The sequence below is a fragment of the Delphinus delphis genome, chromosome 11 (assembly GCF_949987515.2).
Source record: "Delphinus delphis chromosome 11, mDelDel1.2, whole genome shotgun sequence".
Lineage (NCBI taxonomy): Eukaryota > Metazoa > Chordata > Mammalia > Artiodactyla > Delphinidae > Delphinus > Delphinus delphis.
In genome coordinates this window covers 43463571-43535659 of record NC_082693.1, presented here as the reverse complement: position 1 = coordinate 43535659, position 72089 = coordinate 43463571, and the positions used below count along the sequence as shown (strand labels likewise).

The 72089-nt window shown below is 41.5% G+C and overlaps 1 protein-coding gene across 1 annotated transcript; it reads left to right on the top strand.

Moving 5' to 3' along the window:
- Positions 1-15311: 15311 nt before the first annotated feature.
- Positions 15312-51579, top strand: TESPA1 (thymocyte expressed, positive selection associated 1). The gene is made up of 11 exons (XM_060026267.1): positions 15312-15457; positions 24633-24840; positions 25980-26022; positions 32608-32657; positions 33432-33485; positions 34231-34267; positions 34541-34639; positions 39524-39732; positions 41295-42091; positions 43241-43334; positions 50938-51579. The coding sequence occupies exons 2-11, from the start codon at positions 24678-24680 to the stop codon at positions 51141-51143; spliced, it is 1752 nt and encodes a 583-aa protein (XP_059882250.1). The 5' UTR covers positions 15312-15457; positions 24633-24677; the 3' UTR covers positions 51144-51579.
- Positions 51580-72089: the final 20510 nt, after the last annotated feature.

Genomic DNA, 72089 nt, shown 5'->3' with positions numbered 1-72089 from the left:
GACAACTCAGACTTGTCCTTTGACAAACACTACAAGTACCAGTACGTCACATTACCCAGAGAACTTTCCAAACAAATACCCACTACCCATCTGATGTCTGAAGTAGAGAAGAGTGGAGGAGACTTGGTATCCGAAGAGTTCAGGCTGGGGGCATTACATGGTTCGTGAGTGAGGACCAACTGTTCTTCTCTTCAGACCACCCGTTCTTCTCTTCAGACCACCCCTCCAAAAGATCAACAAAAAAGAAGTATATCTAGGGATCGGCAGATAAATCTTTCTCAAATTAATGTACATGTGTATATAAGATAGTATTCAGTGAATGCTTGAAAGATGTACAAATTATTCATCCACGCCTGTGTGTGAGCTATATTCTTCACAGCAACAGGGCTCAGTTAAATGCAAGTAGGTTACTGTAAGGTGTTTAAGATAAAATTTCTTCTAGTCAGTTTTTCTCTTCACATAAGTTTGAGTTGATATAAAGCCTGTTTGACTTTACCCGTTACTTTTGTTAAAGGAGTTTGTACATTGCATTTATTTAAGGGTCTGCTTGGCCCACTGTCCCTTTTTGATGATGGTGGTTCATTCCCCCTAAAGTTATAATTAAGGCTTTATCTAAAAACTGTAGCTCAACAGTGGAGTTGATTGCACCAATGGCCAGAGGAGACCTTGTATAGATTATGTGTGAAGGACATCAGTCCCCTCTAAAGGGCCTGGGGCACAACCCCAGTGGGGGACTTCCCTGGTGGCACAGTGGTTAAGAATCCGCCTGCCAATGCAGGGGACATGGGTTCGAGCCCTGGTCTGGGAAGATCCCACATGCTGCGGATCAACTAAGTCCATGCGCCACAACTACTGAGCTTGTGCTCTAGAGCCCTCGAGCCACAACTACCGAGCCCGCGTGCCACAACTACTGAAGCCCATGCACCTAGAGCCTGTGCTCCACAACAAGAGAAGCCACCGCAATGAGAAGCCCGTGCACCACAACGAAGAGTAGCCCCCACTCGCCACAACTAGAGAAAGCCTGCGTGCAGCAACAAAGACAACGCAGCCAAAAAAAAAACACCAAAAAACAAAACCCAGTGGGACGCTTCATTTCAGATGTTGGTGAAGAGACCTAATTAGATCCTTTCTTGGGAAATGCAAACTTAGGGACACGCAGACAGTGAGTTAGGAGAGCTCAACTTGTTTCCTTAATTATCCCTTTCTCCCTCTCTGGGCATCACAGTCCTGGCATTCCTGGACTCAGAATAATTGAGCTGCTGCTACCATGTGCTTTCCTGCTACTTTACTTCCCCACATAGCCTTATAGTAAACCTGGACTACTGAAGGAGATTTCTGTGAGTCTTCCCTTATTACCTGCCAAGGCCCAGTAAATGGCATGAGTCTAGGTATATTACTTGGCCAACAGGGCCTGCTCAGTCTTCATGCCCTAAACATACCTTACTATCTGTCCATTCACTCAACCCATCTAAGTTCAGCATGCACTGTATTGCACCAGCTGTTGTGCAGAGAACTGGGAACATAGACATGAATAAGACAGAGTCTGTTTCCTTTGGGATTTGTATCTTATTGGGAAGTCCAGAGATGAGGCCCACGCCCACTCTGCTGAAGGAGGGCCATAGGAGTCCATTTCAGCCACAGAGAAAGAGCCATCTGCCACTTTCCTTTTCCTGTATCACACTAACAGCCAAGGGCCCCATTCTTCTGTGGTCAGAGTGGTAAGTCACAAGTCCTTAAGTAAAACACAGCATCTCATTGACACTAGGAAAAAGTCTACACATCTTAGTGCCTGTCACTATCTGATGCAAGCACTTCTCATGTCCATAATTACTACTTTATTTCTGAATATTCTATTCTATAGCTGCAGGAAATTCTTCACAGTTCCCTGGTCTGTTCATGCCCCTTCTATACTTCTATGCCCCTTCTAACGTTATTTCCTCTGTAAGAACATCTTCCCCTAAATCACCCTTTTGGCTCACTCATACTTGATTTTCTGGAATCAAAACTTAGTTCAATCACACGTCTAGGAAACTTCATGATATACCTAGGAAGAGTTAGGTACCTGATGCAAGTTGAATTGTGTTCCCTCCAAAAAAAGATGTGTTGACATCTTAACCCCTAGTACCTTAGAATGCTATCTTATCAAGAAATTTAGATCACTGAAGATGTAATTAGTTAAGTTAAAATGAGGTCATACTGGAGGAGGGTGGGACCCCATCCTGTATGATTGGTGTCCTTATAAGAAGACAGCCATGTGAAGACAGAGATACACAGGGGGTATGCCACGTGAACACAGAGGATTGGAGTGATGCTTATACTGGCTAAGGAATGCCAAAGATTGCTAGCAACACACCAGAAGGTAGGAGGAGAAGAAGAAGGATTTCCCACCACTCGCTTCAAGGGAGCATGGCTTGGCTAACACCTTGATTCTGGACTTCCAGCCTCCAGAACTGTGAGACAATAAATTTCTGCTGTGTTAAGCAGCCCAGCTTTCAGTACTTGGCTGCAGCAGCCCTAGGAAATGAATACAGTGTTCTTCCTCTGTGCTCTCACCACACTCTCCTTTTAAGTATCAGTGTGTCAGTCTATCTTCCTCTAGACTAAATTTCTCAAGGGGAAGGGCTGTCTTATTCACCGATGCTGGATCATTTCTAGAATAGTGCTTGATATAGAAAAGAGCCTGGGAAAATGAGTGCTAAATAAACAAATGAAGCAAGGAAGAGGTACAGGAGATTGGTAACTATATGGGAAAGCATCCACGAGCCAGTCAGAGGTTTTTGTTTTGTTTTGGTTTTTTCTGGTTTTATTTTATTTTCAACAAATCTACCACCAGAATTTTTTTGCCTTCAGTTCTTTGGAAATCGTAGCTTCCTTCTTAAATGTGCCTCCAAAGGAAATAGTCCCGTATAAGAATAAGACATTTTTTTGTAGGAGGGATTATTACAAGCAAACTTGAAGAGGAAAGTTGATAACAAAGGAAGGGACCCTAACCGAGGGAGCTCAGGTCTTGGAGAGGCAGTTGTTCTCCCTGAGCTAAGAAGACATGAATTAGGGCCCCCCAAAGATCTAGAAATAAAACATTATTATACTTCTCAAGACTCATCCTTCTGACTTGTCTTATTCCTTATGCTTCCAGGTCATGAATGTCCGTGCCTTTCTTGCCTCTGTATCTCTGATCTCTTCTCTCAGAATTCCTGTCCTAACTGTAATGGTTTTCTTTTTTTTTTTTTTTAATAGATTTATTTGTTTTTGGCTGCGTTGGGTCTTCGTTGCTGTGCACAGGCTTTCTCTAGTTGCAGCGAGTGGGGACTACTCTTCGTTGCGGTGTGCATACTTCTCATTGTGGTGGCTTCTCTTGTTGCAGAGCACGGGCTCTAGGCATGCGGGCTTCAATAGTTGTGGTACGTGGGCTTCAGTAGCTGTGGCGCACAGGCTGATTTGCTCCAGGGCATGTGGGATCGTCCTGGACCAGGGCTCGAACCCGTGTCCCCTGCATTGGCAGGTGGATTCTTAACCACTGCGCCACCAGAGAAGTCCTTTAATGGTTTTCTGAACAACTTTTCAAAACTTCACGCAAGGGTCACCTCTTCAATGATGCCTTTGCTGATCCCTGTCCCAAGCCTCTGTGCCAGCACTGCATGAAGTACAGATTTCTCAAAGGATCTATCCACCTGCACATCTATACGTAGTTAGACCAATCATGCGTCCCTGCTCTTCTTCAAAGCAGGAGTTACGCCTTTCCATACTTTCACGTCCATCTCATTATGGGGCGTATGGTAAGTGCACAACAAATGTTCATGGAATGAAGAAATGAAGGACTGGCAAATCTTGTCTCCAGGCAATTTGGAATACTTATTATGTTCCAGCCACGAAGACAAAAGTTGGTGGATAAACTGTAAAACAGTATTCTGTTAAAGAAAGTAGCCTTCTTTTCCACTTGAGACAGAGGTGGAAAAACTCAGCCACAATCATTGCAGGATAAGTGGCAATGAATATTTGGAGAAGAGACTTCGGAGTTGGGAAGAGGGGAAGGACTCCTAAAGGCAGGAGTAGAATCTCAGTCTTGAGAAATAGTTCGGTGCCATTCTTTCGTCTTTGGCCTGATGTTGGTGGCCACGCACAGCTGAGCTAGCCGGCAGGAGGATGGATGGGATTTAGGAAGGTCCTTTGAGTAAAACTCTCTTCTCTCTTTCTGATCTAATCTAATTCCAGGGGCCCAGATTGGATGGGGAAGACAAAACCACCCAGGCAAGAAGAGTCAAATGTCCTCAGCAAATATTGGCAGCGCTAATTTACTCCTCATTGGCTCCATACCCCAAAGGTGGGGGAAGAGAATTCCAGGCTGAAAATATAATTAGTCAGCCTGCTGGTTTGGGCTCTAATTTAATCTGGGCAGCTGTGCCAGGAGCCTGTATTAGCATGACACTGGGAGGCGGAGAATATAATTACTGAGCAATAGAGTAGGGGAGGAGAAGTGAGATGGTGTCCAGTTTGTGCCTGTGTTAGAGGATGGGAAGTGCAGGGTGATGTCAGTGGAAAGTGAGGATTCCCCCGGGAGAAGGGACGAGGAAAGAGACTTCTGTCCTTGGATGGACGGTGACTTTAATTTGGCTTTTGAGAAATTATGTGTGTGGAGCGCAGAATGTGTGCACGTGTGTTGGTGTGTTTTTTTGGGGGGGTGGTGAGCTTGGTAGCTAGCGACTCGTCCACTCTGCATGACAAAGGTGAGCTTGAGAGTTGACGGATGGGCCTTGTTAGCTAGTGTGGAGGGGAAGGGAACAGGGGACGGGAGTGTTGGAGCAGGCTGTGGTTGAATTCTGGACTGATATTCTCAGATACCTTTTCAGTGGGTCTGTCTAAATGGGGAAAGCAGAAGGATTTTAAATTTGTACACTCATTATCTGCGTCTTGTCTTAGGCAAAAGAAATGTGATTGAAAAAAATACTTCGTAGGCAATTTCATTTAGACCAAAAAGCTACCAGCTACCCATTTTACTTGGAGGATGCCTACTTTGTGCAGAGCTCTGGGTTAAGCAGCTTATACTTAAATGTCTTAAATTGTCCTTTGAAAGCTCAACAAGGTATTTGGTATTATAATTCCCACTTAACAGTGGAGGAAACTGAGGCTCAGAGATGTTAATTACAATACTCACAGTCAGACAGCTAGTAAGTGTTAAAGGTACAATTTAAATCCAGGCCTGTCTGATTCAAAACACTATGCTGTTAACCAGCAACCCAAAATAGGTGTTATCCTCTCCATATATATTTGGGGAAACTGAGGCTCGGAGTAGTGACATAATTTGCATTATCTCAAAACGTGAGTTAATATCACAACTGGAAACAGATCTTGGATCTCACACTATGCAGCCCTTTTGCATAAAGGACATATAAAGGAAAGAAGATATTATTTACCAGGAAAAGAACTGGATATCTTGAAAGATGTAGAAATAAAAGAACGGTTTTCCTCACCCTCAACCCAACGTTCTTTTCATCATAAGTAAAAAGTGTGATAACAGGGCTTCCCTGGTGGTGCAGTGGTTGAGAGTCCGCCTGCCGATGCAGGGGACAGGGGTTCGTGCCCCGGTCCGGGAAGATCCCACATGCCGCGGAGCGGCTGGGCCCGTGAGCCATGGCCGCTGAGCCTGCGCGTCCGGAGCCTGTGCTCCGCAGCGGGAGAGGCCGCAACAGTGAGAGGCCCGCGTACCGCAAAAAAAAAAAAAAAAAGTGTGATAACAAACAGCTAAATTCTTTGCTCACTTACTATGTACTGGGTGATATACTAAGCTTTATATACCCTCTCATTTCACTCCCACTACATCAGAGATGTGCACTGTTACTGTCCCATGTTACATGAGAAGACTAAGGCTTCAAGGCCATGCAGCTCATGCAAACTCACATCGCTGGTTAATGATGGCAGGGCAGGGATTCAAATCCTGACAGCCCACCACTCGCTTCATCACTGTCTTCCTGTGAAACACACTCTTCCTTCCAGCATCATCCCACCCTTCCCTCAGTGTCCAAGCTGGACCTGACAGGTTTATCTACCCCCATAAAGTGACATAAAACTTCAAAACTCCACAGAAATCTTCCTTTATTTCAATCCTAAGCCAGTTCCCACTCACATTTCAGCCTGTTATTTGGGGGAGTGGGAAGACATATAGATATTTATTGGGGCTCTTTTTCTTTACTCTCAGAGTTAACTTTTCCTGTGGCTTTTAACTTTTCCCCTCCCCTGCAATGTCTGCAAATTTGTCATCTGTTCTATATCCTAGGGGCCTCTTGTCTTTTAAGCAAAAAACAGAGGAGAAACCTGGTTCTTCCTTTGCTTTTGTACTTTGAGATTCCATCACTCCTTCAGCTCTCTTGTTCCCAGGCAGAGATCTCCCCCGGGGGCCTTGAGAGCCACTGGGAGTAAGAAGGGAGAGAAGTCAGTTCTTGCCTCCCAAGGGAGGGAAGGAGGGAGGGAGGAAGGACAGAGGGAAGCTATGCTCCAGGGACTCTGGACAACCGATTAGCTGGAGGAGATGGCCCTGCCTGCCTGCCCAGTCCTGCTTGCTCAGCTGCTCAGCATTGGCCCTGCCCCCGAGAGAAGAGTGGTTCTTCTCTAGGGTCCCTGCCAATCTCATGGGCTCTGGCAAAGGAGCCAAGAAGGGCTCAGATGTGACCTGCATCCCAAAGCCCACAGGCACCACTGGGCAGCTCCACAGCCCACGTCCAGGAAGCCAGAAGAGGCGTCTCCCTACCCCTGAAATCCTCCATCCCTACAGCTTTTACGCCCTATGTTTTCCCCCCTCAGCCACCCATATCCTCTCCTCCCTCCTCAGAAGAAGGAGGGACAAGCTATAATTAGAAAAATCTTCTGACCGAAAGTCAAAAAGGTTAATTTTGTCACTAGCTGTGTGGGCAATATCTTCCTCTATAAAATAAGACAAATGGTATCTGCTCTTTATTGCCCACCATGCTGGGAGGAAAATGCATATTAAGAAGCTGTTTATATCAGTTACTGAGACAACGACAAGGGTTGCTCTTGGTATGGCCATGGCAATGAGTGGAGCAGAAGTGATACAGGTTTCATAATCAGACAGACCAGGGATGAAATCCTGGCCTTATACGGAGACCGCTGGAACTCATTTTCTTCATCTGTACGTTAGGAATAATAATGCCTGCCTTGAAGGGTTCCTTGCTGTGAGATTTAACTGAGTGGCTGCATTGTGAAACATCTAGAAGAGAGGTAGGTGGATAGTGAGAGCTTAAGAAATGTTTGTTCTCTCCCAGATTCTAATGGCCCCCAAATCCAACCCAGAGCTGTAGGCTCCTGCAGTTATCACTGTGGTGGTTGTGTCTTGCACAGGGGTGTCTGCCCAAGCGAGCAAATACAACCAAGGTGGGTGCTCTGAGATCAGGCAGCATTGACCTGGAAGAGGGTATTTTTTTCCCTCTCTAATCTATCAGGGTTGTCATGTGCTAGACTCAAGGTTAAAAGATTTCTTGAAGCAGGTTAGAACTCCAATACCAGAGTTCTAGGCAGAAGAAGGTCAGTAACAGGAGTTAAAGAGAGTAAAATCACTCTCTCTCTCACACACACACACACGCACACTCACACACCACACACAAACACATAATGCACAGACACAGCTTCCAGAATGGTATTTCTAAACATGGTTCTAATTATATCCTACCCTACTCCATACATTTTTGGTATATTTTTGGCTCTCCACCATTAAGAAAATATAATACTAAAACTAGTAAGTGAAAGTAGAAAGTTTGATAAGGAATAGGATGTTTACTTACTTTCAAAATATTTAAAAGCACTTATTAATTAAATAGGAAAATTATAACTTTACAATAAAAGACAAAACAAAAGGAGAATACTGCCTTGTGTTACCAATAATGGGAAAATTTATGCCATGGGCTTCCCGATGTGATGCACTGAGAAGGATGTTACATCACTTACATCATCCTGACCCATGAAAGTTGTCTAACCCAACGTTAATAACATGCAACTGCAAAAAAACCAACTTGGGGGACGCCCTACAGGATAGAAGGACTATACTCTTCCCAAATGTCAAGGTCATGAGAGACAAATGGGAGTTGAAGAGCAGTTCCAGACAAAAGGAGACGAAAGAGACGTGAAATCTGTGTGCCGTATGTGATCCTGCACATTATGGGGGAAGAAATGAAATTTGAATAAGATCTATATTAGATAATAGTATTGTATCACTGTCAAATTTCCTGATTTTGATCATTGTACTAGATGTGTAAAAATCAGTAGCTTTGTTTTTAGGTAAAGGGTAAAGGGGCATAACATCTGCAAATTATTCTCACATGGTTCAGAAAAAAAAAAGAGACTGTGATAAAGAAAAATATGTCAGTCTGGGTGACAGATGACCTGGAGTTCTCTTTATTCTTCTTACAATTCTTCCATAAATTCGAAATTATTACAAAAGAAAAATTTACAAAATAAAACAAAGTTCAAACCCTGAGCCATGACATCCAAGGATTTCTTAGATCTAGCCTCAAACTGTCTTAACAATCTTATGTTCCTCTCGTTCTTCGTCATACAACTCACCTTGTGCTACTTGAGTTTTCCCAAACATAACCTGTATTTTCCACCTTGGTACTTAATGTTTGCTCAGATTTGCCAGCATTAACCTTCATTTTTTTCCTCAACCTTTTGAAATCCTATTGAACTTTTTGACCCAAATAAAAATTTACCCAATCTGAAGAAGAAACCCTCATTTACCCACTTTAGCCCCTAAATCCAGCCAGTCTCCTGGGTTAATTCATCATTTTGGGTTAGGTCAACCTTCTGAGCTGTGGGCTAGTTGCTGATGCCACCTAGTAAGTAACCACAACCGGAACTCAGAGAATTGGTATAGGCTGCCACCTGGTGGTCTTTAGGGAAAAAATTATTTGAAGAATTCATCTGTGAGTACAGAGGTTTGCGGGAAGGGAAACGTCAGGACACACAGATTCTGCTTAAAGTCTCATTTAATTCATCTGTGGGTTATCAAATCCACTCTACAGAAGTGGATTTTGAAGGCTAGAGTTAATATACATTCGTTGTTTTTCCCAGATTTACTCAACAAATGGTAACTAGTATTATTAGAAACAGAAACTATTATACTGGAAAGAACCTTAAAGACCATTTATTTGTATCTGATCATTTTGTAGTGAAGAATCCTGAAATCCAGGAGAGGTTCAGAGCAAAGCCTAAAGGACAGGCTTTTGGACTCCTCACTCTTTTAGCAAATGTAGGTCAAAAGAAACAAGTTCCTCCTGAGCGCAGCAAAAATGATAGTATGGGATTGTAGAACACTTTGGTTTAAATCTCATTCACACCCACCCTCTCATTTACCCCTACCTTCTAAGGTGGGCCTTGCCAGCTGCTAGATCTGAGCTGGTAAGGGCAGGAGGGGCTCCAGAGGAGGGAACTGCTCCTCCAGGGAAGGAGGAGGGCAGTTGTGACGGGACCAGGTGCCTGCGAAAGATGAGATGTTTCCTGTAAGAGGTCGGTTAGAGCAACTCGCCTTTCAAAACTGGGGAGGTTACGCTCCAGTTTTACTTTCTCTTGTGTGTGAATCACTTCCTTTCAGATTCTCTCTGTGCTTCTCCCTGGTTTGTCTTCTCTTCTTTCTTCTCCTCACTTCTTCCTCTTTCTTTCTCTCTAACCCTAACAGAGAGAACTCTCCTTGGAGCCGAGACTCCTGCCCAGACCAAGGGCTGGGCTGGATGCTACACGATCTCCCTCTCTGCAGCAGTCCCGCTGATCAGAGGTTGACGGTTGTCCCACTTCCTCTGATTAACTGACACGACGCGGATGAAGCATTTTGACATCTTTCCAGCAATCCTGGTGTGGTGTTCTACCCCCATCACGGGTGCTGCCCCACACCCTCCCGTGCCTGCCTGTCCACTCCGCCCGGGTCTCTGGTCCACTGTGTCTGGGGAGAGCAGTCTTGCTTTGGAGGAATGGCCTCAGGGCTTCGGAGCTTCCCTTCTGTAGAGATGAGCAAAGGACGTAGGCTTAGAAAAGAGGCCCCCGCTTCCTCCAATCTGTTTAACTCTTGCGCCGTCTTCACTGGAACCCAAGTTCTTGTGTTCTGCCTCTAAACCCTAACCCCACACTCAAACCCTACATATTTTCCCTTATACTAAATCTACAGCAGCCTCCAAATTCTACCTGCTGCTGTGGCTTTTCATGCCTATCCTTTTAAGGTTTTAGAGTGCTGGACCTAAAGACCCCAGCTTAAAACGCTTCCCAAGTCCATGAGGTCACTCGCCTGCTGGCACTTGCTCCATAGTTTCTCGAAGGTTCAACCCACTTTAAATGCTCTTTCACCCAAACATTTTGATTGCATTTCAGTCATCCCCCTTGTTCTTTTCCTACCACCAGTTTTACCATTGCTATAAGTGTTGACTTTGTATCAGGTTCCTGGTAGAGAGAGGAACCCTCCTAGAAGCCCTCTTTTCTTCTAGGTAGGGAGACCAAGCTGAAAATTATTCCACATTTCTCATTCCTGAAGTCCACAGGGCCCCCAAAGTCCTCTGACTCCCATCCTGTGAAATCCCCAGATCCTTTCTCCTCCACTCACATCCGTGGACCCCAGGCTCTGTCCTCCTCAAAGGGGTTATAAAACACTGAGCTCACTACGTGAATCACACTTGAGACCCCAGTGAGACCTTTAAATTAAACAACGTGCTTCTAAATTAAACAGCCTTGATCAGATGAAAGCTAGGACATAGGCTTACCAGATAGTCAAACAATCTGTGTTCAAATCATCTGAGTATGACAAAAGACAGGAACGTCATTATTTAATCTAGAGAAGGCAGAACTGAAATGGATGTAGTGGAGGACAACTTCCCCGTAAGTAATTTTCTTGGGATGTTCCTCCAAAAATACAAAACAAAACAAAAAGACTAAGACATTTGGGAAATAGAAACTCCTAAGAGAGTCACAATTCATATCAGCTTATTAAAAGCTTCGAGAAGTTGTACCTTAAAGAATCAGGTTTTTCTTTTGTTAACCATGTATTTTCCCAAATTATTTGATCACACAAGAGAGTAAGCCCTCTAGGAGATAGCATTTCATATTGTCTCTCTTTGTATCCCCCTGGATCTAGCTTATCTCTGGAACTTAGAAGGTACCCAATTAAATACAATTTAAATAGAATTATCATTTCAGATCTCTACAGGAACACCTTCTGCAGAGGGCTGTGACATATTGCTCTTTAGTTCTGCTGGACTTCCAACTAGGGAAGAGATAGCAAAACAGAACTAAGAACTTTCCTGCAATTAAGTTGAGTGATTCAGGGGAACGGGTGCGATAGAAAAGTTAGCAAATCCCATTTCTTGGAATCCTGTACTCACAGAGCTCAGAAGCAGAGAAAAGGACAAGATGATCTCGGAGGACATTTTCTGGTGTGGAGACAGTTCAAAGAACTTTCAACTCCTTGACGAGTTGAACCCTCACCTTCTCCCCTAGGGTTCCATCCACGCCCACTCCCCAATTTTGAGCCTTTGGCACAGGAAGGAGACAAACTCACTCAAACTCCCACATTGGTAATTTGAAGAGACAGACTCAGTAGAAAATGGCTGTTTGCAAACCCGAGGGTGTGAAAAAGGGAAAGCTGAGAACTGAGATGGAAGCATGTCGCTTGCATCTGGGCCTGGGCAGGGAGGCCCAGCTGCTCGGCCCAGAGCAGCGGCTGTGAACAGCAGCTTCTCCATCCTGGGACAGCCTCGCCAGGCAGCTGTCCTGGCTCTGCCCCAGGTCTGGCTGGCAGCCTGCCAACTAGCTCTCCGTTCTATAGCTTCAGAACTCATGCCCAGCCCCAGCTCATCTGTTTGATGACACCTCAGTGCTTACTTACCAGTGTTATCAGGTTACATGTCTGGAGGATAATATCATGCAACAGCAATTTTTACTTAGCTTTGCAAAGGCCAACAGGTTTGTTTTTTTTTTTCCCTAACGCATTCTCTCTTATCTTCCTAGTGATTTCTTACCAAAGATCCGTCACTTAATATTTTCGTTTTCTGTAATAAACCACACATGGGTACATGAAAGAAGAGAAAAACAGTGTATGTACGTATTATACGTTTCTAGACCCAAGAGAATCTTAGAAAATATTCCTCTGTTTGTCAGAAGAGGAAACTGATAGCCAGGGAAGATAAGTAATTGTCATATAGCTAGTGTTAAAGCCAGATGGCATTTTTACTCCCAGTTCAGTGTTTTTACTAAATTTCATAAAGCACGGAGGGAGGCCACCCTAAGATGACAATCTGGCCATGTGATGAAGTGTTGAACTGATGAATCGCATGGGCAGCAGAGAGCTAACTCAACATCTCAGATGGTTTAAGGGTTTTTATTTTTAACCAAGAAAAAAAAATGAACAAAATCTCCTAAAAACCTCCTGAAATCCTGAACTGCATCTAGCAGAAAAAGGACAATTGGTCAAAGTTTCAGGAAGCCTGTGGAATATATGATCAGAGAACTTTACAGTGTCAACTGAGGCTCTTAATGTTATTAAAGGACAGAGGAAGAGTAGCTAAGAGAGAAATACTCTACAACTGAGGAAGAAGACAAACATAGAAGAATATTCTGGCCTTCTTTATCCTCCTGGGAATCATGTAGCCTTCATCCTCATCTTTTTTTTTTTTTTATAAATTTATTTATTTATTTAGGCTGTGTTGGGTCTTCATTTCTGTGTGAGGGCTTTCTCTAGTTGCGGCGAGTGGGGGCCACTCTTCATCGCGGTGCGCAGGCCTCTCATTGTCGCGGCCTCTCGTGTTGCAGAACACAAGCTCCAGACGCGCAGGCTCAGTAGCTGTGGCTCACAGGCCCAGTTGCTCCGCGGCATTTGGGATCTTCCCAGACCAGGGCTTGAACCCGTGTCCCCTACATTGGTAGGCAAATTCTCAACCACTGCGCCACCAGGGAAGCCCCATCCTCATCTTTCAGCAACAGCTTATAAAGAAGCAAACATTTCTTTAACAAACAGAGTCTCTAGAAATTTCCTTGTGAAATGGCTTCTTTAATCAGTAAGGTCACTTTGATGGATACAGGGATATATAGCATTTCAATTGATAGATAAATTGAAAACGTTGTATTCAAGAGCCTTAAGAAAATAGCTGCAATTTGTTGAGCATTTGCCGTGAGTTCAGCCCTGGACTATATACTCTCCATTCCTTTTTTCCTATAGCTTTGCAACCAGTCCTTTAAGATTATCTTCATTTTGCAGATAGGAAGTTGAGGCCTGGAGGTGTTAATTAATGTGTCCAGGACCACAGAGTCACCTAGCACCAGGGTGTGACTCCAGAACCGAATCTCCTAACCGTGAAACCATCCATGTTTATCAGAATGTTGGCATTATGGCTGGGACGGTCATTCCTGTTGCTGAACAGTCCTGCGGCTTCGGAGACGTTCAGCATCTTTGGTCCTCAGGCACTAAATACCGGGAGCCGCTTCCTATCACGCTAAAAATTAAAATGCGCTATAGAGGTGGTACTTTCCCTGTCCCCAGCATGTTGAAAATAACTGTCAAGGAAATTAATGAATTTCAGAAACTTAAGGTTAAAAATAATTTTAAGAGTTCCATTAGCTAGTTTTTGTAGTTAATTTGTACAGAAAAAAATAATGTTAAAGAGACCAAGGGAGTGCTAGCATTGGCTTTTTTATCTGTTGATTTTGAGTTGATTCTCAGAAAAGCATATGTTTAAACGCACCTACCATGTACTGGGAAAATATGTTAGACATTTTTATCCCTACATATAAATGAATGTATTGTGTGTGTCTCTGTGTATTAGAGAGAGAGAGACATCAAGAATTATTATTTTAATACTACTTATCTTTGAAGAAAGTAATGTTTAGAGAACAATTTGCTGAGCAGCAATTTTATTTAGGCTTCTCCACGATACTATATATTGTGAGTATCCAATGAAGGTGTCCTGTTGGCAATTGGAAATGGAATTTGGGAACATGGTAAAAAGAGATCCAGCTGTAGTTATAGCCATACATTTTTTGGGAAAAAAAGAATGAATACGCGAAAGTCAGTCACAGTTACTTAGCACATCAGAGGTGTGTCTTGTACAATAAATATTATGATACATATTTATAAGTAAATGACACAGAGAAGGAAACAGAATTAGGACCAGGAAAGAAAGATAGGAAATAACTTGAATGGTGCAACAACAAAGAAGAAAAAATATTAGGAAATATTGGAGAGATAAGGAGAGGTATTGTCAAGGATGCTGAATGCTGGTCAGAGGTGAAAGTGATAGAGGAATGGGAAAAAATTCTAGAGTCTAGTAAGTCTTCTTGGAACTGAAAGCCAATAAATTGAAGACATCTCCAGGATGTGACAGATTTTGGAAAACCTTCGGAAAGCAATCATTTATTTACAAAAAGAAATACTTTGAATTGGTTTGAGCATGAAAACAAAATATTAAGAAGTCAAGGGCTTCCCTGGTGGCGCAGTGGTTGAGAATCTGCCTGCCAATGCAGAGGACACGGGTTCGAGCCCTGCTCTGGGAAGATCCCACATGCCGCGGAGCGACTAGGCCTGTGAGCCACACTACTGAGCTGCGCGTCTGGAGCCTGTGCTCCGCAACAAGAGAGGCCGCGACAGTGAGAGGCCCATACACCATGATGAGATGAAGAGTGGCCCCCGCTCGCCGCAACTAGAGAAAGCCCTTGCACAGCAACGAAGACCCAACACAGCCAAAAATAAATAAATAAAATTTAAAAAAGAAAAGAAACGAAAAGAAACTTGCTTAAAAAAAAAAAAAAGAAGTCAACACAGAGAAACAGTTGCTTACAATGGTGCAGTATTTGAAAACAAGCTTCTGGGGAATTTACCAGAGTGTGAAAGAGTTACGAAAACAGATCCACTCTGGCTTAGAGCCCTCTCAAGGGTGTGATGGGGCTGTAAGCATCTTCTCTGAGATAATTTTCGGGAGAGAGCCTTACCATTTTTAGACACCTCTCCTCCTGGAGACAGAAGCTTTATGTGAGGCAGTGGGGTTATTTGAGGCAGTTATATGGTTAGAAGACTTTCCTATACACACATCCTTAAATGAGCTGTACCTTCCCCTTAACAGGAAAAGATCTCCTGTTGTCTTGCAAAGAACACAGCAGCTGTGTGATGGGACGGGCTCCCTAGTGGTGAGCTCTGGGGACCGCAGATATTTTCTTCTACAGTCAGTCTGCAGAGCTAAAGAGCAGAGGATGTGGCCAGGATAGGAGGAGGGGACTGTACATATGTGAGTGTACGTGTGTGTGTGTTTTCTCATTTCCGCTTCCCCTTTCAAGCTGGCAACAGCATTTTAATGAAGACAGAGAGAAAGATACAATATGCAATATGATACCTTTTCCCTTTCCTCACCTCCATCCCAGCCGGGAGGTGCTGTGCCCAGCTCTGAGAACTGCTTTGCCTCAAACTCAGCTCTTTACCAGCGAACAGGTGAGTACAACTTCCACCTCAATTTTAAGACTGTACTGATTTAGGATGGTGCTGGGGGATAGGAGGAAACAAGTCAGAGAAAAATCAGGCTGCCAAAAAAATGGAAATGTCAGGAGAAAAGCTCCCACATCCCTGACTTCAACCTTAAAAAATACATCACTGCGCCTCTTGGAACAAGGTCTCTTTATTTTTTTTTTCCTTCCTATTATCAGAGAGGTACTCTTGCTAGGGTCACAGAACATGGGTTCCTTCGACGGCCTGAATTAATATTTAGGAATTTTTCATCTTTCTCATCTGAGAAGTTCCTCTCTGTGTCTTGCTGTCCTCACTTTTGCTGCATTTCAATCTGATTCTCACTTGGAAAAGTTCTCAAGGAGAAAAGTTCGTTAGCTTCATCTGGGTCCCATTCTAGCATCCATAACTCTGACTCTCGGGAATACCTAGCCAGAATGAATTTTGCTTTTTGTGGGTATGACCACTTTCTTCAAAAGCTGTAGAAGAAAGTTGTTGAGGAGATAACTATAGCAACATATACTAGGGTGAAAGGGGAGGGAGAATTTATACAACTGGACGACACCGGGCCAAATTTACTGGAAGGCTCAAGATCAATAACCCCCTGTCAGGTTTAGTGCTCAAGCCGTACATCTCAGAGATGGATCGATGAATCTATTGACCGCTTAATGACCTGTGTAATCCTGAGGAGGGATGGGGTCTGCTCCTCCAACACACCTGGTCTCAGTGGTAGCCAGGCTGAGCATGTCACCACCTGCATGAGTTTGGGGGAAGGTAGAGGAGTGGAAAGATCCTCTACGCTGGGGTTTTCCCGTGCCCTCCTTGCTACTGAACCCACCAGTGGTTGGAGGAGCAGAGGTGTGTCCCCAGTGTAGAACAAGGACACGATGAAAGAGCCCCCCAGAATTGATAAGACCCCAAGTGTTTGGAAGAGATCCCCAGTGACTCTGTCTACCGCAAATAGCCCTAAATAGAGAGGCAAGGGAACTTTCTAGACAGTACACAGCAGCACCCAGGATAGGAGGTTGGAGGTTGCAGACTTTCGACCTGTGTGTCCAATCTTGAGTTATTAGGCTTGAGTGATTAGAGCTAAAGATCTGGTCTAATTTTCATGTAACTTGAAACATTATTAGGAATAAAGTAAGATAGGTTTATTATCTATCTCTGCTGAGACTATCAGAGATAACAAGCTAAAGCTATCACAAGAGAGATAGAAAGAGATCTTACAAATGATTTTTTCTTCATGTGCATCCCAAGGAAACTCTTTACAACCATACTAAAGACACTTTCTCATAACTCCTTTGCTCTGCTGAAACTTAGATGGAGTCCAGTGATTAAGCATAATGTAGTAACCATGGAGACCCAATACCATCATTTGGTTAATGATTCATATTCTGTTAGAAAATGGAGAGGAAGTTTGGTCCCAGCCCAGGTCATGATTCACACAGTAAGAGGAAATGATCAGACATCTATCTCCACTTGATAACTGCCAACTGTTCTGTTTACAGCCTAAAGGACAAGACAAAGGTGGGTATTCCAGTACCCACAGTACTGTGTGCCCGGCCCATACACGGGCCTACTGCAAAAAGGCTTAAACACAGATTTTGAGAAGAAGAAAAGAGGGTGTAGATATTGTGAAAGAAAAAGAGGGAAGAATAAACATGAGCATCGGAGGGACAGAGCTTCGTTACCAAGGAAATGAGACTGAAGAATTAAAGATAGGAATTCACAGAACTAACTCAAGATCTAGAAGTCTGCTTATTCTCACTCCTGTTTCTAGACTGAACTACCTGTAAACCAGTCCAGGCAAACTGATGTCTCTTATTCTTGATGCCTTGATGATGAAAGAATCTAGTGTCTCCCAACATGGACAGCACGTGATCCCTTTTTTCCAAATGTACAACTTTAATATTTCCTGTAGGAGTTTACAAGGCTCCCATAAAACTCATCCACATCATGGAGGTAGAAGTAAGTAAGAAAGAGGAGAGAAAAAGAGGCTGTAGATGGTCTTTTTTCGGGATTTATTCAGCTAAACTTATTTGTGGGAGGGAGGAGATGAAAAGAGAGAGGAAACGAGTTACGAAAGTGAGTGGGCATTTTTCTTGGTATTATTTATCAAATAGCATCCCTCTTTTCTCCTCAAATCAATTGAACTGCTCCCTTAGACCACAAGAAGTCTCAGGATGCAAAAATGCTGCACTCAGGGTAATTTTTGTTCTGATGTTCTTCCAAATGGCAGTGACATGGGAGAGGGTTAGAGATTAGCAAGACATTGCCTATCTGTGAAGGAGTGTGAGAGCCTGTTGCAGGGGTTGGGGGTATGGAGAATGGGGGGCAGTCAACCTGGCTTGAGGTGGAGTTTGTCCTTGTTGAAAACCGAGAAATTGGCTGTCCTGGGATTTCCCACAACCCCTTGCAAGAGTGGTGATGTCTATCTTGTCTGTGACTGCAGAAAAGATGCATAAGTTGCGGAAGGTCTTACAGGCCCCATCATGGAAACTCCGTTTCCTTTTTCTCTCCTCCCACGCTTGTTTTCACTCTCAGTCCCAGTTCACAGGCACTGCTGGGGTATAGGCACAGTACAGCCAGAAGAGAAGAGAGGTCTGTTTGATACACATCCCGGGAGGAGGCCCAGCGTGCTCAAGAGAAACCTAAGGCTGGGTCTTGGAAACCAAGAGTGAGGAGGAAGGCTGTGTGATATAAAGGAAGAAAGCACACACTTGGGACTCAGAACTTGTGTGTGTCCTGTTGATAACAGTTAATATTCTATGTGACTTAAGATAAGCCTCTCTCTCTCTTTCTGTCTCTCTGTCTCTCTCTCTGTGTCAGTTTCCTTCACTGCAGAATGAGTGATCAGGATTAGATGATCTCTCTGATCGCTTTAGGCATTAAGTAAGAACAGAGGGCCTATTTACCGCTTAGTTTTTATCTCTTCTCGACAGCATCATCCTTCTTTCACCGTCTGGACTTGACGCACACTTCTGTACCCTGCTCTGCCCACTCCTCCTTCCTTCTTTCCTTATTCCTGAAAATGTTCCAACTTTAGTGAATGGCTTAGACTGAGGGGAAATTAATAACAATAATAACTATATTTATTAAGCAACTCCTTTATACATCAGGGACTTAGTATGCATTATCTGAGTTTTGATTTTGAAACCCCAATAACCCAACAAGTTTGGTACACTGTCTGTTTTACATATGAAGAAACTCGGGTTTAGAGGGGATAAGGATGTCACTGAGGACACATACGCAGTAAGTAGGCAGAACTGTGGTTTCAGACAAGCTTTACTCTGATTGCACAGCCCCACACTCCTTCTACAGTTTTCCTCCTCAAGAGCTGGCCATCCTTCCTAGACCCCTTCAGAGTATCCCCTTGGTGAGACATCTGTAACTAGAGCTCGTATTTTAGATTGGTAGGCCCATATGGTTGCTAAGATATTAAAATACGTTCATATCAAATTATGATAAATATTCATCACTCCAAGACCACTGAGTGCCCATCACTAACCCAGCTACCCCAGCTCTTCCCACAAGACTCCCCAGATGGCACCAAAAACTCAGTGCCAAGCTAGCCACACACTTGAAGGACCCAGTCCCAGGACTGGGACTGGTATGACCTCTGAGTTGCCTGTGCTGCTCCGTAACCATTGCTAAATGTTCTGAATGCCACAACAGTCTACAAGTAATGTGAAATGCCAGGCAGACTCTCTTCTCTGAGCTAGAACCTAGTTGGGCCCTCCCTGGCTGCTAAACCACTCTAAGCTTGAGGAAGGCAAAACTGCCTCATAACCATCTAGTTGGAGTCAAGAAGGAAAACTACACTAATAACCAAACAAAGCAACTCTTCCTTTACTAAGATTGTCACAAAGTCAAGCATAAATTACTTTTGGTTTATCTGCCTCTTCTATGCTAGACTATAAAATGGAGAGTTCATCTAGCATGTGAAATAGAGAATCTACTAACATAGTTTCTTCTTCCTTTATCCTAAATTACATTTATCAGTGACACCTGCATGGTGATCTTAGGTTATTCTCTTACTCCATTATTAGTGGAAAGATGATACAACTAGAGTCAGACTAATGTGAGTTTAAATCTCAGCACCATAAGATCCTAAATATATGACCTTGGACTAGTAACATATCTCTCTGAGCTTCAGATAGCAATAATTAGCTCCAAGGAGATTGTTGGGATTAAGTGAAGTAGTTTGTGGGACAGTTTTTTTGTTTTTTTTAAGATATACTTGACAATGAGACAGTTTTATGGATAAATATAAGGAACTCTATACATCTCAGTTATTATGAGTACCTATTGCTTTGAATTGCCCATGTTTATATAAAGTGAATCTCTGACTACATTCCTTAGAAAAGAGCCTGGAAGTAAGTGATGTTCTCAGTGTAGTAATAATCACATACCCATAAAGGTTTTCTCTGCTAGTAAAGTTACTGCTTCTGCTAATGATTTTAGTTGGAAGATATTCCTTTCAAAGCTCTGAAACAACTCCCTAGTCTTTTTTTTTTTTAAACTAAATTTATTTTGTTTACTTAGTTTTGGCTGCGTTGGGTCTTTGTTGCTGCGTGCGGCCTTTCTCTAGTTGCAGTGAGCGGGGCTACTCTTCTTTACGGTGCGCGGGCTTCTCATTGCGGTGGCTTCTCTTGTTACGGAGCACGGGCTCTAGGCGCTCGGGCTTCAGTAGTTGTGGCTCACAGGCTCAGTAGTTGTGGCTCGCGGGCTCTAGAGCGCAGGCTCCATAGTTGTGGCGCATGGGTTTAGTTGCTCCGTGGCATGTGGGATATGCCCTGACCAGGGATCAGACGTGTGTACCTTGCATTGGCAGGCGGATTCTTAACCACCACGCCACCAGGGAAGTCCCCAGCTCCCTAGTCTTAAACCATTAATGGTGATTCCTCTTGTCTAACTTCAATCACGGCTGCTGCAATTTCTACTTTGAACTATAACATCCTCAGAAAAAGAGAATTCTCTCCTACTGTACTTGGTTGTAGTCAGATTCCAGAGCACACAGATTGTGGAGAAATATTTTGGGAGTAAATCCCTAGAAAAATGTAGGAAAGAAGAAAAGACAGAGGACTGAAGATGATAGCAGAGGGGGAAAGGAGGCTTTGGGGTGGTTCAGGCAAGTAGAAACAGAACCAGCGTGGCATTCGTGTTGTTGTTTTTTTGGGGGTGGGGAGGTGCTTAGTGGGAATGTCAGAGAAAATATATCAGCAGGCATCAGACTTTCATCCCCACAGAAGATAGACTAAATGTAATATTATAATCTAAACCAGCATCAAGAAAAATGGTACTCAGATTCCAGAAGGAACTTTTGACCAGGGAATAAAAACCTACAATGAAAAATTCTGGAAAATATTTTTTTTAGGACAAGAGAAGTTGATAGTTTCAGCTTATAAGTTCAGTCAGATTTGTGTGGCCCTATGTTCTATCAATGAAGGGGTGGCGTGACTATGCCCCAGGCCTTTTTCCTCTTCATTAGAATGTATCCAAAATACATACATTAGGATTTGAGACCATGTGGAAAGTCGGGAACCCCTGGCCTATGATACACACTAGAGGGGGTTAATATTTCAGCAGCAGCGTGACTCTTGGTTCTCTGCAGGTACAGTATCTACTGAGCCCCTTCTGTTGCAATGTACCATACACTGCCCTGAGGTAGGATTTAGGGGACAGGTTACAAGCAATGGTGGATAACGGCCAGAAAGGTAAGCCACTTACGACTTGTTGAATGTGGTCTAGGCGCACGTGCTGGGTGCTAGTGGTGGGCAAGAGAACGGAGATGACTTGAGGAGCCCTTCAAAATGTAGAACGTGTTTGGGCAGAGAGGAAGGTGGCTGAAACTGGGTAAGCTAAAGCAAAGAAGCAGAAAAGTTCAAGAAGTGCTGGGGGTCCTTGAGCTCTCCTGACTGAATCACACTCCTTGGGCTCCTTCTCAGCCTCCCTCATCCAGGCTCACCACCTTCCTTGGTCACTGAAGGTTTTAAGTCCAAGAACCTCATAAGTCAGTGTTAATTTGAAAGGGAATTTGTTAAGTGGCAAGTAACTCCAGAGGCCACTGGGCCGTTTCCTAATTCTTACAGGAAAAACTACACAAATGCATCTTTTGTACAGGTATTATTCCTACAAATATTTCAGACTCAATTGGAATAAATTCATAAACAATGGTATTAGAGGCGAACTTTTACAACATTGAGTCCCACCAATTCGTTTTCTAGAGGTTGAAGTCAATGCCCAAATAGAAAACCTAATTGACTTGCCAGAAGTCAGTTAATTGGACAGAAAGCCTAGAAGAACGCCCAAGACTCCTGACTCCCATCAGTGCTCTTTCCACGGCACCAAACTCCATTGTACATCCAGGTGTGTGTTTTTTGTATGACTCGTTTGGAGGAAATCTCTCCATGCCCTCTGTCTGTCACAAGGACCCTCCATGCTCCCAAAGGTGCCATCTTGACAGCTGTGTGCATTCATCCTTCAGTTCTTTCTGACACTCTCACTGCCGACATGCTTGTCTGATAATCACGTGCCGCTTCCTCCAGATTTCCACAGAGAACACCTGGTGTCTCATCTCCAAGCAGCACAGCGTCCCTCTGTTACCGCTAACCAGACAATTCTACTTCTCCCGCCCTCCAAATACTGCTGTACTTACAGTGTTCCCCCATAATGCCCTGTGAACAGGTCTCTATAACCCACGTGTGGCAGAGATTGGGGAAGATCAGTTAGGTTCTGTTTTAGGCCTCAGGGACATAGCAGTGAACAACCCAGACAAAAATCTCTGTCCTTGTGGAGCTTCTATTTTAATCAGAAGAATAAACAGTAAATTGCATTAACAAATAAAACATAAAGTATGTTAGTGATAAGAACAAGGAAGAAGAAAGTCAAGCAGGGAAGGAGCTCAGTGGAAGCACCTATCATCTGGAGGAAGTGGAAGCCAGGCCTGGCTTCACGGAGAAATTGGTTAAGAGTTGGGCTTTCAGGTTAAGGGTGCCAAAGGCTGAGAGGGAAGAAGAGGGAGGGGAAAAACACGGGGAAAGCCTAGGGTTGAACGGGGGATAAGCATTTTCAGGGGGCAGAGGGGAAATGAGCCTGTGTGAGTCTGGCGTATTTTCAAAGATGTAGGAGGAGTGTGGGATAGATTCACATCACAGAGGATGCTGAAACCAAAGTAGAGGCCTCCATCACTCATCTCAATTAGTGAGATTCTGACACTGTGCTAGGCTGTAACATCCTCATGGAGAAACTGAGCCCAGAGAAAGGGATTGAATTCGCCAGGGCTATACCATTAGTAAGTGGCAGAATAAAGTGTGGGAGTTGAAGGTTCCTTCCTTCTTTCCTTCTTTTTCTCCTTCCTCCCCTCCTTCCTTTCCTCCTTCCTTCCCTTCTTCCTGCCTTCTTCTCTCCCTCCCTCCCTCCCTTCCTTCCTGAATTCCTTTTAAATTCCCCTGATCACCAAATTAGTTCTTCTTGTGACCTGAAGATTTCTTGTGATTTAGGTGAGATTCATTTGCCCTGGAAATTAAAGACAATAGGCAAGTTAGCCTTTGATATTTTCTTCTCCGGACTGACTGACACCAACATGTTAAATATTTTGGATGGAGGTGCAGTACTAGGTAAATGCACACTAACAAGGCTTTTTAGACTCTTTCCCTAAATTCTTCATAGTGGCAGTTTCGTCCTCATGTTATCACCTCATAACAGCTCTGGCCAAAGGACAACAAATTCTCTCTGCTACCCCTCTTTGTGGCTTCACTATACACCACAGACTTCATTCAGTTGTTAATTTCCCCTTAAAGGCACAGGCAGTGGAGAAAGGGCCGGGTGTCCAGGGTTAATAAAGTTTCATAGTGCCAACTGCTGTCTCTCCTTGGGGGAGAGACATGCCTTAGGCTGGACCTGCAGTAAAAGAATTTAGATCAGACGGCAGTAATCATGTACTATTTTTCTCTGGGTATGTTTTGTCTGTCACAAGCAGAAACGTCCAAAAGAATTTTATTGCCCTAGGAATGCATTTTATGTTCAGGACTTTCTTTTCAAAAATAGGTATTTTAGTGCCTACATTGTTGAATGCTTCACTGATGATTTTGTTTTTGAGTGTCTGAGAAGCAGAAGTCTCTGGAAACTGGCACTCTTCTTATTTATTTCCCCCTTTTATTTTTCCTTACTCCAGCAGTTAAAGGTGTAGCCATGAGGATGAAGCGTTTATGGCAGCTCCAGTGACAAGGGCTGGTCCCACCTCCACCTGTTCACTGTGGGGACTGTGAGTGCAGCTGGTGGGGAAGAGGCAGGAGGACAGAGTATAAGCCAATGACTGTACATTAGCCTCAAGTCTTTTTACGCTCTATTTGGACAATCGAATGATTCATCCTCTCTGTCTTCCTCTTTGAATCAGTGGCTCGTGCCATCAGAATATATCTCTTGGAAGAATACAGAGGTGTTGATTAGGCAGTGTTAAATGAAGTATTAGCACACTGATGAACTGGACAAGTAACTCAGAGCCATGGAGAAACCCAAGCTGACGAATTAGAAAGTGATGATCCTGAAAGTGGTAACTGCTAATTGCTTCAGGCAATGTCTCCTTGTTGTTTTTATTATGGGGTTCTCCCCACCCTCATCCCTACTGCCCCCAGAGAAATCCTATGCTAGATAGGAAACAAAACAAGCCCAGAATGACTGTAGTTAGACTGACATCCTGGTTGTGAGACCTTAGAAAATCCGTTTAACCTTTGAGATCTGAGACTTCATGTATCTTTATGAGGAGCAAATAAAGTGAAATTTACACATTGCAAATTTAAAGATATTTTAATTACAATGGAAGATTCTGGGAGACAAAATTCTTAAGAACTAAAGAAAATGTTTTCTAATACAGCATTTCACCTATCATGAGAAGTAGCAACTCTCAAGTCAGAAGCGCTTTCTCAGTGTCCCTTAAATCATATGATATTTCCAGTTTCCAAACTTGGAAGACCTGGTGTTTAGATTGCTCAGCGCATTCCTTTCTTTGGAAGATGGAGGAGGAACCAGACATCTCCTCCCTCCTCCGGAACGGGCAGAGGGTTACGCTCCTTTCTGCAGAGCTGGGAAGATGTGGGGACAGCCCTGGGAGTGGTGATTACTGACCAGGGATGAGGCAGCAGCACTGTGTTCCAACTCACAGGACAGCATCCCTGTGGCGGGAGGCCCTGAAGTCTGAACCAGCGCCATGGAGGGCTCTGTGCTGAGCCCCACATCCTGGGAGAGGCGACGGGCCTGGCTCCGACAGAGCCGGCACTGGCAGACCCAGGTCCTGGAAGAGGAGGCTGCCGCAGCCCTGCAGGGTGTCCCGGATCCCGAGCCTTCTGGCCTGGATGATGTTTTCCAGGAAGGTAAGAGGCCATTAGACATCAAACAGACTTGCACGTTCTCTTGTGATATGGAAAACGTGCCAGATGCCCAGGTCTGCAGTGCGGGCAGCGGGTCCTGGGTTTAGGCTAGCCCCCACCACCACCACCACCACAAGGCTTATTTTGACTGGGTTAAATGAGTTTAAGGGAAGATGAGTATAGTAATATGAGGCATGAATTATGTGAGAAAGAAACAGCATAAGATTAGGAAAAAGGAAGAGGCACACTTTTGCCTCGTCCTGAGCAGCTATCTGTGAGGATCCGAGGCCAGGGTTCTCTATGAATGTTTGGAGTGTTTCTGTGTCTGTGTAACAAGGTTACACGCAATCTGGGTGCCTGGACTCTGGCTGCAACTCAGCTGTGTGACGTGACCTTTGGCAAGTCACTCACCGCTCTAGGACATGCTTGTCTAATTGAAGTATTAGTACCTGAAATAGTAATAGTACCTTTTCCACATGCCTCTCAGAGCTTCTTTTAGGTTCCAATGACGCTGCAGACATAAGAGTAAAAAGTAAAAAATAAATTTAAAAATAAATCTTATGTAAGTGAACCTACCCTCGCTTATTTGGTAGGAAACAAAAAGCACAAACGCAAAATTGTGCTTTTTATTTTCTTTTTCTCTTTTCCTTTTTTTTTGAAGAGAAGGATCTATTCCTGTTCCCAAACCTTGGGGTATTTTCCAAGTTTCTGGGAGAAAGGGGGCACAGAGGCAGAGAGAGAAGAAATATCCGTTATTTATTTATTTATTTTTTTCGGTACGCGGGCCTCTCACTGTTGTGGCCTCTCCCGTTGTGGAGCACAGGCTCCGGACGCGCAGGCTCAGCGGCCATGGCTCACGGGCCCAGCCGCTCTGCGGCATGTGGGATCTTCCCGGACCGGGGCACGAACCCCTGTCCCCTGCATCGGCAGGCGGACTCTCAACCACTGCGCCACCAGGGAAGCCCTATCCACTATTTTTATACACGGGTATATTCCTCTTTTATCTTAAAGAAAAGTTTTATGGGAACAAAAAGGAGTCATGAGGTGGCTTATATAATGATGTTTGTGGAATGGGGTGAATTTCAGGGAGGAAATCTGATTTCCTTCAGTTTCCACGGTGATCTGATGTCTGGCTTTTCTAGGGAATCCAATCAACAAGATTGAAGACTGGCTGCAGGATTGTGGGTAAGTGCTGGCGAGGCAGCTGGACTGAGCGTGGTTGATGGTTGGGTGTGTTAACAGGCTCTGACTCTTGAGAACTCAGAGCTCAGGGACATGAATTTTAATTGGGCGTAATGATTAGAAGTGAGGTTGAAATAAGGGAGAGGGGATTGTAAAGATTTGGGGTGGGTGTGGGGATTGGGGCTATGAATCGAGTGCATCTCTGGGCTGAGACTAAGTTAGGGTGAGGATCTGGAAGTACAGGCTGGACCTGGTCTAAAACTAAGAAGGATGGAAATGGCTAGCCACAGGGGAGAGCTGGGCTAAATTCCAGATTCCTGCTCCATTGCTTTTCCCTTCAGACTGGAGTTTTACACTGTGTAACAAAAGAGGACTTAGAAACCTAATTGTTCTTATGGTCAGAGTATTTCTTCATTATGAATCATTATGTTGTTTATTTCTACTGAAGAACACAGGAAGAGGGGCTAAGGGTTTACCCCAGTCATTCAAAGCAGTGACGAATTGGAGCAGGTACTTCAAGGCAAAATGTAGTACCTCTTTCCTGAGAAACACTTTAAAATTTGAAACCCTACACGCCCTCTGCCTGTACCATTTTAGGTTCAGTCTACCCAGACCCGGAGGGAAAGCTTCTGTGACCTATTTAAGTGTGATCATTTGTGTGATAATGAATTCTCAGAACTTATAACTCCCTCCTACTCTTTATTTCCTCTTCAGAAATGTTTCAAGCTGTATATAGCCTTTCATCTAAACTTGTTTATTAACATATGAATAAACCCATCCTGGCTTATTTGGTAGGAAATAAATAACACTGTATAATCCAAGGTTGTTTATTTTAACTCTGCCCTGGGAGGTAAGGCAAGGAAGAATTTATCTTGTGTTTTTGTTGTGTACAAAACATGTTGTCTTTATTGTCATAATCTGGTTCAGAATTTCAAAGTTTATTAAGGGTAATCAAAATATAGGGAAGTAAATGGATGGTGGTAATGTTTGCAGGTTTGGGTGTGTGAGAACTGTCCTAGGATTTAAAATGCTTCTCCAGATACGTACAGGAGAACCAGTGGGCTCAGTTACTGTCTTTATCCCATTAACTATTCTACAGTCTTATAATTCAAGTCAATAATTAATTACTGACCGTGCGTTTGCTAACTGTCTGATTGTCTAAATGGCCTAGAGGGGTGCCAAGTAGTTTAAAATATGCTCCTTGACCACAAACATACTACATTCTAGTTGAAAAGAATACATTCCCAGAAATACAAGATTGTAAATTCCAGAAATCACCTTTCCCTACCTATATTCTACCAGGATAAACCCTGAACCAAAATTTATGATGAAAAAGTAGTCTGGTGAGTGAAAGGCCTCCAAGATTTGAGCCTAATTCTTGTGCTAAGCATCTGTATAACCAGTGTAAGCAAACAACTGAAATTCTATCTCAGACTCCTCTTCTGTAAAGTGGAGAGCTAGAATAATAAAGTTCCAAAAGATTCTTGTGAGATTTAAATGATCTATGTGTACAAGTGCTTTATACTTTGTAGTAGTATGTGAGTGGTGAGTGTCAGGGAGGAAAGAATTTTCCTCTACCCGTCTTTCTAGGTCCTTCTTTAATTCTTTAATCTGAGAATTAAATTGACATGAGACAGATTAACAGGAGAAAATCAAACAAAAGTTTAAACATGTATCCATGGGAGACACCCCAGAGAACTGAGTAACTCACCCAAATGGTGAAACCCTCCCCTTAAATACCATCCTCAGCTAAAGACAGAAGATGATATTGGGGATAGTGGTTTGGGACTTCAAAGGGGAGGAAGGCAATTCACACGGAGATGAAAAAGCAAATGTTTGGTAAACAGACATTTACTGGACTATGTAAAGACAATGGGATACTAAGCAGACTCTGATTTCCAACACACCTAGTTCATATTCTCTAGTGAGATCTCTATTCCTGTTACAGTCCCTCTATCCAAATTCTTTAGGCAGCTAAGGCAGAAGGTCAAAGTTTCTTCCTGAGTCTTTTGAGCCTTGGTTGTCTTCAGCTTGAAATAATCCACATGCCAAAGAGACATTTCAGGGTGGCAAAGTTTGCTCCCCTACATGAAGTTTATAAAGATGAGTTTTATGCTACTTTAAAATTTCACAAAATAAGTCCATCTATCTATTTACCTGGCATCTATCTGTATCCTTTTATTTATCGGAAAAGTGTGTCCAGATAGGATGCATATCAACTTTAGGACAGTGATTACCTCTAGGAAGGAAGAAAGTTAGGAAGGAATGGGAGTAAAACTTCTCCTGAAAATATCTAACTATCTGAGGGCCAGTTCTGTCAGTTTTCCCAGAGCGCAAAAGTGCCTTCTCCTGATCCTTGCCCTGAAATTCCTTCAAGGTGTATTGTAGGTCAGCGATTGCAGTGGCTAATGACTTGATTCTTGTAGAACTGGATGGTGGGCAACATTCTTCATTTTACAATCCCTTCCCTTTCAGTCTTAATTTCGACCAAGCTTTGAGAGGCATTTCATGACCAGTTTGTCCCATGGCACTAGGAATGCTTATTCCCAGGTCAGGTGAAGACTTCTTTGATAGGCCACTCAATGTACTATTACTGGACTAGGCCTTGTTAACAGTAGCCGAAAGCCTCTGGACCACCTGTCTTACTGGTCTGTTATGGTCCAGGAAATTGTTTCCTCTTGCTGTTTCTTCCTATATCTAGACTTACACTATCACTGATCTTATAGAACTACATATTTGATCAATCTTTTCAAGTCACCTAATCATCATTAATTTGATCTGAAGCTCAGTCACACATACGGTAATGCAAGAAAAAATAATCTTTAAAAATAAGATTACAAGTAATGTAGCTAGTAACATTAATAGGTCATAAGTAAGTATTGAAGCTAAGAAATTCTATTAGGTGCTGCCCTGTATCTCCGCAGGTCATCTGACCAGTCTGTTCTGCACCAGTCCCTATCTTTAAGGGAAATGACATATTGGAATTGTACATAAAGTTCACCAAAGATGTCTGCACGTACAAGGCGAGAGGTGGGTCATCACGACCCCATACGTAGGATTGAGAAAGAAATATCATCTAGGGCGTTACATGGCTGGTGCCAGAAGAAGAAAAATTGATCTCTACGGTCGAGCAGATATTTCTGCCATTGCAGAGGTCTGGTTAATGCATAATGCAGGTGCACAGTGCACACCAGAGGGGAGGAAGGAGGCCAAAATGGGCAGAAAAAAAATTTTTGTCTTGCCTTAAAATGAATTTTTATTTCATCAGTCTCTGCAGGCAAAATCTATGGAAATTTCTGGAAGAAGCTAAAAATAGCTACATGCTTCTTCTCACAGTCCAATCCTCCTCCCTACTCTTTGTTTATGAATGGGGTATACAGGAAGAGCAGTAGCTTGGCTCTTCTACGTCAGACTTGAAATGATGCTAAGGGACCTTTCAGCGCAAATGCGGAGAGGAGCAGCTATGGATCTAGTCTCTAGTCATAGATTTTATGTCCTAAGCGATAACTCATGAAAGGCCTGGGACTTGGATGAGGGACATGAAATTTCAAACCACCATGCTCAGAGGAGCTGAGCATGGATCAACAGATCCAGGCCTATGTCCATACTTCTGTGGTGTATTCCACATACACACAGAAAAGCATACCATCACAAGGGTCAGCCTGAGCTGGTCCTCATATAGAGACTATGGACATGCCTGGTAGGGCACAGCTAGAAAACAGAAATGAAAGATGCACACCCAACAAATATTGTGTTACTAAATTTTGCTTTGGGCAAATAAGGAATTTTATCAGTGGTATTTTTTAATGTAAATTTTATTGAAGTATAGCATACATATCAGTAGCATTTTTCTTTTTAATATAAATTGTCGTGCAACTCAATGGATGTAAATTTCAGCTAGGCTAGATGAATAAATTCTAGCGACCTGCTGTACAACATAGTGCCTATAGCTAACAATATGGTATTGTGCACTTCAAAATTTGTTAAGAGGGTAAATCTCATATTAAGTGTTCTTACTTCCAAAAAAAAAAAAATCAAAGGGAAATAAGGATACTCTGGGAGTTGTTGGATGTGTCTGTTAGTTCGATGGGTGATGGATGGTATCACCAGTGTTTACCTATGTCCAAGCTCATCAAGTTGCACACATTAAATATGTGCAGTTCCTTGTGTATCAATTATACCTAAATAAAGCTGTATGTAAATATAAATATACATATGTATACATATAAATATAAAATAATAGCAATATAAATTGTGTTGAAGTATAAAGTATTTACTGAAAAATAAACGAGTCTTAAATATACGGTTCGATGAATTTTCTCAAAGGGAATATAGTGATGAAATCTGAAATAGAACATCACCAGCACTCCAGAAGCTCCTTCTGTCCCCTTCTGTTCACTGCCCTGCTTCCAAGGGTAACCAGTACCCTGACTTGTAGCATCAAAGATAAATTTTGTACTTTTTAAACTTTACATAAATCGAACCATACAATATGCACTGTATTATGTGTCCTTTTTTTTGTTCAGCATTATGTTTGTGATGTTCATCCATGTGTTTGCATCCAGCAATAGCTCATTCTTTTCCATTGTTGTGTAGCATTGTCTATTGATCGTGCAATTTATCCGTTTTACAATAACTAGAGATTTGGAGGTCTGCCAATTCTGAGTTATTATAAACATTGTTTCTTTTGGTGAACGTATACAGGCATTTCCATTGATTGCATACCTAGAAGTGTAACAGTAGTGTGTTTTATTGTAGTTATAGTAATTGTAGGCTTTAGTAGTCGCATTACTGTGTAGCTACAGCACAAGCATTAAATGCAACAGTAGATCTCAGCATTCTAGTAGTTGACTATATTGTTATCATAATGTTTTTTAATAGTAATAGGAAATATTAATTTATACTAATATTTGTAATGTTATATATACACTGACACGTTTGTAGTATTATAATATATATCTTTATGTAATTATATATTAGGAAGAGAAGTATGTATTTGTAGTTCTAGTTGTGTTTATTAGTTACCCATTCTTAATTACCTTGAGTATCATTCCACATTTTATAGCATATATTGATGTACAGTTTTTCTCATGAGGACATGTAAAAATCCAGATTTTAGACAATATTGTTGATCTTTTCACTATTGAAAGGAAAGTACCAGCAAAAGATGTCTATATATGTAGGGATTTATTTTGTAAAATTAAACACAGCTCGTTCTACAGACGTTGAGTCTGTAAGCCCATTTTCATTAATAAACATTTCGTGAACTGATACTCCAATAGCCTGAGAGGTGCCTAGATCTCTGGAGACTGATAAAGGAGAAGGCTCGTTTAAGACCAGCTCCAATGGATGCTCTCCAGTCAGTTTCCCTGTTAACTCACTTGAACAACTCTTCTCTATTCCAGCCTCCATTTGAGATTACATTCAAAGCATCATGTGCAACTTCCATTTTTAAAACTTTCAGGAAAGCCAACTATAAAACTCACAACATGTCGGTGTTGGAAGTGAACTTAGATAATGATAATATCTAGGCATCTAAATCCCCTTACTTAATATTTGGGAGCATAGCAGCAGCCAGGAGCCAGGACTGGAGTCCAGGTGCTCCAGTCCCTGTTCAAAGCTTTTTCACAGACAACTTCAATCACCCGTTTGAGACAGCGAATTTCTTCCTCATTTAAGTTGTTTCTCACTACCATGTATGCTGAATTCCAATTGTTCTTCCTGTGGAGACAGTAAATGTTTGATAAGCCCATATCTCAAAATGTAGAAATGTAATCTCTAACCAAGAGGCAGTTCCTGCTGCTTCCTGAAAGACGTGCTACTCAGCAACAATGGGGCTCAAAGAAAAGGAAGGAGGTGTAGGTAGATAAGATGACCTCCTAAGAGTTTTTTCTTAGTTTCAATATTTGTATTTCTGATGGAAAGTTTATGGCACCCAGACTCCTGCTTCTGTAAATATATTTCTCCAGTTTTGCTTCCGTATCTTTCCTATTTCCTAGCTACTGAAGAATCATTGCTAAACTGACTTGGGACACTGTTATCAGCACAATGGTAGCACAATCTAAAATACAGCACCTTGGCAGTTTATGAAGTTTTATGTGTGTATATATATATATATATATATATATATATATATATGTGTGTGTGTGTGTGTGTGTGTGTGTGTATGTGTGTGTATGTGTGTATCATACTGATAATTTCCTTGGGATGTAAAATTATTTTATGTAAGAAATTGTGTTGTGTGTCTCTATGTTGGCAAGATCTCTAACAACTCTCAAGTCCATTATCTAACAAATCTCAAATCCATTATTCCTGCTTTAACTAATTCTATTTATTATTAATTAGGATGAAAATGAATAAATGTGATGAACAAAAAAAATAAATAAAATAAAATAAAATACAGCACCTTCTGACTACCTCTATGGATTTGTCAGTCAAATCATCACTCTCCATTTTCTTCAACATAAAAGCAATTTAAATACTACTGACTCTCATTGGAAAATTACGTGAACTTGTGGGAAATATTTGAAGAAAAGCCCTTTCGAAAATGTAGTGATTTAAACCTATGAGATTCTTTTTGGTTTTTAGATACTTTGAAGAAGGGTTTTTTGAGGAAGCAGGACAGCCGATCCACAACGGTAAGCAGAGGCTCTGTTCTTTCTCCTCTTGTTCCTCTACCTTAGACAGTGACACGGCTGTGTGTGTGTGTGTGTGCATGTGTGTATGCGTGCGTAAGATGCTATCTTTTCACTGCCTACAGAACACCTATTAGTGGTCATAAGACAGTCCAGGAGGCCCAGAGGATAGAGTAAGTGTTGGGTCAGAACCCACAGGCTGACTAGTCCTCAAAGGTTAGCTCCTGTTAGTGGCTGCTCAGCTAACAACCACTGCTATGGAAAACGAGCTTTATAAAATATGTGTGGATGTAGAGAACAAACGTATGGACACCAAGGGGGAAAAGTGACGGGGGTGTGGTGGTGGGATGAATTGGGAGATTGGGATTGACATATATACACTAATATATATTAAATGGATAACTAATAAGAACTTGCTGTATAAAAAAATAAATAAAATAAAATTCAAAATAAAATAAAATGTGTGTCTACATATGTATGTTTATGTGTGAGTGCATACCCCCATGTGCCAGTTCTTTGGCAGAAGATTGTGTACATGACTATGTGATATAGGGGACAGGTTAATTATAGGTGAGTTTTCTCGTGATTTTTTAAATCAAAATATGAATGTGACTTCTGAGTTAGTATCTGTGTGGCTGGGGTAGTTTTTCAAACATGTGGATGTATGATGTAATTGTGTGGTTGTAGATGTGTATACTAATGTGTGATTGTGTGTGTGTGCGTGTGTGTGTGAGTCCAAGCCTGATTTTCTGCAGCCTTTGCCTTATTATTTGACAGGGTGCCCCAGCCATGGAACCAGCTTTGAAGATGACTTGACCCTCGGAGCAGAAGGTAAGTGGCACAGCTCTCTGAGGTTGGAATTGAGGAAGAGGCTATCTACTGGATGAATTAAGGATAGAATGGAAGGGGAGAACTGCAGAAAGAAGCAGCCCATCCCTGGAGTCTTATCTGCAGAGAAAGAGCCATCTCATATGATCTAATGGAAAACTCAGAAAGTGTCACATGCCCAGAAATACTTCCTCACCAGCCTATCAAGACATCTACTGGTCCATCATTGGAGCTTTCCTTTGGCCCCTGAATATATAAAGTCACCATAAAAGTGGCTGCCCAGACATCTTTGAGATGGTTTTCTGTATAGGAAGCCCCAGGCAGTCTGAGTACTGGGCGTAAGAGAGAGACTCCATTGGAGGAAAATAAGGGCTGGGATAAAGGATGGAGGTACCGCAACCTACCAGTGTCTTCTGGGACCCGTAGAGACTCACGTGGTGAGGCAGGAACACTAGCCTGGGTGCCTGAATGACTCTGTCCTCCTCAGGACAGAGAAACTCTTGTCTGGACACCAGGCATGGTTCAGAAGTTCAGAGGCTCGGGGCCAGTTTTTCTCTGCTATATTTGTCCAGGTCTGTGTTTGATAATCTTCAGATACTTACATAAAGAACAGAGTTCATGGGATTCAGGGGCCTATAGTAGTGGCAGAGGGGAACAGAGGGGGCTGAGTTTTATACTCGGAGGGACAGCTTAGGTGATTTGCATTTTCCCTTCTAACTTTTTCTTTGCCTTTCTGTTCCTTGTCCAGCCACACTGTTGGCCGCCAACAGCAAACTCTTCTCCAGGTAAGTGTTCGGTTGAGCCAGGCTGAACGATGTCTCCTTCAGGACCTACTGAACTGGGGTGGGTGTCAGAGTCCAAGAAATTAAAAACAAAGAGCTGAAGATTCACAATAGAGGGTGAGATTTCCAACTCGGAATGAGACCATAGATTGAGTTTTTACAGTAGATGGTTCAAAGGTACCCAGCATGGAGTGACAGTGCCCAGCAGGGCATGTCTAGGAACCAGGGTGCAGACTGCTCACAAGATTAGTATGACTTCAGCGTTGATCCCTGCAGGAGCTTCCTGGAGACAGCCCGGCCTGGGCAGCTACTGGATCTTGGCTGCAGTTTGGCTTCCAGTAGCATGACTGGTGGGACCAACAAGACTAGTTCAAGGTAGGTGCCAAGTTTGGCAGGGGTGTAAGGGCGGGGAAGATGAGAGGTAGAAGAGAATGGAACTAAGAACCGTTGCCAGTTTTTTTTCTGGGATATACTGCTAGAGCTTTTATGTAGTCACATACTTGACAAGCATAACAATATTTGCTTCAAGAATAGCAGGGATGCAGAGGAATCTGCTGCTCAGAGCTGGATGCTCTGTGTAAAATACAGGTGTCTCCTCCCCTGAACCTTGTACCCCAAGAGGTGTAGTATCGATACCATCACAGTGCCTGGACTTATAAGTACTCAGTAAACAATCAATAAATGTATTAATTGATTGATTGATTAGTTGATTGAGGCAATAAAACATTGATTCATTCAGATAACTTTGTACCCCCAAATGCAGGCCAGGCAATGACTGTGTGGAATTTGAAGATGAAGCAGACAAAGAGTTTGCCCGCAGGAGCCCACCAAGCCTATAGGGTGAACAAAATACACACACAGATAACTTTAAAACAAGATGGAAAGTGATGAAAACTAGTGTGCTATAATCAAAATTGTTTGGAATTTGGAGTCAGAGTTTGAACTTGAGACCTTATTAGCTCTTAACTATCTTTAGTGATATGTCTTTATTGAACCTTAGCCCTGGCAACACCCCAGTTCAGTTAACACAGAATCTCTGGAGATGAGACTCAAATATCTGCATTAAAAGTTTTTTCGAAGTATATTTGATTTAGAATGCTTCAGGTGTACAGAAAAGTGATTCAGATATATATATACACATATATATGTGTGTGTGTGTATATATATATATATTCTTTTTCAGATTCTTTCCCATTATAGGTTATTGCAAGATATTGAGTCTAGTTCCCTGTGCTGCATAGTAGGTCCTTATTGTTTACTGTTTTATATATCGTAGTGTATATGTGTTAATTGCAAACTCCTAATTTATCTCTCCCCATCCTCTGCTATCGCCTTTGGTAACCTTAAGTTTGTTTTCTATGTCTGTGAGTCTATTTCTGTTTTGTAAATAAGTTCATTGGAATCATTTTTTTAGATTCTACATATAAGTGATATCATGTGATAGTTATCTGTCTCTGTCTGACTTACTTCACTTAGTATGATCATTTCTAGATTTATCCATGTTGCTGTAAATGGCATTAGTTCATTCTTTTTTATGGCTGAGCAATATTCCATTGTATATATATATACCACATCTTCTTTATCCATTCATCTGTTGATGGACATTTAAGTTGCTTCCATGTCTTGGCTGTAAATAGTGCTGCTATGAACAATGGAGTGAATGTATCTTTCAAATTAGAGTTTTCATCTTTTCTGGATATGTGTCCAGGAGTAGGATTGCTGGATCATATGGTAACTCTGTTTTTGGTTTTTTTGAGGAATCTCCATACTGTTCTGCATAGTGACTGCCCAATTTACATTCCCATCAACAGTGTAGGAGGGTTCCCTTTGTTCCACACCCTCTCCAGCATTTATTATTTGTAGACATTTTTTTTTTTAATTTGTTTTTGGCTGTGTTGGGTCTTTGTTGCTGCACGTGGGCTTTCTCTAGTTGCAGCGAGCGGGGCTACTCTTCATTGCAGTGCGCAAGCTTCTCATTGCAGTGGCTTCTCTTGTTGTGGAGCACAGGCACTAGGCGCATGGGCTTCAGTAGTTGCAGCATGTGGGCTCAGTAGTTGTGGCTCTTGGGCTCTAGAGTGCAGGCTCGGTAGTTTTGGCTCACGGTCTTAGTTGCTCCACGGCATGTGGGATCTTCCCCTACCAGGGATCAAACACATGTACCCTGCATTGGCAGGCGGATTCTTAACCACTGTGCCACCAGGGAAGCCCTGTAGGCTTTTTGATGATGGCCATTCTGACTGGTGTGAGGTGATACCTCATTGTAGTTTTTTTTTTTTTTTTTTTTTTTTTTTGCGGTACGCAAAAAAAAAAGATACTGCTGTGGCCTCTCCTGTTGAGGAGCACAGGCTCCGGACGCGCAGACTCTGCGGCCATGGCTTACGGGCCCAGCTGCTCCGCGGCATGTGGGATCATCCCGGACCGGGGCACGAACCCGTGTCCCCTGCATCGGCAGGCGGACTCTCAACCACTGCGCCACCAGGGAAGCCCCTCATTGTAGTTTTGATTTCCAATTCTCTGATAATTAGCAATGTTGAGCATCTTTTCATGTGCCTACTGGCCATCTGTATGTTTTCTTTGGGAAAATGTCTATTGAGGTCTTCTGCCCATTTTTTAATTACGTTCTTTGTTTTTTGATATTGAGATGTATGAGCTATTTATACATTTTGGATATCAACCCATTATCAGTCATATCATTTGAAAATATTTTCTCCCATTTAGTAAGTTGTCTTTTCATTCTATCAGTGATTTCCTTTACTGTGCAAAAGGCTTTAAGTTTAATTAAGTGCCATTTGTCCATTTTAACTTTTGTTTCCTTTGCCTTATGAGAGAGATCCAAGAAAATATTGCTACAATTTATGTCAAAGAGTGTTCTGCTTGTGTTTTCTTCTAGGAGTTTTATGACTTCTGTTCTTATGGAACAGTGTTCACCCATTTTGAGTTTATTTTTTTATACAGAGTGAGAAAATTTTCGAATTCTTTTACATGTAGCTCTTCAATTTCCCAGCACCACTTATTAAAGAGACAGTCTTTTCCCCATTGGATACTCTTGTTTCCCCATTGTATACTCATGCACTATAAGTGCATGGTTTTTTTTTCTGGGCTCTCTATTCTGTTCCATTGATCTATATATCTGCTTTTGTGCCCGTACCAAACTGCTCTGATGACTATAGCTTTATAACCGGGTCTGAAGTGGACACAGGTCACCTCTCCCCCACGAGGTGTGCTGGCAGCTGTCACCTTAGTGGAAGCTGTGGCTGGAGATGGAAGGGCTAGAGCCAGAGCCTGGTGTGAGCCAGGGCTTCTCCTGTGCTCAGTGGCTCACAGCACCCTATCCGGGGCAAGACTGTGTCCTAAGTTGTTGGAGCAGAATTCCTGAGGGTCAGGTCTGAACTGGTTCCATTCCCTCTGAGTGTGTGCTCTCCTGCATCCCAGCATTGGTACCTTCGCCCCAGAGGGGAGCAGGGCTGGAGCAAGAAGGGCTGAGGCAGGTGCCCATTGCAAGCAAGGGCCCATTGGGGAGCGGTCCTGGCACACGAGTCAGAGTTCCAGACCGCTCTCCATCTGCCTCTGCTGGGAGCGCCAGTAATGGCTGCCATTGCCCGGTTCAGATGTAGCGCCAGGTCCAAGCCAGCTCCATCGCCCACAGCTACACACTCTTCTTAGTAATGGCAGCCTTCACCCTAGTGGAGAGCTGCACCATGGAGCAAGAGGGACTAGAGTGGGTGCCCCGTGTGGGTCACAGGAAGATGGCCAAAGTCAAGGCACTTTCAATCTGCTTCCTCCTCCTTGTCTCAGGGAGTCAGCGAACGAGTGCGCTCTCTTCGCGAGCAGAGTCTAGGGTTCCTGCAGCCCTCCTGTTAGTCCCACTGGTTTTCAAGTCAGCTAATGGGACTCCTCTGCCCAGCATCAGACCCTAGGGCTGGTGTGCCCAATTTGTGGTTTGAACCGCCCACTCCCCAGGGAGGATCTCAGAGCCCATGTAATTCCCCCTCTTCCTCTGTGTCCCCTTGCAGGGATGCAGGTCCTGACCTGACTGTTTCTCTACTCTTCCTACCCAACTCCATGTAGATCTTGCTTTACAGCCTTGGCTGTGTAAGAGTGTATCAGTCTCCAATGTGTTTTCAGCGAGAGTTGCTCCTCATGGAGATGTGTTTTTGATCTGTTCGTTGGGGTGGGTGAACTCAGCGTCTTCCTTCTCTGCCACCTTGATCTCCCCCCTCCTCGGTGATCTAGTCATATGCCCACAATTCAGATAAGGAAACTTAGGATCATGAAGATAAAATTGGCAGTTAGGGGCTTCCCTGGTGGCGCAGTGGTTGAGAGTCCGCCTGCCGATGCAGGGGACACGGGTTCGTGCCCCGGTCCGGGAGGATCCCACATGCCGAGGAGCGGCTGGGCCCGTGAGCCATGGCCGCTGAGCCTGCGCGTCCGGAGTCTGTGCTCCGCAACGGGAGAGGCCACAGCGGTGAGAGGCCCGCGTACCACAAAAAAAAAAAAAAATTGGCAGTTAGGAGGAATGCACGAGAATAGATCCAGGTATTCGAATTATCCAGCTATTACTTGAATAAGATGGTCTCGATTTGGATCAAAAAGCCCAGCATCCTTTCTGAAGAGAGTAGCAGTGATTAGTCAAAGCCTCCAATAATTCACAGCTCCCCCGAGAGAGAGACAGAGACGGAGAGAAAGTGTTTGGTCTGTAATGCAGGACTTCTGTCCTGAAATTGTGCTGTAAAGGGGCCTACTTCTCAAAATCAGGTTTTGAGCATACCTGTATAGATAAAATTTTATCCTCAGGGTGAGAATAAAATGAGTTTTATGTTCCTTACCCACTCATTGCCTGGGTGTTCCACACAGCCATTGGCACAAGCTGGGTAGCAAGTTACAAAGCGCTTGGCAAAAGCCAGCTGTGTCACAGTATGTGCAAGTGGGAACTGACAGGTTAATAACACAACTGCAAGGTTTCTTTGCATCTAGACTGCTTTTGATTTTTCAGGTCCCTCTCATAGCAAATTTTCATTCATCTGTAATCACTGTAGTCATGACAGAATCTCGTTCCGTTTTTAAACCAGGCCGAGATTGTAATTCCCATGTTTCAGACAGAGAGTTTAGATTCAGAGCAGTGAAAGCTTTTCTCAGTCACAGTGGTAGATGGAGAAATGGCCAGAAAGGTATCTCAGTCTCCTGACACTTTTATTAGATAACTCTGGATTACCCTGTGTCTCAAAGCTTTGCTTGTTTACCCAAACCCCCTCTTTGCAGCATCTCAGAGATTCTGGACAAGGTGCAAGAAGATGCAGAAGATGTCCTTTTCAGTCTGGGCTTTGGCCAGGAGGACCACAAAGACACTTCTCGAATTCCTGCCCGATTTTTCACCACTCCGTCTCAGGCCAAAGGCATTGATTTCCAGCTCTTCCTGAAGTCCCAGGTGCGGAGGATTGAGATGGAAGACCCGTGCCTCATGCTGGCCAGTGAGTGTTACCACAGATATATGCTCAACTTCTCCCCAGCCTGCAGTCATTCACAACAGGGATCAGTGGCTCTAAATACTACTTTCTCTTGGTCAGCTTCACTCGACCCTTTGTCTCTTGTGTCTGTTTCTTCCTATGCTGTCTTCAGTGAAGATAGAGAACTTTGACTTCTCTTCTCTCTCTTGAAGAAATTGTCTTCAAGAGACCTCATATCACTATTACTTTCTTTAGATCTTCTCTCTTTTAGCCAAATCAAATAGGAACAATGTCTTTAAATCTTGTCCCCATTTTCTATTTCTCAGTTGGAATTATTGAATGTTCCCCATTTATAGCCACTACATTAAAATCATTTCCATTTAGGGCAGTGGTTCTGTTAATTATGTTAAATTGTGCAGGAGTTAATAAAACATTCATAGTCATAGGCTTTTCTTCCAGAGAAGGAAGGGCTCAGGAATATTTATGTTAAGTAAGCACGCCGATGATTCTTATGTATAATACTTAGACCACGTCTAGGGAAACAATGATTTCAGTTGTCCCAATTCCATACTAAGGAAAGATACGAGAGGACTTCTCTACCTGGATGAGGGATAAAAGTCTCTATTTTATTCTATATGTTACAATATATTTCAAATTATATTGTTTTACAGCCCCCCAACATAGTGTTTCTGACAGTGCTGTTTCAGATTCTTTGCAACAGATTCAACTTAAAAACTTGGTAAAACTACGCTTCTGAGCTCCACCTGCTGGAACAAGGATTTTGAGTTGGAGTATTTGCACAAGCACTTTAGATGATTCTTACGCACACTAAAGATTGAGGATGATTTATTGAATTTATTTTATGTGCCAAGTACATAATTAGTTGTTAAATTCTGGAAGAACAGCAGCTAGGCAAGAGAAACATGATTCTTGCCTTTAGGACACTTACAGTTTAAGGGATATATGGTTTATCACAGTGCTTTTCCAACATGGGTGTATGTATGAATTACTGAAGGATATTGTAGATGTGTGGGTTACAGTCTGAGAGTCTGTATTTGCAATAAATTCCCAAGTAATGCCAATGCTACTGGACTACTGGCCACACTTTGAGAAGCAAAGTCTAGCAGAAATGATACAGTTCATCTAAATTTCTCTACCCCTGTCCATTGCCTAGTAATTGCTATCCCTCAAATTTGCTGCTATCAAAGAAGACTTCTATAACCCTAAAGTTTTCTTAGTAAGAAAATAATGTTAGTTTTGCCCTTTTTAGTCATGTTTGTCATCTAAGGCAAACGCAGTGATAGAGACCATTGTATACTGACAGCAGAAAGGATATGCTAAATCAAGATACAGAAAAGTTTTTCATCCCATATAGAATTAATTTTTGGACTATTTGGGATAGGGAGTCAAAAAGTCAAGAAGGTCAAGAAAGAGAATCCTGGGTGTCAGAAATCTAAATGGGAGAAACGCTGGAAATGGCACCTTCTTTCTGAATTTTGGGTTTTAGGAAGGCTATTGAAGGGAAAGATTCAAGAAGTAATTTGCTGATGACCCCTAGACTCACCATCTTCAACCCTTGCACTCAGGCAGGTTTAAGCAAGTGCAAACACTGGCCGTCACCGCCGATGCCTTCTTCTGTCTCTACTCCTACGTATCTAAGACCCCTGTCCAAAAGTTCACACCATCCCACATGTTCTGGAATTGCAACGCAACTGATGTGCCATCCATCAAGATTCTGGCCCCAGAACCTGAACCTCACTCACCCAGAGAGCGCCTCCGGAAAGCCATCTCCAAGATGTGCCTGTACACGTGCCCACGAGATAGGCTGTCACCACCCGACCACACCCCCAAAAGGAACAGTTTAGACCAGGTGGTGTGGGAAGTGATGGACAGAGTGCGAGGAGAGAAGTTGGTCCTCCAGCAAGACCCTGGGTTTGGGCCAGTCCCACAGGGAGATCCTGTGCCCCCCATCAGGGGTACAAAGCTGCCCATTTCTTCCTGTCCATGTGCCCTCTGCTTTAAAGAGGAAACACAGCAGGGGATGTCCACATTGCAAGAACCATCAGAAACTCTGGATTCTAACCCCTGTTGCACACATTCTGTGCCCAGAGCAGATCTACAGTGGAGCACAGACCCTGCACAGGTAAAGAGACAGCTGTGGGGTCTACAAGCCACCAGTAAGGAAGCCCATTCAACCAAGGATGAGACCTTCTGGAAAAGAAAGAGCAGAGCAAGAAAGAGTCTGTTTCAGAAGAATCCCATGGGCAGGAAGGTTAAATCACTGGACCTGTCCACCATCCAACAGAAATGGAAACAGGGCCAAGAGAGAACAGAACTGCACCGATCTCTAACCCAGCAGCTGCAGGACACTTTGGACTTGGAGGTGAGTGGGTTGAAAGTGAGGGAGAGGCTGGCAGAGAAAGGCTCTGGATTCCTTCCCTTGGGTAAAGGAAATCCAGGCTCCTTTTCCTTGCCAGATATATCAATTCTTATTTATTTATTTGTTTTATTTTTTCAATTCTTGAATTATATTCAGAAACCTTTGGGAATGGGTTAATATACAAGGAGGGAGAAAAAGAAATGAGCCTGGTTTCTTAAGAGTGCCCAGGTTTCTAGCACTATTTTTCTAATTCCTTATCTAATCTGATCTTCACTGAAGTTTCTCATCAAGCACACCTGCCCCTGTCATTTGTGGGATCCACACAAGAGTACAGATAGAGGTTACACACTAGGCTAAACACGATTAAATAAAATCTTCTCTTCTACCTTGACAAGCATGTAACCGCAAAGTCCTAGAAGTTCAGGTTCAAATCTAGAATTCTCACTCTTAGGACTTCAGTGCTAGAACATGGCAGGGTGGGCAGAGACCCTCCCCATCCTGTCCCCTTCTCTTCCCATGGCCAGATCTGCCCTGCACCATAAGGGATTTTGCACTACATATGTGAACACCCCAGCCTGCATATACAAATGCCACAAACCCGCTACCCACACATATAACCATTAGTCATCACTCAGGCCTGGGAGTGCATACACTAGGAGAAAGGCTGGTCTTTGAGAGAACAGACACGAGGCAAAGCCAATGCATTTCCCTGAAACAGGCTTGGGACCATTTGAATAGCATTTGGGGGTATTCTGGGTATCCAGAGCATGGTCTAGAAGGGGTAGTACAAGATCAAAGTGGACACATCCTCTAGGTCCACCAACTCTTCATCCCATGAGCTCTCTAAAACTTGGAATTCTTCTTGCCTGGGTCTATGGACAGTACTGCCATCAAGTGCTAGAGTCTCGAGGAAAAGCCCTCAGATCCTTGCCACAAAGAGAAGCCATGATGATTTGCAGTGTCATTTGCATGTATGTCACCTCTCATTGAGTGTAGAGCTGTTCCTGCCTTCCTCACTACCAGGCTCCTACCACAAGAGAAGAGGCCAAGTCTCTCAAGTACATTCAGCCTCTTTCCCTTACAGCCATCTGCCATTCTGCACTTTTCTCCAACACTGGCACTGACTGAGTTCTGCCGGGATCTTGGTTACAGGTGCAAAGCAACAGTGAGGAGGAAGAGAGCCACTGGCCCAGCAGATCCAGAAACCACCACCTCTACCAGACTTTTGCTGGCAAAGACTCAGGAAGTAAGTGAAGTGGATCTCTCTCTCTCTCTCTCTCTCTCTCTCTCTCTCTCTCTCTCTCTCTCTCTCGTGTGTGTGTGTGTGTGTGTGTTTCTCAAACCTCACTGCACATTGTAAGCACATGGGAAGATTTTTAAAAATACTCACAGTGAAGTGTCCCACATCCTGCCTTCTGATTTAATTGGCATGGCGTGGAGCCCAGGGACTGATTTTTTTTGTTTTAAAGCTCCTAGTGTAATTCTGTTATGGCTGGATAAATACTTTTCTAGATCAGTGGTTCTCAAACTTTAGCATCAAAATCACCTGGAGGGCTTGTGACACTACAGATGGCTGGGTCCCAACTCCCAGAGTTTCTGATTGAATAGATCTGGACAGGGCCTAGGAATTTGCATTTCTAACAAATTCTCAAGTGATGTCAATGCTGTTGGTCTGGTGATCACAGTCTGAGAACTGTTGCTCGGGGGGAAAATTCTGTATAACCTTAATATTCAAAATGTAGTCTGCAGATCAGCAGTATTAGCATCATTTGGGATTTTGTTAGAAATGTGGAATCCCAGCCCTTCCCCACCCCAGACCTAATGGATCAAATTTTATGAAGATCCTTAGGTGATTTACTTGCACATTGAAGTTTGAGAAGCATTGTAGTTTGCAACAGGTGAAGACCAACCAGATGAAGACCAACCATGGAGATTTATACCCCAGCACCTGCTTTTAGCTACTTTCTAATCAGCCCAAATCATAGGACTGAGGCAAGAGTCCTCAATGTATCTCACATGTATGTTCATTTAGGCTCTGAGTTCCATTCTGCAGCTAGGGTCTGATGTACATAGCTCTCCTTCTCTCCTCAAAGAAGGACAATGAATCTCACGTAGGTAGTTATTGCAGCTAAAATGTCTTTCCTCTAGATATGAATTTCGAGTATTAACTCTTTCAGAGCTTTCCTTTATTTTTTGAAAAATTTGACTAAATATTTATTATTTAAACTAAGCAGAAATTAATCTCCTGGTACTTCAACTGCCTATCCGCTAGGACCACAGAGAATATGGCATCAGAGATAATGATTTTCCCAAGATAGGAAGAATTGAAATATTTCTTGAATTAAGTAAATGAATCATCTTGCTTAGGGTTCCCTCCATTTTGAACGTCTTAGTACTATTTACTGCACTTCCTAGTCCAATAGCTTTTTGTTTAACACCAACATTTCATTGTTACTGGTCCAGAATCACAAAGGTCTTTATGATTCTAACTCCTTTAATTCTAATTATCTGTGGGTTTAGGGTCCTAATCACTCTACGTTCTCTCTTACCCATAACTTTCATCTCCAGATATATAGCTTGTATGTATCAGTCACTCACAAAAGAGGTAAATGTCAGAAGACAGCAATCTACTATATGTAGTTGAAAAAATTTAAGATATGGAGTCAAATGACCTACCTCCTACTAGCTCAATAATCTTGCCAAGCTCACTTAACTTTGTTTGCTCCTATGAAACCTTACAGAGAGTTTGTGTAGGTAATGCACCATGCTGGAATAACCGTTACGACGTTGCTGTTGCTGCTGCTACTGATTTTAGAAAAGGTAATCATGGGCAAAATATTTAGATCAGTGAATCCCAATCTTACAGGCTTTTTAAAAAATTGCTATTTCCTGGACTCCACCTAATAAAAATAAATACAAATCTCTTAGGTTTGGACTTGGGCATTATTGTTTATTCTTCTTTAAAAGTTTCCTAGTGTTAGCAGTTACCTATTTTTGCATAATAAACCACCTCAAATGTAGTGACTTAAAGGAAAACTTATTTATTATTTCTTGCTGTTTAGTGGGTTTACTGGGGGGGATTCTTCTGCTTGGTTCATCTGGGTTCACTTATGCAGCTGTTTTTGGCTAGTTGACTGGGCTGGACTAGAAGGTCTAAATGGGCTCACCCTATTGGCGCTAGCCTTGGTGCTGAATCTCTCTGCTGACTGTCAGGCAGGCAGGCGGGCACTCTCTCCATGTGGTGAGTCATTCTTCAGTAGTCTAACTTGTCTTTCTTACGTGGATGTTCAGCAAAAACTGAAGTTGCAATGGCTCTTTTTAAGGATACGTTTTAAGTTGTACAGTGCCCCCTCTACCACATGTTATTGCTGAAATCAAAGCACAAAGCCTACCTAGATTCAAAAGGAAGGAAAACAGACTTTACTTTTTAATAGGAGTGGCAGAGTCACACTGTGAAAAGGCAGTGTGGAATGGGAGGGTTGCTGTGGCCATCTTTATAAACAGTCTCTCACAGACAGTGATTCTGACACCCCATGAGGGTTAAGAAAGACTAGTTTAATTAAAGGGCTTTATCCTCACAAATTAAAGTTGCCCCGAGGGTAAGCTGTCATTCTAAAGCTCATTGAAACTCAGCCACAGCATACAAAATTTGAAAAGAAAATTAACTGCTAAACTTATCAAATTCGAATAGAAAATGTGGAGTATATGCACCACAGCTAGGTTTCCCTGCCAAGAATTTTAATTTATTCTAAAATAGCAAAACAAAGCTTTGCTCAAGTGTTACTTGTCCAGCAGATGTCAGCCTCGCACAAGAAAATGCCGATTTGTCCAGCAAAGCAGGCTGTGTAGGATCTATATGATTATACCTTTCTAGACAATTCATGCAATACCCAAAACGTCAGTTCCTCTCACAAACGTCCCATCTTTGACTAAAGGTCAGTATACAGAAAGATTGGAATTGAGTTACCAGGGAGGAAGTTTCTAGGAGTTAAACATTTCAAATAAGTAACTAGATGTAACTAGATTCCATTTTCTGCTAGGTGATGGGATTTCATTACAGCAGGAGTTACTGTGTTTAGAGATGCTATATTTCACTTATTCTAAGATGTACATTTTTCTGCACTTGAATATCTCTGAAATAGAATGAGTCTAACAGTTGGCAGTGTCAACCAATATACTTGTGTGTGTGTGTGTGTGTGTGTGTATATATATATAAAATACATATATTTGTCTTCTTAATGGAATACAAAATTAATTATGTCTTACAAACAATGTTTTATCAGATTCAATGAAACACAGTAACTTTAGAAATTCAATGCACTTAGCCTCTCAGGTAAATGAGGAGGTGATTTTATAGATTTTCCTTTTATGATTCCCCTAGAAAAATGAGAGATCTCTTCTTCACTGACACAGACTTCAGCTGAGGCAGGGGGTCACAGTGGTTCCCAAATCATTCCAATGTTCTATGAGTTTCTTTATTAATCTTCTCACAAAGCTATAAGCTATCTCTCTCAATCCACTCCTCTATCATCCTTTAAGAGATCACATGGAGTGGGAAGTAGCTATGAAAACAGCTCAGCACTGGCAAGATTAAAGACTGCATAAGAAACACGGATAGGGAAATCCACTCACCACCATCAAAGGCAGAACTAGGTGGGGCAGTTCCTCAGATCTACTGCCCCTTCCAGGATCTGTAATTATCTCCCAGGATCTCTGTATCTAGTCCCAGGTGTTAATCTACTACTTGTTGTCAAGCATAGGAGAGGTGCAAGCATGGATAGAAAGTGGTAGCAGCACCCAGCCAGCAGCTGTGTCTAGTGGTGTGGTCCTCATATTTCACAAAGACACTCACTTGAAGAGGCAAATAGGGGTTGGAACCCAGCTCTACTGAGCTTACCTTCCATAATCTCAAGGGTCTTCTTCTTCTAAGAGAGAGTTTATTTTTTTCCCCTAATTTATCTATATAAGATGAGCACCTTTCTGTAATTAGCACAAGGGCACATTTTCTGTTAAAAGAGGATCTTGTTCCCAGCTATCAGCTTTCATCCCTCCCACTCCATCTTTTAGTCTCTTCCAGAGAAGTCTTAATCTTCCTCCAAGTTCCTGGCAAAGAATGACACTCATCCCTCATAATTTGCACCTTTCTCAAGAATTTCAACTTCATGGCCCTTTTATTGGTGCCCTGTTGCTGAAATTTAAATCATTTGACCTTTACCACATTTATGAGAAGCACTGCTAAGGAGGTGAAAGACCTCTACACTGAAAACTATAAGACATTAATGAAAGAATTGAAGAAAACACAAATAAATGGAAAGATATTTTATGCTCATGGAGTAGAAGAATTAATATTATTAAAACTTCCTTACTACCCAAAGCAATATACAGATTCAGTACAATCTCTTTCAAAATACCAAGGGTATTTTTTACATAAATCAAATACACAATCATAAAATTTATATGGAATCACAAAAGATCCTGAACAGCCAAAGCAATCTTGAGAAAGAAAAACAAAGCTGGAGGCATCACACTCCCTGATTTCAAACTATACTACAAACCTATAGTCATAAAAACAATATGGCATTGGCATAAAAACAGATTGATGCAACAGATAAGAGAGCCCAGAAATAAACCCACCCATGTATGGTTAACCAATTTATAACAAAGGAGGCAAGAAGATACAGTGAAGAAAGAAGAGTCTCTTCAATAAATTATGTTGAGAAAACTAGACAACCACATGCAAAAGTATGAAACTGGACCACTATCTTACACCATACATAAAAATTAACTCAAAATGGATTAAAGACTTGAATGTAAAACCAGACATCATAAAAATCCTAGGAAAAAAAAAGCATAGGCAGTAGGCTCCTTAACATTGATCTTAGCAATATTTTTTTTTTGGCTCTGACTCCAGAAACAATGGAAACAAAGCAAAAGTAAATACATAGGACTATATCAAACTGAAAAGCTTCTGCACAGTGAAGGAAACCATCAACAAAATAAAAAGGCAGCCAACTGAATGGGAGAAGATATTTTCAAATCATATACCCAATAAGCAGTTAATATCCAAAGTATGTAAGAACTCATATAACTCAATTAATAAGAAAAACAAACAATCTATTTAAAAAATAGGCAGGATCTGAATAGATGTTTTTCCAAGGAAGACATACAGATCAGGTCAATAGGCACATGGAAAGATGCTCAACATCACTAATGCAAGTCAAAGCCACAATGTGATCGCACCTCACACCTGTCAAAATGGTAAAAAAGACAACAAATATCAAGTGTTGGCAAGGATGTGGAAAAAAGAGAACCCTCATGAACTGCTGATGGGAGTGTAAATTGATGCAGCTGCTATGGAACACAGTATGGCGGTTCTTCAAAAAATTAAAATTAGAACTACCAGTAATTGCTTTTCTGAGTGTTTAGCCAAATAAAATGAAAACACTAATTTGGAAAGATACATGCACCCTTGTGTTCATGGCAGCACTATTTACAATAGCCAAGATATGGAAACAACGTGTGTCCATCAGTGGATAAATGGATAAAGAAGAGGTGGTATATGTATACAGTGGAATACTACTCAGCCATTAAAAAAAAAAAAGAAATCTTACCATTTTCAACAACATACATGGACCTCAAGAGTATAAAGACGCAGACCTACTAGAGAATGGACTTGAGGACACGGGAAGGGGGAAGGGTAAGCTGGGACAAAGTGAGAGAGTGGTATTGACATATATACACTACCAAATGTAAAATAGATAGCTAGTGGGAAGAAGTCACATAGCACAGGGAGATCAGCTTAGTGCTTTGTGACCACCTAGAAGGGTAGGCTAGGGAGAGTGGGAGGGAGGGAGACGCAAGAGGGAAGAGATATGGGGATATATGTATATGTCACTTTGTTATAGAGCAGAAAATAACACACCATTGTAAAGCAATTATACTCCAATAAAAACGTCTTTAAAAAAGTATTATGCTAAAGGAAATCAGTCTGACAGAGAAGCCAAATACCATATGATTGCACTTCTATGTGGAATCTAAAAACAAAACAAACAAACAAAACAAAACTCATTATACAGAGAACAGATGGGGGTTACCAGAGTTTAGAGGAAAGGAAAAAGGACAGGTGTGAATACAGTTACATTGGTTGTCTGGAGCGGAGGTCAAGAAATATATGCTTACTGGTTTCTCTCTTTTTCCTGTTGGGTCATCATTAAAAGCATGAGGCAAGAAATTTGAGGAGGATCATAAAGATTTGAGATCACCACTATGGAGAAAGGACAAGAATAATATTTATTAATAGAAATATGTATTAATAGTCGAATTGGTGAATAGCATTAGGGCTCAGCTCAAGGTGCAGAACATGGATTGGGAATAGTTTTGTCATTTTCTCCAGCAGTGCTCAGCAGTCTATGCAAAAGAATAAGAATAAAAGCATAGGTATACTTTTATAAGTCTAAACATTAAGAAGTGAACTTTTTCAGGAATCTCATTTCATGGTGAGAAGAGCAGAAAGCCTAAGTCACATGACTCTTTGATCCCATTGCTGCTGCTAATAATAATAACTGTAAATATTACTTACAGTAGTGAGAAACATTTCCCCAGGTAGGGTATAAAAGTTTCTACCAATCCAGTACACAAAGTTGTCTCAAAGATGCACGATGTGGGCTTCCCTGGTGGCGCAGTGGTTGAGAGCCCGCCTGCCGATGCAGGGGACACGGGTTCGTGCCCCAGTCCGGGAAGATCCCACATGCCGCGGAGTGGCTGGGCCCGTGAGCCATGGCTGCTGAGCCTGCGCGTCCAGAACCTGTGCTCCGCAACGGGAGAGGCCACAACAGTGAGAGGCCCGCGTACCGCAAAAAAAAAAAAAAAAGATGCATGATGTGACAAACAACCCAATCAAAAATGAGCCGAAGACCTAAATAGACATTTCTCCAAAGAAGACATACAAGTGGCCAACAGGTGCATGAAAAGATGCTCAATTTCACTAATTATCAGAGAAATGCAAATCAAAACTACAATGAGGTATCACCTTACACCAGTCGGAATGACCACCATTAAAAAACCCACAAACCATAAATGCTGGAGAGGATGTGGAGAAAAGGGAACCCTCCTACACTTGGTGGGAATGTAAATTGGTGCGGGCACTATGGAGAACAGTATGGAGGTTCTTTTAAAAACTAAAAATAATGTTACCATATGATCCAGCAATCCCACTCCTGGGCATATATACAGTGAAAACTCTAATTCAAAAAGATACATGCACAGCAGTGTTCATAGCAGCACTATTTACGATAGCCAAGACATGAAAGCAACCTAAATGTCCACAGACAGATGAATGGATAAAGAAGATATGGTATATATACACAATGAAATAATACTCGGCCATAAAAAAGAATGAAATAATGCAATTTGCAGCAATATGGATGGACCTAGAGATTATCATACTAAGTGAAGTAAGTCAGACAAAGACAAATATCATATGATATCACTTATATGTGGAATCTAAAAAATGATACCAATGAACTTATTCACAAAATAGAAACAAACTCACAGACATAGAAAGCGAACTTATGGTTACCAAAGGGGATAGTGGGAGAGGGGGAGAGATAAATTAGGAGTTTGGGATTAACAGATACACACTACTATATATAAAACAGCTAAACAACAAGGTCTTATTGTATGGCACAGGGAATTGTATTCAATATCTTGTAATAACCTATGATGAAAAAGAATGTATGTATAACTGAATCACTTTGCTGTACACCTGAAACTAACACAACATTGTAAATCAACTATACTTCAATTTTTAAAAAAATGCATGATGTGTTTCTTTTAAATTCCCATTGCAGGCTTTTACCACCACCACAGCACGTGCTCTGACGGCAGCAGCTTCATAGAAGAGCCTAACTCCCACCTCCTCTTGCAGGAGGCTGTATGGCCTCCAGTATCCAGCTCCTGCTCTCTGGCCCTACAAACTCCTAATCTCAGTAGGAGAAAAGCAGCATGGTACACCGGGCAGAAGACCAGAGTAAGAGACTTGGAATCTCCATCCTGATGCTATCATGAACAGCATGCACAGAGACAGACCTTAGGCAGTCACTTCATTTCTCTTTGGTTTTTCTACTCTGTGGGTATTAGAATACATGATCTACATGATAGGGACAGTGGTAACCTGGACAAATACTTAATTTTCTCTCAAGCTTTGACACTGCCTAGGACAGTTAGAAGATTTAAGGATGATCAAATTTGAGGAACAAGGGTTGCTACTGGAATACTCTCAAAGGGCTCAAGCTAAATGAGGAAGCACAAATCCCACTTTCAGGCCCTGAAACCTTGGTGCAGCCTACAGTAGGATTCCCTCTGAGCCTCTGTTCATCCCTCTGTGCTCCCAATTAAATTCCAGGAAGTCGTCCACCATACAGGTGTCCTGTTTTTCTTCTTGAGGCCTCATCCAAGGAAATACTCTTGGAGCCTCCCCACTAAAACCATTTTCTCCCTGTATCCTAAATTTTGGATCTTCATAGGAAAAGAGATGAGCGGGATTCAGAATCCCTCCTCTTGGCCATTGCAAAAAATTCACAGTATTTTCTGCTGGCAGAAAACAATACAAATAAAAATGTGTTTTTAAACCTTGGCTTTTTTTTTTTTTTTTTTTTTTTTTTTTGGTACGCGGGCGTCTCACTGCTGTGGCCTCTCCTGCTGTGGAGCACAGGCTCCGGACGTGCAGGCTCAGTGGCCATGGCTCACGGGCCCAGCAGCTCCGCGGCACGTGGGATCTTCCCGGACCGGGGCACGAACCCGCGTCCCCTGCATGGGCAGGCGGACTCTCAACCACTGCACCACCAGGGAAGCCCAACCTTGGCATTTTTAAAAAAGAATAAGTAGTTGTGGTTTGTGTCAGAAGGAAAATGTTTTGTCAATAAACAGAGCTTGAACACTGACAGGACTCTACCAGGCTATATGTGGTATAGAGCATTTTAGATATATTCCTTCTCGAAGAAAATTTTAGTAGGGTGGGAGAGGTCACACACACACGTGCGCGCACGCTTACAGTAATGTATTACTTGGTTACCTAATACACTGCAAGATAGTGTATGGTAGACAATTAGAATATTGCCTACCATACCAGTAAACAAAGGATGTCACAGTCATCAGTGACTGCAGCCCTTCAATGTGAGTCGGTGAGCCCTGAGGAAACTCAGGATATGAAAACACAGGATACTGGCCCCAGATAGCTGAGGTGCATATCAAAGGAATGATTTCAGTGAGCCCATATTCCTGCATCTTCTCATACATAGAAAAGCACGAAATTCCTTAACTTGACATATCTGGTTTTCTTTAATTAACAGTAATCTTTTGATGTTCCCAACTACCTGCGCTTTGTTACAAAACTCCTGTGTATCCTAGCTCCCCTCCCTGGCCTCCTCAGAGCAGTACTCTGAGGATTACTTGAGATTCTGCCTCCCAGGCTTGAAGTCCTAAAACTTCCCGCCAAATAAAACATAACTCTCAGGGCTTCCCTGGTGGCACAGTGGTGAAGGATCCGCCTGCCAATGCAGGAGACATGGGTTCGAGCCCTGGTCCCGGAAGATTTCCACATGCCGCGGAGCAACTAAGCCTGTGCGCCACAACTACTGAGGCTGTGTGCCACAACTACTGAAGCCCGTGTGCCTAGAGCCCATGCTCCACAACAAGAGAAGCCACCGCAATGAGAAGCCCGCGCGCTGCAACAAAGAGTAGCCCCCGCTCACTGCAACTAAAGAAAAGCCCAGGGGCAGCAACGTAGACCCAATGTAGCCAAAAGTAAATAAATAAATTTATTTTTTAAAAAAACAGCTCTCAATTTTTAGGTTGTGAATAATGTTTTAGTCGACCATAGCAAAGATCAGGAGAAAGGGATTAGACAGAAAGGATAACCATGAGTGTTAAAGAAAAAAAAATCATACCAGATATTATGAGCAAACAGAACTCTATTTTATTTTGATACTATTGCCAGTCATAGAGCATAGACCAGTCTGGTTGCCTAGCTAGGTGGAAACAAAGGGCTGGAGAGTTTTTAAGAGCTGTAGTGCAGGCTTCTTAGACCATCTCTGTTTGCTAATTGTCCTTACCCAAAGGAAAAGTAAACTTTCTGGTATCTTCTTGACAGGAGGTAGTTTTGCAACTTGGAACTAGCCCTCCTCCCCCTACCCCTAAGTTAGGCTCCTACCCTCCCACAGAAACTGGGGAAACTTATCCATTCTTTTTTGGATTCTTTTGCCATATAGGCCATTACAGAGTATTGACTAGAGTTCCCTATGCTATACAGTAGGTCCTTATTAGTTATCTATTCTATATATAGTAGTGTGTATATGTCAATCCCAATCTCCCAATTTATCCCTCCCCATCCTTTCTCCTCCACTGGTAAGCATAAGTTTGTTTTCTACATCTGTGACTCTATTTCTGTTTTGTATCATTTTTTAAGATTCTACATATAAGCAATATCATATGATATTTATCTTTCTCTGTCTGACTTACTTCACTCAGTATGACAATATCTAGGTCCATCCATGTTGCTGCAAATGGCATTATTTCGTTCTTTTTCATGACTGAGCAATATTCCATTTGTGTGTGTGTGTGTGTGTGTGTGTGTGTGTGTATACACACACACAATGGAATATATATATATACACCACATCTTCTTTATCCATCCCTCTGTTGATGGACATTTAGGTTGCTTCCATGTCCTGGCTATTGTAAATAGTGCTGCAGTGAACACTGGGATGCATGTGTCTTTTCGAATTATGGTTTTCTACAGATATATGCCCAGGAGTGGGACTGCCGGATCATATGGTAGTTCTATTTTTAGTTTTTTAAGGAACCTCCATACTGTTCTTCATAGTGGCTTTACCAATTTACATTCCCACCAACAGTGTAGGAGGGTTCCCTTTTCTCCACACCCTCTCCAGCATTTGTTATTTGTAGACTTTTTGATGATGACCATTCTGACTGGTGTGAGGTGATACCTCATTATGGTTTTGATTTGCATTTCTCTAATAATTAGCAGTGATGAGCATCTTTTCATGTGCTTATTGGCCATCTATATGTCTTCTTTGGAGAACTGTCTATTTAGATCTTCTGCCCATTTTTTGATTGGGTTGTTTGTTTTTTGACATTGAGCTACGTGAGTTGTTGGTATATTTTGGAGATTAATCTCTAACACCCTTTCAATGCTGATTTCTCTCTGCCACAACTACTCCCACCTCACCCCCATTGCCCTCACTGCCATCCTGGGTCACCTAGGAAACCCTGTGAAAGGAGAGGAGCCAATCTGGGATGTAGGACACCCACAAGAAGCAGGCTGCTCATACTTGCAGCCCCACAAGGCAAAGTGACAAGTGTCCATATACAAATTGCAGTTTCTAAGTGAATTCTAAGTATAGACTGGGGAAAGACAGGATCATTACAGGGAGCTGGTTCAAAGGAAAGTAATGTGGGTGGAAAAGGCTTTAGGAGATGGCTTTTCCGGACTACATGAAGGCCTCTGGAGGCTGCTGGGTGGAAGAGTGGGGAGAGGGACCACTGAAATGGGGATAGAGGGACCAGAGGTCCTTAGCTGGTTTGGAGAGGGTATAAGCTTTCAGAGTTGCCAAAATCTGAGGATTGGGTAGGTATTTCAAGTTATCCCTTCCCAGGTATCTGGCTCTACTTAGATTCACAGCTCCAGAGTGCAACTTGGGGCCCCAAATATGAAAGCCTATACCCTCATCACTCACTAGCCAGCTGTATGATTCAGGCGTGGTGTTTAACCTCCCTAAGTTCTCAGCTGTAAAGTAAAGTTACTGAGGACTGTCCTGTCTAGTATACTGGATGGGAATAAGCAAAGTAATGGTATAAAAGTGCTTTTAGCACAGCAATGTTTATTCTAGGAAGGATTCTAATGAGACAGAAAGCCCTGACTCACAGCATCAGAATGTCAGTAAAGTGAGGGGTAGGTTTAGAATCTAGACACTCACTAACTGTGTTACTTTATTCATGGCTATTGCAATATGGAGAGAGGCCAGAACTAAGCCTGAATTCAACTCTGCTGAAGCAGGAGTGATAGTTTTTAAGGGTGAGAGTGAGATAATGGAAAAGCACCAAGGACCTTAGGAGGTGGCCATAGGCCATCTGTATTTGCTAACTGGCTTTATCCAAAGGAAAAACCTCTCTCATATCTTTGTGACAGGAGATAGTTTTTCAACTTAGGGCTAGGCACCTATGATGTTAGGCTCCTACCCTCCCACAGAAACTGGGATATAAAGGTGCTAATTCTCTTTCGATGATTACATTCCAAAGAGATGGCTCCCAGGTCCTTGTAAAAGACAGTCCTGAGTTGTAGAACTGGGAAGAGACTTGGAGATTTCTGTTTCAAAGGGGTAGAGGAATAATTTACAATGGCAAGGGGTTTTTTTTCTTTTCTTTTTCTTTTTTTTTTTTTTTGCTGTGGTGGGATTTTATTTTATTATGTTTTTCTTTTTTTTTTACTTTTTATTTATTTATTTTTTAAACATCTTTATTGGAGTATAATTGCTTTACAATGGTGTGTTAGTTTCTGCTTTATAACAAAGTGAATCAGTTTTACATATACATATGTCCCCATATCTCTTCCCTCTTGCGTCTCCCTCCCTCCCACCTTTTTTACTTTTTAAAATTGAAGTATAGTTGATTTACAATGTTGTGTTAGTTTCAGGTGTACAGCATAACGGTTCAGTTATATATATACATTCTTTATATATATTTCAGATTCTTTTCTATTATAGGTTATTACAAAATATAGAATGTAGTTCCCTGTACTATACAGTAGGTCTTTGTTGGTCATCTATTTTATGTATAGTAGTGTGTATAGGTTAATCCCAAACTCCTAATTTATCCCTCACCCCCTTTCCCCTTTTGTAACCATAAGTTTGTTTTCCACATCTGTGAGTCTGTTTTATAAATAAGTTCATTTGTATCATTTTTTAGATTCCACATATAAGTGATATATAATATTTGTCTTTCTCTGTCTAATTACTTCACTTAGTATGATAGTCTCTAGATCCATCCATGTTGCTGCAAGTGGCATTATTTCATTCCTTTTTATGGCTATTATTCCACTGTATACACACACACACACACACCCCCCACATCTTCTTTATCCATTCATCTGTCCATGGACATTTAGGTTGCTTTCATGTCTTGGCTATCGTAAATATAGTGCTGATATGAACATTGGGGAGCATGTTTCTTTTTGAATTAGAGTTTTCATCTTTTCCGGATATATGCCCAGGAGTGGGATTGCTGGATCATACGGCAACTTATTTGTAGTTTTTTAAGGAGCCTCCATACTGTTTTCCGTAGTGGCTGCACCAATTTCATTCCCACCAACAGTGCAGGAGGGCTCTCTATTCTCCACACCCTCTCCAGCATTTATTGTTTGTAAACTTTCTGATGATGGCCATTCTGACCAGTGTGATATGATACCTCATTGTAGTTTTGATTTGCATTTCTCTAATAATTAGCGATGTTGAGCATCTTTTCATGTCCCTCTTGGCCATCTGTATGTCTTCTTTGGAGAAATGTCTATTTAGGTCTTCCACCCATTTTTTGACTGGGTTGTTTGTTTTTTTGATATTGGGCTGCATGAGGTGTTTGTATACTTTGGAGATGAATCCTTTGTCGGTCGCATCGTTTGCAAATATTTTCTCCCAGTCTGTAGGTTGTCTTTTTGCTTTGCTTATGGTTTCCTTTGCTGTGGAAAAAAATAAGTTTGATTAGGTCCAATTTGTTTATTTTTGCTTTTTTTTCTTTTGACTTGGGAGACAGACCTAAGAAAATATTGGTACAATTTATGTCAGAGAATGTTTTGCCTATGTTCTCTTCTAGGATTTTTATGGTGCCATGTCTTATATTTAAGTCTTTAAGCCTACAATGGCAAGTTTTCAAAAAAAAATGCTCTAAGAAAATGGAGATCAGGAGCCTAGAATCAAGAAGAAGCCTGCCTAAAGCTCAGTTAAGTTGAAGGGAACATTAAGGCCATCTTGTTCAATACTAATTAGAATAATATTTACTCCAGAAGCTTGCTGTGAGCATCAAATGAGTTATTTTCTGGAAGAGCAGAGCAGAGTGCCTGGCACTTATTAATCATGAGAGAAGGGTTTGAAATTATTATTATTATTTTTTTTTTTTTGCGGTACGCGGGCCTCTCACTGCTGTGGCCTCTCCCGTTGCGGAGCACAGGCTCCGGACGCGCAGGCTCAGCGGCCATGGCTCACGGGCCCAGCTGCTCCGCGGCATGTGAGATATTCCCGGACCCGGGCACGAACCCGTGTCCCCTGTATCGGCAGGCAGACTCTCAACCGCTTCGCCACCAGGGAAGCCCTGAAATTATTCATATTATAAATGATATCTGAGATTTCTTCCATTTCTGAGGTTTTTTAATTCTTTAGGACCTAATGACTTTAATACAGAAAAACGATATTTTCTCATAAAACAACTGTAAGTCTCAATTTCCTGGGCATCAGTTTGTATTCTTAGGCAGTTTTCCAAGGTGAACGTTTAATCTCCAGTCACTTTCCTGCCCTTGCTCAGCACACATTTGCTGCCTATTCTAACACATTCACAGCCCCTAAGGTCTCAAGACTTCAGTTTTTATAAACCAGACCAAATTAGTGATGTGACTCTTCTAGGGGTGGAGAAGGCTGATGTTTGGTGCTTATTAATATCTAATGCAAAATGACTATTATATTATCTGCTGGTTGGCATGATCATTTTCCCTATACCCACCTCTTTGTTAGCGTGAGGATGGGAATTAATAGCCTGAGGGTATCTAAGGAAGACCTCTGCTTCATCCATCCTTCCTCAGTCCTGTCTCTACGGGGAAATGTTTCCATAAAGGGCTATAATAGGACACCCGAGCTTGGACAGCAAATGGCTCAAGACGATTCTAATGATACAGTTTTGTAAAGATTTTCTATCCTAAGAAAATTTCTTTCTCAGATTTTAGTGCATGATAAAGTTACCATTCTTTAATACAACTTTCTCCTTCCATACGTTCCTATGGCTATACTTGGTCACCAGGAAACAATCATATGCAAGCAGATGATTTCTATGCATGAAAGCAAACAGTAAATCATATATATATAATAAGGCATTATATTATTTCTTTTCATAAGTTGCAATTTAAGGCACAGCTAGTCTCTTTTTATATCCTATACCACTTCCCAAATGTAAATTCAACTTTTATACTATAATCAAAATCAAGGTTACTGTATTTATAGCATTTTAAGAAAAATACGTTGTTCAGCATTTTTCCCTGTGGCCTCTCATTAGTGAGTCAGGATGCAGTAACCTTCAGTAGTTACTGCATGCAGAAGAAGTAGAGGAATGAACACAGGACTGAGAGTAAGAAATGCTAGCTTGTGCATTGTCATGGCTGTAAACCTGCCTCCTGACCCCGGACAAGTCTCTTTCTCTCTCTCAGCCTCAGAGTCCTCCTCAACTCCCTATTACAGCTGTAGAAGCCCCTTTACATATCCCCCTTTCCTGCCATAATTTTTCTCTACAGAACTTACACTACTTCGCATTCTATGTTTACTTCCATGTTTATTGCCTCTTTTTCCTTAATAGAATGTAAACTCTGTGCAGGAAAACACTTATCTGTTTTGTTCACTAATGTCCTCAGGGCTAGAAAACCACCTGATGCATAAGCGTCTCTCTGTTTCTTAAATAGATGAACAGATGAGGAATGAGGAGACCAGATTAGATGATCTCAAATCTTAACCATTGAATCTTTGATTTAGTCATGAGGTATTTCACCATTTGGTTTCATTCCACCTTGTTGCATCCTCATCCTCCCAAATGAACTGTAATAAAATACTTCCACCATCTCATGAACTTAACAATAGCAACAAAGATTTAGGTTAGATGCAAAGCCTTCCTCATCCATTCAAATAAATTCTATGTTAGCTCTTACACCAGAAACAGCTCCCAATTTGTTCCTTATATAAAATGTGTCTCCCAATATATATTAAAACTACTAGAAGACAGGCACTGGGACCTTCTCTTTATCTGTACACCCAAAGGAAGAAAGTAAGAAATTTGAAAGTAGGGCTTTAGTGGCTATGTAAAGAAACAGTAGGACAAAAGTCTGGGATTTGTTCCCTCCCCTTGAGGATCTTAATACTTCAGAAGGAAGAAAGAATACTGCTCTACCAGGCAAAAAGTGATCCTGCCTAGATGCAGAGAGATGGATGAGATGAATTTTCTAAGTTGTCTGTTGCCAACAGTGCCTAAAAATAGATTGGACTATTTCAATCTGTCCAGTGGGCATTAGGATGATTTAGCTGAAGAGAGAGCAGATTGAGTGAGAACTGAGTCATTGCTTACATGTGTAAGCCACATTATTACCTGCAGAGAATGAGGAACAATTGTTCTTCCCTGCTGAAGAATGGGAGGAGAGAAATGAGCTAAGATTTCAGCAGAATGAAGTTAAGACTAAACCCATGGGGGTACTAACTGTCAGTAATAACCATAAGGCAACATAGCAGTGATGACTGAGCAAGATGTTACAGTGCATTTCTGCTTTGGAACTCCTTGCAAACAAAAGCAAACCAAAATTCTTCAGATAATTCAAAGGGCTGTGAACTCAGAAAACTTGAAGAATTCATGGCAATTGGGAAATGTCCCTTAAAAATCACATATGCTTGTAGGCAGGGTGAAGTATTGGAAGTGGAAAGGGATAATTAATCCCAGATGACCAATTTTCCAGGTCTTACCCAAGAAAGAAAATTGGTTCAAACCCCTTGGTCCCTCAGTGTGGCTGTATCCCTCTTAGGATGCCTATGAAGGAGCTGAAATATGAGCGTTTTATGGTGCATGTGAGGAGCGTCGGTTGTTTAAATGTCAAAGGGGACATATTCAAGAGCCAGGGGTCTTCTACTGAGACAAGAACTCTGTGTTTGCAGGTGTTGGCAATTAAGAGGGAAGATGGTGACAAGTAGGAAAGAGAAAGCTCAGCTAAGTCTCATTTGAACAAATGCTCAGGCCTCTGTGGTCACACCCACATTCATCCAGAACCTGAAGACGTAAGTGATCATTAGTTTCATTGCTAATTTTTACTGTTGCTACACATAACAATAATTAACTATTGCTACTAATACAAAAACATTTTCAAGACAAATACCTCTATCACATGCCAGTCACTATTCTACAGGCTGATGAGTACTTTTTTAAATGCCTTATGTTTGTGCAACTTCGTTCTAATAGAAATGACTTTGATTGTATCAAAAATCTCAAATGGTCTAAGGTAATAATGGACATGTACTGTCTCATGTGCCCGAGAATTTAGAGACAGAGCTGTCTTCAGTTGAGGCTTGAGTTTATAGCTCAAGTAATGGAACAAAGCAGCTTATTCTTTCCATTTCTTGCCTCTGCTTCTTTGACAATTGTTCTATTTTCAATTAGTTTTGCCTTTCATAATCCAAAAATGGCTGCCACTCAATCCTGGGCTAAATGCTTCCTCAAGTACATGTAACATGAAGAATAAATCTCTTCCCCCTATTTCAATACAAAAGTTTTTGATTGGTTCAACTTAGGTCGCTTGCCACTCAACAACTAGGACAACCTAGAAGAAATGGACAAATTCTTAGAAATGTACAATCTCCCCAGACTGAACCAGGAATAAATAGAAAATTTGAACAGACCAATTACCTGTAATGAAATCAAAGAAGTAATTTAAAAACTTCCAACAAACAAAATCCAGGACAAGATGGCTTCACAGGTAAATTCTATGCAACATTTAGAAGAGAGTGAACACCTATATCCTTCTCAAACTATTCCAAAAAATTAGGAATAAATCTAACCAAGGAAGTGAAAGACGTACACTCTGAAAACTGTAAGACACTGAAGAAGAATATTGAAGATGATAGAAGTAAATAGAAAGATAGCCCATATTCATGGATTGGAGGAATATTGTTAAAACGTCCCATCTGTCTATCCAAGGCAACTATGTAATGCAATCTCTATCAAAATACCCATGACAGGGCTTCCCTTGTGGCGCGGTGGTTGAGAGTCCGCCTGCCAATGCAGGGGACGTGAGTTCGTGCCCCGGTCCGGGGAGATCCCACAGGCCGCGGAGCGGCTGGGCCCGTGAGCCATGGCCGCTGAGCCTGTGCGTCCTGAGCCTGTGCTCTGCAACGGGAGAGGCCACAATGGTGAGAGGCCCGCGTACCGCAAAAAAAAAACAAAAACAAAACTTCAATGACAGAAATCAAATAACCTTAAATAAATATAGGTATTTCTGTTCATGTCATTGAAGAAATAATAATTTTAAATATCCATTTGTCTGTACCTTCACTCTGGTCCTAGTCAACATTTCAGAAGGCTTGTTGTTAAAATTAACAAATAGATCGCAAAATGTATATGACAAAGTAAAAATGTCAGGGGACAAAAATAATCTTGAAAAAGAAAAGTTGCAGGAATCACACACCTGATTTCCAAACTTATGCAGCTATATTAATCAGGTTGAGATATTGACATAAAGATAGAAAAATTGGTCAATGGAGTAGAATAAAGGATTATAAAATAGATTCACACATTTACTGTTAATTGGTTTTTGAGAAAAATGCTAAGGATATTCAATAGAAGAAAGGAAATTCTTTCAACAAATTATGCTGAAAAAACACAGAACTACCTATATGATAACAAAAACATGATTCATATCTCATACCATACACAAAAATCAAAGACTAAATCATAAACACTAAAATTATAAAACATCTAGAATTAAACCAAAAAGTGCATCTATCTAAACTTAGGGAATGCTAACATTTTTTAGATGGAAAATGATAATAATAATAGGAAAAAGAAAATTGAAAAACTGGATTTCATCAAAAAACATCATGTTTCTTGATCACTTCTGTACATTAAATAGTAGTTCATTAGTAACAGTACAGTTCATACCTTGAGAAGAAATACAATCAAGTGGACCAAACTAATGATGAATTGGTTGTTCCACACTTTAATTTTATATACAAGATTAGTCCTTTACAGGATAAGCAAATCCTAGTGTAGCAAGAGTGCCCAGTTAATACCCAATACTTAAACCCACTTACAGAACCGTGGTGCTAACAATAGAGGTCCAATGTGAACCACTTGCCAGTGTCAGGTCATTTCACCCACAGCCATTATTAATCCAGTATTTTCCTGTTAATATTGGATGCGTTTTCTTCATTACATCATTTCTTTTTATTGTCTATCATATCTAAATTCTTCCCAGAGGGCAGGAGCTTAAAACTTTGTTCACTGCTAAATAAGGAACTTTCAACTCTATGCAGTGAAAAGATTTACCCTTGCTTTCTTTCATCAGTGTTTTGGTATCTGCAGAGCCTGCTTGAGACTAACTTCCAAGCAGGAACATTGTTCTCAGTTCAAGAACTTTCATTGGTAATTCAGTCATTTTATGCCCCAGACCACTTGGAATGGTGTCAGGGAGGTTCTTTGAGAGCCCTATTTGCCACCACCAAGCAGCAATGCAACATGTTTCTGTATGAGTGGGTCACTCCCTGAAATTTCATTCTTAGCACACTCTTCAAAGTAAACTTCCACACTATGAGGGAGCATTTCTTAATGGCCCTCACATATTTGACTGTCTATCTCCCATCATCCAGGGCACAACCGGAAGGCATAGTTATTTATGGCCTCAGAATAGTGTGATGGTCTTCAATAGCGAGGCTACTTTTACCAAATACCGTTGAGAAGCTAGCATCTATTTTTCAAATGGTCTGTAAGAAGAATCTGCATCGGGTAGTTTTCAAATCCAAAACCCAAGAGAACTTGGCAAAGAAATCCTATTTGATTTCTGCCAGAGGGTTAGTGTGCACATATATGTGGCAGAAACTTCTGTATGAACTGTCAGACCCTGTGGGCTCCTAGAGAAGGCCTGGGGCCCACTCTCAGTAAATCTGTTAAGGATTTCTGCTTAGGGTCCTGCTAAACTTCAGATTTCTACCTGGTGACTTTGTGAGAGGAGGCGAACAGGATTCCTAGGTTAGGAATATGATTTTGCCAAAACCAGAAGAGTCCTACTGGTCTCTGCCCATCTTGCTTATTATTAGCATGATCAGAAAAGCATGACTACATGTTGCAAAATTTGAGCCATGTCTCTGGTTGCTCCAACACATAATTCCCGGGAATTTCACAAATGGAACAATGCCTTGAATATGACCTGAAAACCACTACCCTCTAGTTACCATACAAATAGGAAAGGCCTGAATTCTTTAGAGTTCATTCCTCTGAGGAAGCAATTAACAGGATATGTACTAATTTGCCCTTAATGGTTATTAATTCCAAATCTTGTCTAAGTAGGTTATGGCAATATGCTAATAGACTCAAATATCTCTGGGGCAATACAGTCAATGTATACAAACTCCAGTCTATAAAAATTCACATTGTGCCTGGGTGGACTGAGAAACTAGTATGGAAAAGAAGGTGTTAGCTAAGTCTATAAGGGTTCACAAATCCCTCTTGGCCTGTCAGTCTTCCTAAATAGTCTTTATAATATTGTTGCCAACCCAGGCCCTTGGACCTTTAATCAATAGAAATACGTTAAGTGGCCAGACTAGAGTTCCAAGCAAGGCTTTATTGGGACTCATTCTGTAGCACAGGGGAGTAAAAACAGTAAAAACAAGTAACAGGGAGTAAAAACAAGTAACCCTTGCCCACTCCCCCAGAGGAGCTGCTTGGGTCATTAAAGGAGTAACAATGGAGCAGGTCCATGTGTTGGTCAGGAAACATAGCTTAGATTGTCTGCCCACCCCCTTGGTGGTGCTGTGTGCAGGGATCATGCGTAGTACCCTGATTTTGCTCCAGGTACCTCAGAAGTGGCATTTGATTTGTGACTTTTTTGTATGTTATTGTTCACAATTGCCCTAACTACACGTGTCCCTTATAGTTTCTTTGTATTCTGTTGCTCCAGGAGACGTTTGTCCAGGTGCAATTAATCCAGCAAAGGGTCCCAGGTTCCAGGTCCCAGGTCCCAGCCTATCTCAATGTCAGGTATAGCTGAAACAATCAGTGGACACATCTTTTTGACCTTCAATAGTCTCCACTAACTGTTACTAAGTGGAATTATTAAAAAAAAAAAAGATTTAGTAAGCATCAAATTCCAACCTCAGTCACCTCCTTAATCAGACCATTGATATTGTTCTTGAATTTTGCACTGCTTAGTTTACTGATGGTGACAGATCAGGCAATTTTATCTTTTTTTCTCTTTGCGGTATGTGGGCCTCTCACTGTTGTGGCTTCTCCCATTGCAGAGCACAGGCTCCGGACGCGCAGGCTCAGCGGCCATGGCTCACAGGCCTAGCCGCTCCGCGGCATGTAGGATCTTCCCGGACTGGGGCACGAACCTGTGTCCCCTGCATTGACAGGCGGACTCCCAGCCACTACGCCACCAGGGAAACCCGACAGATCAGGCAATTTTAAAGGCTCCCATTAACCAAGCCTCTGAGAACTGGGCAAATTTGAACCCAGCAAATGTCCAAAGTGAGAAGGACAAAAGTACCACACCTTGCTCTTATATAGTGTTCATCTCAGTTATACATTCAGGTATAAAATCTCTCCAGCCAAAACCCACCAGAAACACAGCTATAGTTCAGGTGGGTTGGGTTTAGTACTCATTGCAGTGGGGAGTACGTAAACCATGGGGAATTTCAGAGAGGTGCCTTAGTCCAAGGGTGTTAGAAAGAACTTATACAGGGTGTGGGCCTGTATGAGGTGATTTGAGGGAGCGGGGAGGGGTAGGGAAACAGGCCTCTGCTTTGGATTGGTGACTCTAAGGGGGCATGAATAATTCTGTCACTGGGTATCTTAACAAATGGTATCTAGAAGAAGAGACTAGAGTGAGGCTAAAGCTGTAATACATGATGAACTCATTATCGAGGAGAGGGTGATACTTAGTATTTCGTGGTTTGCACAGTGCACTTGTTTTTGTCTGTACTGAAACAAAATTATGAATTTGTCAAAATTATGGAAGTCACTGTGTGCCCTTCTCTGATGTTGGTGTTTTGTGAGATTGTTTGTCTCCAACAAGAGAGCACCATTTCTAAGCTGTGAGCCCAGGTCAAGCCCTAACAATTCCAAAGCCCAGGAGTGTCAGGCCAGTTCCCTGACCTCAGGAGCTGCTTCCCTCACTCTCACCTGCTGAGTCACTGCAAATATGAGAGTAATTATGGGTCAGTTAATAGCAGAGTTTGGTGGAATCAAAGTGAATATTTTTAACTAGTAAATGTTGGTTCACAGCAATGAACAAAGCACACAAAAATTCTATGCCATACATCCTATTGCGGGAATTCATACATTAAGAAGTAAACAGAACGGAAGGAAGGAAGGAAGAAAGGAAGGAAGGAGGGTGGGAGGAAGGAAGAAAGGAAGGAGGGAAGGTGGGAGGAAGGAAAACAGTATGCTGCATGTCAGGTGATAAAGCCTAATAAATCACAATACAAGAGAGAAGAAGGAAAGCATTGTTGGAATGGAGAGTGAGGTTATAATTTTAGATAAGGTAACCAAAAAAGGCTAATTCATTCCATAGCATCAAACTAAAATTAAGTCCAATTAACAACTGAAATGAAATCCATAATGTATCCACAACTTTTTATTACTGCCCTTTCCCATCACTTATTTATTTTTATATTTTTTCATTATAAAAATTAAAATAGAAGTGTATGTAAGAGAGTAAAAGTCACCAGACCATCCAACACAATGAGATAACTGTATTAGTTTGGAAATTAGATATTTCCTAAACACTTTTATGCACATAGGAACATGTGCTCCTAGTGCCTTTCATTCCACACTATCAGTTACCACTACCAAAAAGCAAATGTTAAATGAATTCCTTCATATTCCCATTATCATATGCAACTTATGCATATCATATGCATATAGAAACTTCTTTCTATACTCAACTTCTCAGAAATCAAAGTCAGCCACTATAGATCTATATCATTCTTTTTACTGGCTTAGTTATATCATAATTTTCTCTAGCATTACCTGTTGATGGGAGTTAATGTCATTTCTAGTTTTTTGCTGCTACCAATCATGAAGCCATTGATAGACTTTTTTATGTACCCTATTTACCAAAAATTTTATATCAATGCTAAAGATCACCAGAGGTTTTTGAATAAAATTATATGCATATTTTTGATAGTATTTTTTATCTTTTATAAAAATCACAAAGTTTTCCAATCTAACACGTGTTTTAATTTTCTTCACTTTATATATATATATATATATATATATATATATATATATATATATATATATAATTTTTTTTTTTTTTTTTACGGTACGCGGGCCTCTCACTGTTGTGGCCTCTCCCGTTGCGGAGCACAGGCTCCGGACGCGAGGCTCAGTGGCCATGGCTCATGGGCCCAGCCGCTCTGCGGCGCGTGGGATCCTCCCGGACTGGGGCACGAACCCGTGTCCCCTGCATCGGCAGGCAGACTCTCAACCACTGCACCACCAGGGAAGCCCCATAATATATTTTTGATGTTAAATTTAAGTAGTGTTATCATTTTTATTATAATTTAGGTTAGTAAGTTAATATCCAAAATATATAAAGAGCTCATACAGCTCCATATCAAAACAGCAAACAACCTGATGAAAAAATGGATAGAGGATCTGAAGAGACTTTCCCAAGAAGACATACAGATGGCCAAAAGGCACATGAAAAGATGCTCAACATGGCTAATCATCAGGGAATTGCAAATTAAAACCACAATGAGATATCACCTCATGCCTGTCAGAAGGGCTATCATCAAAAAGACAATGAGTAATAAATATTGATGAGGAATTGGAGAAAAGGAAACCCTACTACAGTGTTGTGGGAATGTAAATTGGTACAACCACTTTGGAAAATAGCAAAAAACTTAAAATAGCACCACCATACAATCCAGTGATTCCACTCCTAGGAATATATCCAAAGTAAATGAAAACACTAATTTGAAAAGATAGAGGCACTCCAATATACCCTGCAGCACTATTTACAATAACCAAGATGTGGAAACCTCCTAAGTATCCATTAACAGATGAATGAATAAAGAAGCTGTGATATATATATTGGAATATTACTCAGCCATAAAAAAAGAATAGAACTTTTCCATTTGTAATAACTTGGATGGACCTAGAGGATATTATGCTTAGTGAGGTAAATCAGACAGATAAGGATAAATACTGTGTTTTCACTTGCATGTATAATTAAAAAATTTAAACAAACAAAGAGCATAACAAAAGAGAAAGACTCACAGATACAGAGAACAAACTAGGGTTACCAGAGGGGAGAGGGGTGGAGGGAGGAGCAAGATAGGGGAAGGTGATTAAGGGGTACAAACTACTAGGTATAAAATACATAAGCTACAAGGATGTAAAGTATAGCACAGGGAATATAGCCAATATTTATAATAACTTTATATGGAAAATCTATAAAAATATCAAATCACTGTGTTGTATATCTGAAACTAATATAATATTGTAAATCAAATATACTTCAATTAAAAAAAAAAAGAAAGATATCCAGAATCTTATAGAAGCTTTCACCTTGGTCCTTAAGCTCTCTAAGGATTTCATGAATGTATGTCACAGACTCTTCCTGTTAAACTAGAAGGCCTCTAGGAATTAATTGTAAGAGTATTGTTCTTCAACAACTTATCAGGGGGCCAGACAAAAATGTCTCTAGAGGAAACAATAAATTTGAATAGTCATATATCTATTAAATAAATGAATTCATAATGCATCTTCCCAACAATAAAATTGTAGCTACAGATGGCTTCACCAAGAGCTCTATCTAAAATTCAGGGAAGAAAATACCAATCTTATCCAAATTCTTCCCAAATGTTGAAAAACTATGAAATATTTTTAATCTCATTTTATGAAACCAATGTATCTTTGATGTCAAAGCTTGAAAAAGATATTATGAGAAAGAAAAATTATAAAACCATTGTTTCGTGACCATAAAAGCCAAAATTATAAAAAATAAATTACCAAAATAACTCCAGTGATAAATACAAAGGATCAGACAACATGACCAATTCAGTTTATTCCAGAAATGCAAAGTAGGTTTAATATTTGAAAATCAATCAATGCCATTATGTTAGTTTCCAATTACTTCATAACAAATTATCACAAACTTAGTGCCTTAAAACAGTAAAAAATTTTAATCTTACAGATTTGGAGGTCAGAAGTTTGAAATGGGCCTCACTAGACAAATATCAAGGTATCAATAGGGTTGCATTCCTTCTGAAATCTCTAGAGGAAAATAAATGTCCTTTTTTTCCCCAATTTCTAGAGGCCATTCACATTTCTTAGTCTTCCATCCTCAAAGCCAGCAATGGATAGTTGAGTGTTTTTTATCCTGCATCACTCTGACACTGACTTTTCTGCCTCCCTCTTCCATAAAGGACCCTTGTTGTACATCAGCCCTACCCAGATAAGCCAGGGTAACTTCTCTATTTTATGTTCATTTGATTAGCAACTTTAATTCCATTTGCAACCTTAATCCCACTTTTTCATGTAATCTAACATGTATTCAGGTTGAAGAATGCAAACATTTTTGTGGACTCATTATTCTACCAGTTAGTCAACTAATTAACAGAATAAAGGAAGAAAATTATATGATTATCACAGCTGATACATAAAAAAATTTAATAAAATTCAATACCTATTCATTATATTTTTAAAATTTTAATATAAATAGAATTATCTTAATCCACAGCAACATCATACTAAAGGTTGAAACATTAAAAGCATTCTCCAGAGATGAAGATGTATGCCATTTATATTATCATTGCACTAGAGATTCAACCAGGGCAATCAGGTGAGAAATAAAAAAAGAGGAATAGAAAGAAAAATATGAACTGTAACTAATTATTTAAAAATAACAAAATTGTGTTCACAGAACATCTAAAAGAATCTACAGAAAAACAATGAGATGGGGATTTCCCTGGTGGTCCAGTGGTTAAGACTTCGCCTTCCAGTGCAGGAGGTACAGGTTTGATCCCTGGTCAGAGAGCTAAGATCCCACATGCCTTGTAGCCAAAAAAAAAAACAAAACAGCTTTTCTGTTTTGCCATCACATTTAAATCTAAGATCTTCTGAAATTTATTTTTTGTGAGCAATGATATAGAAGTCAAATTTCATTTTATTCCTTATGGATATCCAAGTGTCCCAGCACCACTTACTTAAAAACAAACAAACATTATTTTCTGACTACTCTGCATTGCTACCTTTGTGGTAAAAAAAAAAAGTATAATTCTTCTATTTCAGTTGTCTACGTTATGTTCTGTTTTCCTATTTGTCTATTCTTGCATGGTACCACACTGTCTTAATTATTGTAGCTTTTTTTTTTTTAATAATTACTGTCATCATATCTGTGTGTGTGTGTGTGTGTATGTGTGTATGTATTTATTTATTGGCTTCATCGGGTCTTAGTTGAGGCATGTGGGATCTTCACTGAGGCATGTGGGATCTTTTGTTGAAGCTCACGGGCTTCTCTCTAGTTGTGACGTGTGGGTTTCTTTTTTTCTTCTCTCTCTAGTTGTGGTGCACAGGCTCCAGAATGTGTGGGCTCTGTAGTTTGCAGCACATGGGCTCTCTCATTGAGGGTGCAAGCTCAGTAGTTGTGGCACACGGGCTTAGTTGCCCCACAGCATGTGGGATCTTAGTTCCCCAACCAGGGATCGAACCCGCGTCCCCTGCATTGGGAGGCGGATTCTTTACCACTGGACCACCAGGGAAATCCCTATTGTAGCTTTATATTGTCTTTTTTTGTTTGTAGGTCCTTATTGGTTATCTATTTTAAATATAGCAGTGTGTACATGTCAATCCCCAAATCCCAATCTATCCCTCCCCTTCCACTTCCCCCCGAGTAACGAAAAATTTATTCGCTAAGTCTGTAAGTCTGTTTCTGTTTTGTACATAAGTTCCTTTGTATTATTTTTTAAAAAAATATTCCACATATAAGCACTTATATGGGCAAAACAGAAAAGCTTCCAGAAGTTAGAAGAATATATTGAGATGGGACCTTGAGAAGGCAGCAGAAACATAAAAGGATGAGGGCCAGAGAACAATGCCAGAAGGCTATCTAAATCAGATTCTATTTGAATGTAAAGGTGACCCAGTAGGAAAAAGAAGTAAAAATGTTGAAACAACTTTGGTCTCCAATTGTATTTGTTATTAAAACAAAGTGAATTCTCTCTGGAAATGAACAACACAGCCTCCCAGACACTACATGGCATAATGGATAGAAAAAAATGGTGTCAAATAGAATAGGTTTTCTATTTCTATAATACTGTCTTATAATTTACTTTCGTTTTTATTTTACAATCCCAATAAATAAAAATTTGTGCTACAAATTGATGTGTAAATTACATAATACCTATTGTAGCTGCTACATTATTTAAAGGAACGTAAGCCAATGTGAGTCTCCCCCAAAATGGGAAATTAGAGCTCCTGTCTTTCCAGAGGAAAAAAAAAATTTAATTAATTGAATCAAAGAAATACAGTGAAAGCATAATGTATCATTAAGAAGGTGATAAAGAAAATGGAGACACACAGAAAAACTTCTAGGAGGCTGAAAGAGAAACTAAGGCATATCCTGAAAGGCTTCCATGCTGTTTTCTTTTGTAAACTGACTGTAAGCCTCACAAGCCGTTTGTCCTCACGTAACACAGCTTTGATCTGTGTACGTGCAGACTGTCAAGAGTTTGTTCTGCTAATATTTCCTTTGACACCAGTGTTGCCCAATCCTGGCAGCAATGATCTAGGGTAAAGGACAAAATTGTAAGGAAGTGGATATGAATTTGGTGGACATAATGGTTCCCTAAGGTCACCTGAAGCCTGAGGTCTGGCTTCTAACTCTTCTAAGCCCTGAGTCTCTACTGACTTCCTTGAGCTTGAGAAATAGAAGAGAGAGCTAGGAAACAACTTGGGTCAGCCTCTGTTGTGACTTTGTTAAACCAACATTCAACTAGAGGCTTAGGGTGTCAAATGGTGAGCCGTGGTTCAACAAAAGACCAGAGGAAATTGAAATAGAGTGGAATCTAAGAAACAAAAAATGTCATGAAGAACCTAGGGGTAAGACGGGAATAAAGACACAGACCTACTAGAAAATGGACTTGAGGATATGGGGAGGGGGAAGGGTAAGCTGTGACAAAGTGAGAGAGTGGCATGGATATATATACACTACCAAACGTAAAATAGATAGCTAGTGGGAAGCAGCCGCATAGCACAGGGAGATCAGCTCGGTGCTTTGTGACCACCTAGATGGGTGGTGTAGGGAGGGTGGGAGGGAGACGCAAGAGGGAGGAGATATGGGGATATATGTATATGTATAGCTGATTCACTTTGTTATAAAGCAGAAACTAACACACCATTGTAAAGCAATTATACTCCAATAAAGATGTAAAAAAAAAAAAAAAAGAAATAGAGTTTATTACAGGTCCTGGAGGAGGAACACAGCACACCTAACGGGGCCACACAGGGAAGTCCAGGCTGGGTGCAGGCAGAGAGAGGGCGGCAGGACCTGGGCCACACGCCTTTATTAGGGTCTGTGGGTGGAGTGCTTTGGGGTGCCTGAGCTAAAGCCCGAATGGTCAATTCAAACCAAGAAGAGCGGGGGTTTGGTAAACTCTCCAGGGGTCTCACCTAAGGGACACCAGAGGAAGGGCCCTGGGAGGCAGGGGAGACTTGCTCACAAGGGCTGCGGGGGAAGTCATCTCAGGAACTTACTTTCGCTTGTGGCTGTTATCTGAGGTGTGCGTTTGCGGGAGGGGTTCATGTCAGTCCAAGGCCCCTGCAGGCTGCCTGGCCACACGTGGAGTCGTTAGCTAAACTCTCACCGGTCCATCCTGTGATGTCTCAGCGTCAGGAATAGCAATCACTTGTGTAGCAGATAGGTTAAAAGACAGATATTTTTTTCTGAGATCTCTGCAATGTACATTTAACCAAGGCA

What these genes read in the sequence shown, in the direction of transcription:
- TESPA1 (XM_060026267.1), top strand. Translation starts at nt 24,678, where the DNA reads ATGGAGGGCTCTGTGCTGAGCCCCACATCCTGGGAGAGGCGACGGGCC. An exon ending in CTTGACCCTCGGAGCAGAAG is followed by an intron (nt 33,486 to 34,230) that starts GTAAGTGGCACA and finishes TTCCTTGTCCAG; the next exon opens with CCACACTGTTGGCCGCCAAC. An exon ending in TGCTGGCAAAGACTCAGGAA is followed by an intron (nt 43,335 to 50,937) that starts GTAAGTGAAGTG and finishes TTCCCATTGCAG; the next exon opens with GCTTTTACCACCACCACAGC.